The sequence below is a fragment of the Daucus carota genome, chromosome 1, assembly GCF_001625215.2.
Source record: "Daucus carota subsp. sativus chromosome 1, DH1 v3.0, whole genome shotgun sequence".
Taxonomy (NCBI): Eukaryota; Viridiplantae; Streptophyta; class Magnoliopsida; order Apiales; family Apiaceae; genus Daucus; species Daucus carota.
The window spans coordinates 55608033-55677607 of NC_030381.2; the positions used below are offsets into that span (position 1 = coordinate 55608033).

The following is a 69575-nucleotide window of genomic DNA, read 5'->3' on the forward strand; positions in this document are numbered from 1 at the left end:
CATCACTTTCATCAATTCATCATCGAATCGAAAACCCCCAAATTCAAAACCCTAATTCACTAACTTCCGTTAGTCAAAAACTGACAGAGGGACATGAATTGGAAATTTACAAAGTTTGAGGATGCGCATATTGACAAACTTAGTTCAAGGACGCGAACCAAAAATGGACCAAAGTTAAAGGACATATGAATTAATTATCCCTATTAATAAAGGGTATTTATTCTTCTTGTCAATATTTTGGGAAGGCATAAATTTACCAATTACTCTGGGGTTCATCGAGTAACACAGAGAGCTAACCCTAGATAACCAGTATCATTCATGTCTTCGAGCAGATCAGCCAACACATACACTTTGAATTCTCACTACATCCAACACATTGTGGTAGAATCATGTATGCCAATGTTCAAAAATCTCGTTCTTGATCTCGACAAAGTCCAATATACTTGTTGGTCCATTCTTTTTCGTGACACTGCTCGAACTCATAATCTTCTCCATCATATTGATCCTTCTGTTCCTGGTCCAATACTCTCTACTGCTATCATCCTACTCAGTAAACGTGATGACGTCAGTCAAGACGCGCTCGTTCTCACGTGGATTTATGCCACCATCTCTCCTTGTTTGCTTGCTAGGTTGCTCACTAGAAATTGTACTACAGCCATGGATGCATGGGCATGTTTACGCGATATGTGTCAACAACATGTCCCGAAGAAGAGAAGGTTGATGAGTAATAGTCAGGTGGATATAAAAGAAAAATTGGTAGAGTCATGTGTGTCAAGATTTAAGAATGTGGTTCTTGATCTTTACAGAATCCAATTCACTTGTTGGTCTAGTCTTTTTCGTGATACTGCTAGGGATCATAATCTTCTCCATCGGATTGATCCAAGTTTTGGTACCCCGCCTAATGTTAGTACTGATCATGACATGATAATTCAAGATGCTGTTGTTGTTGCATGGATATATGCCACCATCTCTCCTTATTTACTTGCAAGATTACTGACTCAGAAATCATCGACTTGTGCAATGGATGTTTGGGCACGTCTCCAAGATATGTGTCAACAACATGAGACCGCCATGGAGAAGAAAAGGTCCTTTCAATTTTATTTAAATGAATTAAATCGGGGTTTGGGGAATACTACTAGTGATGATGATGGTACTGTTGATTTAATAAGCAAGTTACCGGATGATGTGCTCGTCTACATGCTATCTTTAGTCAATGATATGAAAATAGTGGGAAGAACCAGCCTTCTTTCCAAGAGGTGGACTCATGTGTGGACTAACCTCATGGATCTAGATTTCAGTGATCCGGTAACTGCTGCCACTCTAAAAGACTGTCGGATGCTTTCTGATATGTATATATTTGCTGACAGGGTTTTTGTTGATTGGGTTAACCGGGTTATAAGGGCAAATCGAGCTCCATATCTCAATACCTTCCGGATATGTTTTCCCCTCCATAGTTCTTATGCTGTTTATTTTCAGAACTGGATCAATTTTGCCTTTGGTAAAGAGGTTCGCAATTTGGTTCTTGTATTTGGATACTATGCTTATCCAAATATCAATTTCCTAAACATATTTACCAGTGATCCTGCCTTGATCCTCAATACTACACTTAAAACTCTTTACTTGGAATCAGTGAGTATAAAAGGACCTCTGCTTCAGTGGGTTTTAACTAATTGTCTCAATCTTCAACGTCTGTCTGTTCATGGCTGCAGGGCCAGTCCAGATGACGCTGCCTCTTCCAAACACCACCAAAGACTCATGGTCTCGTCCCTTACAGTCAAACATGTGGAGTTTGTTTGCTGCTTAAAGTTACTCAACATTAAAACGCTTCATCTATCTGCTCCAAATCTTACTTCCATTGTAGTTAATGATAATGAAGTTGATGTGGAGTATCATAGTATTCCATCGCTTGTGGATGCTACTTTTGGAGGGTCATATTTTCCTCACTTGGATACCTTATGTAGCTTTTCTTCGCAGCTTGAAAAACTGTCCATTGAGTGGTGCAAGGTTAGTTCGCTGCATGCTGTAGTGTATGTGTTGCTAATTGGTTAGTTGCATGATAATTTTCTTGCTCAGACAAGATTACTTGTGTCTGTGAACAACCTTGATGCTTTTGATCCATTTTTATTTTGTAGGTATATACCCTGCAGTTACTGGATTTCCGATTTTTGTTAATGTTAAGCAATTGGAGATTGTAGTTGGGCTTGGCTCTCCGGATCATAGCCTTAATATGTCAACCTCCTTGATAGAGGCGTGTCCTTTGTTGCATACATTCAAGTTGAAGGTTGGATGCACCTTTCATATACAATTTTAAATATGATAATTATTTTTGCTATTTACTGATTAGATTCTCTCAATTCTCAGTTAATACATCGCGTATGATATTCAATTGAATTTTTTTCAATATTTGTTTTAAGCCGTCTATACCCTAGGCTCCTCTTACAAGTATTCTCTGGATTCCTTGGAACCTGTGAATTCGAATCCCCTGTACTTTAGCACCTTCTGTTATCATCAGTTGTTGTGTTTTACTCTTGAACTTGTTTGAATGTTGCACTTTTCCCTTGAAGTTGGCATGACAGGCAGATATGACTTGAATTTATGTTGATTTACAGATGAATGCATTTGCTACTCAGATGCAATGGCTCTCGGAGTATGCTCAAAAAAATGTAATGTGTCTGCATCAGCACCTTAAGACTGTAGAGTATGCTGGATTTGCTGGATCTGCATCTGCTGCCGAGCTTGCAATTTGTCTCATTCAATATGCTCCTATGCTCCGGAGGTTCATTTTTGATACTCGTCAAACTGGATATTTTGGACTACCGCCAGAACTTAGTACTTCTGGTACTAAATATCAAATGGCTAGTGCGAGGCATTCAGCATGGCTTGCAAAACGAATTCAATTAACCAGTGGTCATGTCGATGTGGTGATTCTTAATTGAGTTTTACTCTGTTTCTGCTTTCAGTCAATTTTGAATTTCATAAGAAAATCTATCATTTATGCCTTCTGATTTATGAAGACTGTAATTTTGATTAAAAGAATGGCACGCACTACAGGTAAGTTGTAAACGTTAGATCATTTCTGCTACTTTGAATAGACAAAAGTTGACAGTTGGTAAAATTTACGTTTTCCTGAATTTTCGTTGCAGATTTTGACATTTAGTATCATCTCATACCATTGCATCACAATTAACATCATATATTCCGTGGACAATATTTGCCGCGAACGGTGTGGTTTTCTCTAAAACAGTAAACCGAGCCCACAAAACAAGTGTTGTGTTGTATACTGGACTTGTGTGCTCTGTCTTGTATCCTTTGAATGTATGAGACTTAGTTTTACCAGGAACAACAGTCTTAGAACTTAGAAGTATGCACCAACTGCCAGATAGATCCAGGTTGTGCTGCTTTTTTTGAGTTGACACATCGTGACTTCATATATTGTTAGCCAATTTAGCAGAAAGATAAGTATAGAAATAAGTAGTAATAACTATATTCAGAGAAAAACCCGGAATCAAACAATATTGAGTTCAGATTGCACTTGGATATGTATATTTGATTGATCTGATTAGTACCAGTCATGCTTGGATGTGTAATACTTGCTATTAAAGTATCAGCTTCATACTCAGGGAATGAAGGCGGGATGTGATCAACTGGTTCATCTCCAGGACCAATGTTTGTGAGTGGTTTACCACAGAGTCCAGCGTTCCCCTCATACGTGGAAATATCAAATCCCTGGAGTTGAGTACCAGATGGTATTCTTCCCGAGAAGTTATTGTCTCACAGATCTAAATATGCAAGAAAATTTAGTCCAGACATGCTTTGAGGAATTTCACCTGAAAAGTTGTTTGTGGTTGTGGACAAGTCTATGAATTCTAAAACTTTCAGTTGGCCAATTTCCAGTGGAACATTCCCGTAAAACCTGTTTCTTGACAAGTTCAATCCCCTGAGTTCTTGAAGTCTGCCTATCCCTCTGGGAATTTCTCCAGTAAGTTGATTGGTTGACAGATCGATCATCTTCAGATATGCAAAATTTCTTCCATAAGAAAGCTCCTGCCCTTTTCATCTGGCCGAAACATCATCAGTGTAACTAATTAACTATCATAAATTGAATCTGCACTCAATACCAGAAATTCGTTTGCCGGCTTTTAATTTTCAATTTCTACCGATAATCATTTTTTGCCCACCGATAATCACATTTTAGTGGAAAATCTTCAATATAGTTTATTAGTATATAACTAGCACTAGTGCTCGTGCAAGGCACGGGCCTGGTATGAAACTATGAATCACTTAATTTTACAAAGAGACACAAAAATGCTCAGTAGACGGGGTGTCGTATAAAATGGGAGAGAATGTATACTGCGTAAAAATACTGATCGACAAAGAAAGGAAAAAAGCTAATTCAAGTGATACATGCAGTAGACAAGTCTATGTCTCATGAAATAGGAATTAGTGGAAAGAAACTCTGGAAATTATCAGGCCATACGATCCGATTCTTTTCAGACGACTTGAGACTTCTCATTCTTAGGTACTAAAGGATAGGATCCTTGACCTGTCAAAAAAAAAAAGGGAAATTAAGTCTCTACAAAAGAGTCGTTTAAGATTACTTTTGTTCCATAAATCAGGTTGATTGGTCATTAATGTAATAAAAATATGTGATTTTATTGTTATGTTCCCATTCTGCTCTGCACCGAAAGCTCTTATCCTGAGGCTTAAGGGTAGATACATATAAATAATGAAAATGGGGGATATACAGGCAAAAATTTGAAATCATAAAATGATAATTTTTGGGTGTGTATATATGGAGTATTAATCTTAACATTGAACCTCTTTAATGGCTGATGACAATTAACTAAATATAAAAACACAGTCATGGTTGGAAGCTTACAGCACTTTCCTGGACCGCTTGCTTTGAGACGACGACTTGCTACACATGATTGCATCAAACTAACTGCAATTGTCACGATTTCCATTGGTTCTGCCAAATTCTATTACTTGTGCAAAACTCTTTTAGAAGCTGCTGCCTGCATGATTAAAAGAAGTCAGATTACAGGATTTTGGGTCACTAAACATAGAAAATCAGAAAGCAAAACATCTTTTACTTGGTAATTTAAGGCAGTTGTTGACCAGACAAACCTGAGCTCTGCTTTTGGGGATTCCATGCTCTTTCATCTTTACAACAGTATGGTCACTCTTGACGGATCCGTTTTGATAGGCATCAGACTTGCCTATCATGCAAGTTAGATCTGATCAAATGGAGCGAACTCCGTCACAAGTAGACAAGTTCCTCTGTTTGCTTTTAGGTTACCATTACATACTTAAAGTATTGAATCATTTATTTCAAATTAGAATAGTAATTATTTGATCAAATACGTACCAATTGTCTGAAGTTCTGAGTGGTTCAGCTTCCTTTGCGGCTCGTCCAGCTCCTATCGACATAATTTGAAAATCTGTTTACAGGATAATTAAAGAAACTTGCATTTATAATGTGCCGAAAGAACTTCCACCATCTCATTCCTTGACTTCATGCAATTTTTTCTCATTCAGATCAGAATGGATCAACGCTTGCCTCAGAAATAAAAGGAATATGTAAACATCGACCAACAAATCTGATTCATGCACTGAAAGTAATTTTAATGCTAAGTTCTCATACCAAGTCTTTTATTGCTTTGAGCTTCAACGAAGCCTTCTTTTGTCATCTTATCAATTAGCTTAGGCACAGCGGTCTAGTTGATTTCTCCTTCGAGCTTGTTGTGAAGCTTGGAACCAGTAATGTGGTCCATTGGGAGGGCATGATAAAGTGCCTGCAAGTGATTGTAAGAGAATTGAGCAATATTTCTATAAAGGATAGGTGACATCACATTATGTTTATCATTACAAATTAACTCGCACACAAATATTCGATAAAACATATTTCTACTCTTACAGGAAAACTAATACAAATACATATGAGAGCTGCAATTATAAAGAGAATTACAAATAAGAATAATTTATGCATTCTTCTCGGTCTTATTTTCTATCTTGACTCACATATGTGGGTAAAATTGAAAAACTTGCAAAAACTCATAAACCAGGACTTACAGGAGCTTTTAGAAAAAGGATGCAAGAGCTTTTAGTAGAGAAGACAATAAGCTAAATAATACATAAACAAGAACAGTAGCTAATTAGTTATTTACTTATCTTCCAAATAAACCTATCCTCCAGATAATTAGGACATATTTATAAAATTAAGAAATTCCTTGTATGATAAAAGATCACAAATAGAAGAAATCCAGTAACACACAATACGGTAGCTTTTATTATATTGGTCTTCTATTGTATTGGCCTCCACTTGCATGAACAGGTCTAGCAATTTGACACAAAATAATGTACTTGCAACACGAAGATTCATACAAAATGACTTACTTTCCCATGGGCGGTTTCTCCAGAAAGAATAACTGCATCAGAACCCTCTTTAACAGCTATTGCAATGTCTAATACCTCAGCTCGCTTAGGTGTTGATGAACAATCATGATTTCTAACATATTTGTTGCCATTATAAAAGCTTTTCCCATACTACGATACAACCGAATAATCTCTCCATGAGGGACTAAAAAGTCAATTCCGGTATATTGAATGAAATCAGCAACATAGGTCACTCTATATGCTCACTTTTGGCCATTAAAAATAGCGACTGTATTTATACCTGCAATGAAGGAACCTCGTCACCTGGAAGCTCGACACCAAGATCTCCTCTAGCAACCATGGCCTGAAAGGAGCAACATAATACTACTTTTAGCGCATAATGTTAGGGATCTTAACATTTAGGGCAAACTATAACACAAAGGATCCAACATAATTTTGAATATCTTTTTTGAATCCGGTGATGAATTACATAAGTAAATTATTCATACATTTCCAGCGAAGGCCCAAATTTAACCAATTAACAGCTCAAAGGCCAATTTAAACAGATAAAAATATGATATACCCCATCAGATGCTGCAATGATAGATTGCAAGTTTGGTATGGAATCTGCACTTTTAATTTTTGAAATAACATGTATATCCACACCACAACCCATCAAAGAAATTAAAAAACATGAGTATAGTTAGAGCTCAAGTAGGATACATCAGTGCTATGATGACAGTTTGAGGTCATAATATCTAAAATAAATTTACTTTTTAAGTAGGCCTTCAATTCATGTACCACCTCAGCATCTTTAACAAAAGAAACTGCATAGAAGTCAATTTTATTGTCCACTCCAAACTTAATATCATCCCAGTCTTTTTCTGTTACAATGAACATCAGTAGAACAAGTTAGTATCATGTACAGCTATCACCCAAAGTTAAAAAGAAAAACATGTACATAGATATACAAATCATTTTGGGTGTAAAGGGCTAACAAGTAATGGATTGCAATGTAGCACTTTCCCCGCGGACATTTAGATGTCTTCTTGATTTGAGCTCGCTTCCATCAACAACTTCACACTTGACCAAATCTTCATCTTTGCACTTGACCACTAATGCATCATACCATCTACAACATAGAGCAGATGCAGTGACACACTAATACAATTAAAGTTAATCTATTTTCTTTCATAAAAATAACGGCAAAAATTGTCTAAATATTACATCAGGATCTTTAATGTTAATCGACAAAGTATTTTAACCTCCACGTACCAACTTATAAAGTAATATAGAGACTAATTTATAAAACCATAAGAAACACTGCTTATTAGAATTATGCTGCATTACACAATGCCAGATGATTAGCTGCTCAGCTCGGTGCCTGCTTACAATATTGTTACAAAGGTGCTATTTGGATCATGAGATTTAAATCCTGATAACAAGAATAGGAATGAGTTTGCACTACAAAATGTATTTCTTATTCCCATTCTCATTTACGGGGTCAAATCCCATGATCCAAGTGGCCTGCATGCTTATGCTTCACATAGAAATCTGACATAGAAATCTGACTGACTAAAAGTAGAAAGCAATTTCAAGCATGTAGTATGGTTACGACACTAGAAAAATAATAATTGCAATGGTAACTCAGATTATACAGCTAATGGAAAGAAGATATAGGGCATTATGATTTATGACTTACCATCAACGAGAAGCATATCTCCGGCATCAACATCATTAGCAAAATCATCATAATTAACACTGACACAATCAGTAGTCCCGACCCCTCTTCTAATTGTAAATGTGAATTCTTGTCCAGGTAATAAAATTAATGGTTGACGCAAGGCACCACTCCTAACCTCTGGGGCATGATATAAGTTAAAGTCATAAGCTAGAATATGCATCATTATGGTATCTCTCTCGCTCCCTTTACAAAATGTCAGAGGGCCCAAGATGCACACTTAGAACTGGTAATTCACTAAACATAGTAGCATAGATATGATATATAGACTCACACTAAGAATGAGGCTAGTCGTGCAAAGTCGAAACGTTTGATTATCCTTCTTTTTTTTTGACAAATAGAACCTGTCTATACATATTTTAGGAAATGAATAAAACTTGCCTTGGCATTAAGCATGATTGCAACTTGTACATTGTTGGAAACGAAGACAGTAGAAGCAAATTCAACGCTTTTGCAGCTTTGAAGAGATCCAAAGCCAGGGTTTGCAAGTAAGCTCTATATCCTAAAACCTAAAAATTTGCAATTACTTTTACAACTCCACCAAACCCATTCCTATAAATTTATTGAAGACCACGGTCATACACTTTGCCAGTGAAGATAAGCACAGAAGTGACCATGTATAGATATGAGTTTGTACCTTCAGGTGGGAGAGGTAGGAGACGCAGATTAGCCCTTATCAAAAAGAAGGTGAGTGACGCACCCGGTGCACGGGAGGGGGAGGAGCAACCAAACAGAGATAGACATGTCGTTCATTGTATAATCTGAGAGACACTGAGATGAGAATTGAAGTTGGGACTCTGGAGTGAAGGGTTTTTACGGGGAGATGGCCAGGTCCGGAAGCAGGTCTGGAAGGATTAATATGTCCTTTATAATAGATAAATTTGTTCAAAGTTAAAATTTATGCAGGTTTGGAAGGACAAGTATGTTATTTCAAGTGAATAAATTTGTTCCGGCAAAAGACGTGTTTTCGTATAATAGATATACTAGATAGTGATTTACCTAGAAGATAATTTAATAATGCTAAAAATAAAATTAAAATATAAACTTTTTAATATCTTTTTAAAAAACAAATATAAATAATTATAAAAATAATACTTCTTAACAATAACGTGTTCTCGAAAATAAACACATAAAATTATGATATAACCATTTTAATTCTAATTTTGTCAAATAAAAATATAAATAGTCTTTTTTATAAATAAAGATATATTTTTTGATCTATCAAAAAAACAAAAATATATTTTTTGACACAGAAATTGTACCAGAAAGATGGTTGTATCCTAGGTAATTATGAATGTAAATATTTAATTAGAAATTTTGGTTTAAATTAAATATTCACGAATCAGCTCGAGTATCCCGATTGGGCCGGGATGGAGATCAAAAAATAATCCCCCATGGGGATCAGGCCGGGGATGGGAACTGGGTTTGGATTCGGGGATCAAGGTCGGTTATAGCGATCTCTGACCCAAAGTGACCCCATGCTCATCCCTAGTCCCAACTTTGGTAGGGACACGGAGACCAAGAAAAAGTTTAAAAAAATGAGGAAAGTTAGATGAAAAGTGGGTATAATGAAGATACTCATTTATATTTAATAATAAATTTGAGATAATGAAGGAAAATAGTGGATATAATAGTGTTTATATTATTATATAATGAAGATAGTGGAAGAAAGTAGTTGTATAATGGTGTTTTATAATATAAAAGTTTATTATTTTTTAAATGTATACAATTGATGAGAGTCATGAGACATACCAACAACAAAAATGTATACAGATAAATGGAAATAATGATTCATGCGTGACTTTCGATTACGTCTATACAGAATCGAGTACACAAGAGATACTGTCTTTATCCCATAATAATAGTCGCTTTGACTTTTTACACGTAATTTGAGGTGTAAAAAACATCCCTCTACATATTATTTTTCAATTTTTTTTTCTGAATAAAAAATATAGATGTTAAATTTTTATTCAGAAAAAAAAAATTAAAAATAATAAGTACAAGCATGTTTTTTTTACATCTCAAATGACGTGTAAAAAGTCAAAGCGACTCTTATTATGAGACAAAGGGAGTAGTAATATAACGATAATATACTACCTCCTTCCCTTTTTACTTGTCACTTTGACTTTTTGCACGTAATTTAAATTAAGTGAAAAACATAATTCCGCTTATTATTTTTTATTTTTTATTTTTGTGAATAAAAATATAAACTATAAACTTTAATTCAGAAAAAGAAAATTTTAAAAATAATAAGTAAAAGTATGTTTTTTAATCACCTTAAATTACGTGCAAAAAGTCAAAGTGACAAGTAAAAAGTGACGGAAGTAGTAATAAATACAATAATTACAACTGCGCTTATAAAGACTCAAATAATTACTCCGAGGTTCTGACAAGGACTCAAATTTCAATATTTTCAATAAATTAAATTAAACGGAGCCCTGACTTATTTTCCATTTTTCCATCTAAATTGTATTTTAACCAGTAATGCTCCAATGATTACACTAGCATAATGCCCCATAAAAACTAATAAACAATGAAAATAAATATACAGTACTCTAGCATATAACCACAGGGCCGGTTTTGAGGGAGTGCAACAAGTACAACAGCACAGGGCCCATGAAAATTTAGGGCCCCCAATCTATTACTACTTCTTTCTATCTTTTGTATACTCATGACAAATATAATATAATATTAATATCTCTTTAATTTTTACTATTATTTTATTTAAACACTAATTTAAGTCTCTTTAATTTTTACCATTATTTTTACCATTATTTAAATATAATATAATATTAATATCTCTTTAATTTTTATCATTATTTTTACCATTATTTAAGTCATATTTAAGTCTAACTACTTAAAAAAAACAATTTTTCAGTTGTAGTAGTCTAATTTTGTTTATGATATCATGTTATTTTAAATATTTTAAAATTTTGTTTTGTCATTTGGAAGGGCCTCATTCTTAAAGTCAGCACAGGACCTCAAAAAAGTCCCAAACGGCCCTGTATAACCACGGCTTCCTTTCATGTAGCTGAGGACGCCCGTAGGAGGGGCGACTCCTACGGGGAGTTTCCTGGTTTGGGTCGTCCGTGCGTGGGGCGCCCCTAACTGAGAAATTTCTGCTGCTTGGGTCGCCCGTTTTCAAAACAATTAGCTTGGTTAGTTTTGAAAACTTGAAAAAAAATTAATTGTTTTTGAAAAATGATTGAACGTATTAGTTAGTTTTGAAAGAGAGCCAAGATAATGTCATGAGTAGTAACTTTTTGTGTTCCGTGCTCTATGCCCTCTCTGCGTGAAAGGGTGCTTGTCTCAGATGTTGTCACTTCAAAACGCCTGTTGGATGATTACAATCGTGTTTTGTGCTCAAAACGTAACTTCAAATCGTGTCTTTTTAAGAAAATTTAAAACGTTCATTTCAAGTTGTATCTTTAAATTGTAGTTGAGATCATTTTTCAAGAAAATGACGTTGAAATCCATTTAATTTAAAATAATATTTTTTAGACCTTTTGTCGTGTGAAATTTTAATACTCTTTCCTTTACATCTCATCTGTTGTTTTTGAAAAAATTATTATACGCTATGTCTGATTTTTGTTATTGTAGTGAGACTCATTTTTTTTGTTTGTCATATTCTTCCTTTCTGATATTAAGTTACAAACTGATATTATTAACAGAATAATAGGAAGTGGTACAGCCCAAAAGATTAGTAGATTAATAGATTCACATACTTGCATGTTGTATCTATTATCAAGTCACACTAAAGAAACAATTTGCGTCTCCTTTTTAACTCTTTTGTATTTTATTTCTAGGATCGGAGTCCATTTTGGATTTTAGGTTGCAAGTTGAAAATCTAAATTATTATGCATCTTCAATATTGTTTATGATATGAAAATTAAAATGCCTATATCAACAGCCCAGTCATAAAAGCAACAAGTTTTCTAGCTAGCAGTTTTTTTAGGTTCTAGAGGTGCCGTGTCTCACTGGCAAAAAATGCAATTGTTAATATACATGTCAGGAGTAGTCTTGGTGACTTGAGGTTTCAGAATTCATACACTGGTAATCCAAACTACTGGCCTTGGCCACACTTCTTTTGGGTTATGGGCTTATGGCATAGCTCCATCTTGGGTACTCCCATCTGTTCAAATTTATACCTTCCAGGAACATTGGATTTGGCATAGGTCCATCTTTAGTACTCCCATGATCCCATCTGTTCGAATTTTTACCTTTTAGGAAGTACTTATTGTAATAGGCTCGTCGAGTAGCAGATAAGTACTTAATGAACTATTAACCTTTTTAAGCATGTTTAAAGTGGCTGATATCTAATGTCAGACTAAAATTTGGAGTTCTCCGCGAGTGTAGTTTTAAATTTATCTTTTGGACCGGGTCTCGTAAACATATTTGCTCTTAACAATTCTGCAGATCTCCAAAGAACATAGTAGTATTACGAGACTTATACAGATTTCATGCTTAGGGGCTTCCTCCTCGTCTCCTTCTAGAAATCTTAAAGCTAAAGCTGCCTCCGAGGAAGCTGTATTACGAGAAATACCAGAGGTGAGGATAATTTTATTATTCTCATAAGCTATTATATATTTTGGGAATGAGTTCAACTTTTAATACCTCAGGTCTCTGAAAATTAACGAATCTTGTTATACGCCAGCCATATTGCTAACTTATTTGCTATTTAGCATGGGAATTTTTTTATTTTTTTTTCCTGCTAATTGATTACAATGTGGGGAGTCGACCTCCCGCAAAAGGGTACAAGATCTCTACCACCACACCAACACCTTATTGGCAGCATGGGAAAAGTTTACGAACTCGGTGGACCAGATAATTATACCATTTCCTTTGACTGTTTACCTGTTTTCTTTGATTTACACTAATAAATTCAAGTGTGCTGCAGGCAGAGCTCATGTATGAGATGATCCGCAAATATCTTAAGTATGTGAATGTTCCATTCTCAATTGCCAAGATAAATGCATAATCTATTGATTTTTTTGTGAAATTTAAGTCTCTTCTGATTACAGAGACGGAGATTAGTATATTATTATTTTTGTTATTTTTAACTTTTACGAATTTAAGTTAAAAAATTGTCATATTTAAATATTCCTGCCTTGAAAATTTGTATATATGTGAATTATCTATGAATATTTTGATGTATTGATAAAAATTGTTGAAATTCGTAAACTATATGTATATTAATGTAGAAAGTAGGTTTCAAAAGGGGTTAATAGGCAAAATAATCACTGAACTCGTGGCCAACTTGCAGTTGGGTCATTGAACTCAAAAAGTTTGCAAATGGATCACAAAATTGGATTTAACTTGCAGTCAACTCACTAAACTAACAAATAGTTGCATTTAGGCCACTGTGTCGTTAAGTATCATTTGACTTTAACGGAATCCATTAAAAAAATGAAAAAGAACTTTCAAAAAAATATAAAAATTGATTTTTTTTAAAATCTTGAAAAAACTTTGAAAAAAATTTAAAAAATCGATTTTTTTTTTAAAAAAACTGAAAACTTAAAAAAATGAAACTTTTGAAAAACCTATAAAAAAAATATGGAAAATTTTAAAAAACTTCGAAAAAACCCAATTTTTTTGAAAACAATAAAAAAAATTGAAAATTCAAAAAATATATCAAAATTTCTGAAAATTAAAAAAGATGCATAATATTTTCCAAATTTCAAAAATTTTGAATTCTTAAAGTTTTTTCAAAATTTTCACATTTTTTTTAAAAACAAAATCAATTTTTGTATTTTCTTCAAAGTTTTTAATTTTTCTTAACAGATTCCGTTTAAATCAAGTGATATTTAACGGCGCAGTAACCTAAATGCAACCTTTTATTAGTTTACTAAGTTGACTTCAAATTAAATCTAGTTCTGTGATTCGTTTGCAAACTTTTTGAGTTGAGTGACCCAACTGCAAGTTGGCCATGAGTTTAGTGATCTTTTTGCCTATTACCCCGTTTCAAAAGTATCTACCCAACAATTTTGTCCTGGTTTAGTCCCTGACTAGATGGATTTAACTTCACCAACTCCACAATATCAGTTTGCAACTGGAGTATATATTCTACATATCCTATATCCTTTTTAGCTAGGAAAATTCATGCTCTCTGACAATATAGGATACTGGATTCATGTTTAACTACTGTATTTCTGAAATCAGCAATGTATATTGTGCGTCATTCGTCAATAGTTCAAGTGCTGAGGAACAGCTTGAGCTTGTTTATCTAGCTGACAGCCAATCTGGAGGTGACTACTGCATGAAGAATTCTCTTCAACGAGCAAAAGTCCGAGGCTAAATGGTGGTCTGTGATCGAGGTATCAATGGAAGGGCAGAAAAAGGTCAAGTAGTGAAGGAAGCTGGCGGTGCTGCTATGATCCTAGCAAATACAGAGATAAATTACGACGAAGATTCTGTTGATGTCCATGTTCTGCCAGCCACATTGATAGGATTCACAGAATCCGTACAATTGAAAAAATATATTAGTTCTACAAGAAAACCTCGGGCTAAAATCATTTTTGGGGGAACTAGCATTGGAAAATCAAGAGCACCAGCTGTAGCTCAGTTTTCGTCGAGGGGTCCAAGTTTTATGGACCCTTCCATTCTGAAACCAGATATGATAGCTCCAGGGGTCAACATCATCTCGGCTTGGCCTCAAAACTTGGGCCCCGCTGGGATTCCAGAGGATTCTAGAAGAGTGAACTTCACTATCATGTCAGGGACTTCCATGGCTTGCCCTCATGTATGGCTTGCCCTCATGTAAGTGGGCTCACATAACTGACCATTCAGGAAGGCAGATCATGGATGGGGATCAGCCTGCAGGGCTGTTTGCAATTGGAGCTGGACACTTAAATCCAACAAAAGCCATCAGTTCTGGACTGATATACGACATCAGCCCAAACGACATTAACAAGACAGAAATTTAACAAGACAATGCCATTGAAGGAAATTAAAAAATTTACATACTGAAGAAGTTCAAATATGCATATCTAGCTTTATTGAACAACAGAAGATATCATCTTCAAATCTTCAAAGTTGAACCAAACAGATCTACTTTATAAGTATTGAACAGCGGTCACATATTCTCACAATAGGAAGGCAACTAGCTATTACAAAGCACTGATTTAAACAGATCTCCCAGTGTAGGTCTAAACTATCATATGCAGTTTCAACAGATATCAAAATCCTCAACAAATCAATTCAATTGGGGAACGGAAATTGATGCGCCGGAGTTAAAAGGGTGTTAGCACCCTCCCCGGTCACCACATAGATCAGCAAATTGGCATTAGCAAGCAAATGAATTAGCATATTCCGAGTTTCAACTGGAAGATCGTCGCTGATACACACTGAGCCCATCCATCCATATGCATCACGCAAGTGTACTGCATACGTCGCGGTACCCCAATTATCAACCTCCAAAAAAGATGCATCAATCAAATGATTCTGAAAATTTGCTTGCACCCTACCCATAGCATGTTCACGATATGCTCTTCTTCTATTTAGCTCAGCCAGTCGGTTTTTCACTTGTGCTAGCAAGGAATTTAGGTCAGATAGCACTGCAAAGTGCCCAGGAGTGTCTGCAAACATCAGTTGCAATGTCTGGAATCCGATGTTTGCCTTCTGCTGCATCAAGTTGGCAATTTCCTGAGCTTCAGCACCAGCATTCACATTAAAGATATTCATGATATTCCTCATCTTCAGCAAATACCTCATGTTTGCCCGCTCATATGGATCGTTCAGAACAACAGCTTCCATCTGAAAATTTTATAAACCCTATTAGTAAAAACAATATTCAAATATTCAAATCGATAGTTGACAAACAATATTCAAATATCCCTACAAATAGACGCACAATATAACAAAACTGAATCCAAGAAATTACAGCGTCTTACTTACAAATCGACCCGACCCAACCGACCCAACAGTTTTACCCAATTAATAAAAAAAATCTCATTTCAAGAAAATAACACTGGACTACTAGACAAGAAAAAGGAAAAACCTAATGCACCAACAGTAATCAGAACCCAGAACCCACATCAAAAGCCAATCAACTCCTCCAAAGATCAAACATTACAACCCGACCCCCGACCCAACAAACTCACAAATCAACAAAATAACACAAACCCACATCAATTAAGCTCAATTAAACACAACCCACATCTGATCACAGGACCTTAATCCTAACAGTTTTACCCAATTAATCAAAAAAATCTCATTTCAAGAAAATAACACTGGACTACTAGACAAGAAAAAGGAAAAACCTAATGCACCAACAGTAATCAGAACCCAGAACCCACATCAAAAGCCAATCAACTCCTCCAAAGATCAAACATTACGACCCGACCCGACCCAACCGACCCAACAAACTCACAAATCAACAAAATAACACAAACCCGCATCAATTAAGCTCAATTAAACACAACCCATTACAAATCAAGAAAATCAAAGAAAACTCGTACCTCTGATCACAGGACCTTAACCCTAACAGTTTTACCCAATTAATCAAAAAAATCTCATTTCAAGAAAATAACACTTGACTACTAGACAAGAAAAAATCTCATTTCAAGAAAATAACACTTGACTACTAGACAAGAAAAAGGAAAAACCTAATGCACCAACAGTAATCAGAACCCAGAACCCACATCAAAAGCCAATCAACTCCTCCAAAGATCAAACATTACGACCCGACCCAACACTCAATTATTCAAACTTTACATCAAATCAACCCATCAAGAACAAAACCAAACTCACAAATCAACAAAATAACACAAACCCACATCAATTAAGCTCAATTTGGACCCAGTAACAAGACTTACAAATCAAGAAAATCAAAGAAAACTCGTACCTCTGATCACAGGACCTTTAGAATGTGTCACAAAATGTGGAGGGGTTTTAACGTCTACGGATGGATGAGTCTGTGTCTGTATAGATTTATATATATAATGAGAGGAGGGTTGGGTGATATAACACAACTCGTACCTCTGATCACAGGACCTTTAAAATGTGGAAGGGTTTTATCGTCTACAATGGATGGATATATATAATGAGAGGAGGGTTGGGTGATATAACACGACGAAGAAGTTCTTGTGAGATTACAAGGCGGACTGAAACAGTTTGAAATAATTTAACAAAAAGATTTTCGATATCTATTTAAATGTTTTAGTTTCAGATACTATGAAAAATAGTATTGTTGTGTATTTCAATAAACTCAAGTATTAACAATTTCACAAATATTAATAAATTCAATTAATACCATATCTATGCATAAATGAAATTTACCAGGCCTTTAAAATTTGTATAATCTAACAAAGTTGAAATAAAATCTTGTAAAATTCATATTAAAGTACAAAATTTATAAAATCTCACTAATTTTGAAATACTCCTTTTTCCCTTTTTACATGTCTATTTTGACTTTTAACTAGTCAAATGGACTAAATTCACATGTATCATGTAATTAAAAAATAATAAGAATTATATTATTAGAAAGTATATTTTGTCTATTTTAATAAATAATTTTCAGATTTTAAAATTAATGAATAAATAATTTAAACTACTATTTAGTCAATAATTAGTCAAATTTTTCGAAAATTAAAATTTACATATAAGAAGGGACGAGAGTAATTTCTTAATACCATGATACATATGGGCACAAAAACATCTTATAATTATTTTTTTTCAAGAAATCATCCATTTCCATTTTCTTTTGGAGTAAAAGTTGTTCTTCATTGAATCATCAAACAATCCACAATACAGGGGGTGTTTGGAAATTAGAGATTTGAGATAAAATTAGAGGTTTTAAGTATTTTAGAGGTTTGACCATTTCAATCCGCTAATGTTAATGTTTGGTAGTTAGCGGATTGAAATAGAAGTTTAAACTCAAAAAGCTAGTTTGAGGAGCTTTTAGGGTTAGCGGTTTGGGCATGTGTCACAAAAGCTCATCAAACAGCTATTTACCAAACAGTTTTACAAAAAACCGCTAATTCAATCCGCTAGTCAAAACATCTATTTAAATCAGCTAGTCAAAACATCTAATTCAATCCGCTAACAGCTTATTCTCAAACAGGGCCTATCCTTAACAAAAACCATACACTAGGAATTTTGGCAAGCTTATGTGCCACCTTATTTGCTTGCTTTCTGACAAAATCTATCAACACCTCTACTAGACTACTAATCATAGATTTGCATAGAGCAACTCCAATACACCCACTCCTTACCTATATTTAGTCTACATGGACAATATTTGAGGATTGAGAACAAATAACACAACTCCAACGCAACTCCCTATCCCTCATTTATTTTAGGTGAGAGAAAGTTCAACCCCTTATTTGAGGGATGAAAAAGCAAACCCCTATATTCTCCATGTCATCACCAGCTCATATATCCTCTTGTTTTTCTGTCATTTTCCGCTGCAATTTCTCTCTCTATTTCAGTTGCATATGTGAATTTGAAATATAAGGGATCAATATAGGGAATACCATTGGAGCAAAACAACTTTTTGGTCCCCTATATTTTAGGTAACCATTATTATATAATATTTTAGGGGTTGAAAATAGGAAATTGCATTGGGCTTGCTCTTGCACCAGGTTGGTCGAGCAGATCGGTGTTGTCTCCTTATTGCGTTGACGCATAATTGTGAATCGCTCTCTCAATGGTCTGCAGACCCTGGAAGATGGTTTATCTATGAAAGAGCCTCGATTTTTAAGAATGATTACAAAATTTTTGATAATCTCAATAAAATATTACAAAATTTTTAAGAATGATTTACTGGTCGAATGTCCAGAGATTTATAAAGATAATTAAAAAGTCATGATTAGATATACTCAAATTTAATATATTTATAAAATCTAAATTAAATACATTTGGATAGCTGGTTTAAGAAATTGCTAATTTGGCAAAAAACAAATATATTGCTAAAGAAATACTTGGAATACTTGCATTAGCTGTTTCCAATCATGTACAACTAAACCAAACGGAGAAGTTAATGAAACTAAGAGCATCTCCAACCACATTAGCAAAAAAGATTAGCTAAAATATAATAAAATATAAGTTTGCTAAGTTATGGATAACCACAAATGTGTTTTACTCCAACCATGTTAGCTAAAATTGATAGCTATATTTAAAAATAATATTCTATCATTGATTTTCACCCAAAAAAGTATGAAACTGGTGGGAAGGTGTGGGGGAGGGGAGATGGAAAATGGAGGGAGATGACGTGGATCACCTTACAGATCTATAGCGGATTGTAAATATGGAGAACCAAGTCTGATTATCTAAAAGTTTTTTTAGTTACAGACATGGGTTGGAGAGGGTTTTTTGTTTTTTCATTAGCTATATGTTCTGCCACGTTGGATATAGCTAACAGTTTAGTACTGGTTGGAGATGCTCTAAGCTGCCATGTGCTTGCAGAGTTGCAGTCTTGCACCACCATAATGCAGTCAGTTTCCACTTTCCACCAAAACTTTGTTCCAATGCTTCGATTTTATCCGGCTTAAAGCTTCTTGAAGGCTAACGCTTCTGCTAGCTCCGCTGTTACAACCCCAGAATGACTCGCCACCCTGGCTCCCATCATCCTGCCTGAGTGATCCCAAGCAACACATCCTTATCAAAACTATTCTCATATAAAAACGATTAATACTTTTAATATCATTTCCATGGCTTAAAGGCACGTAACAGATAATTTCAAGAGATGGCATTGTTATTATGGCTCCATAGTGATGATTCAATAACTCAACAGCGAGCAATGAGCAAGGTGACAGGCTCAAAAGTCAAAACAAGAAGGTAGACATGGCACAGTGGGACTGGGACTGGGACAGGACTAAAGTCATAAATGATTCTGGTCAAGTGTCTGCATGAAGCATAAGACCGGGGATACGCTGGACCTGCTAATGCAAGGGTCATGCAGTTAAGTGTTTACTTGTTATCCATGAGATCAACAAGATTTCATGAAGTACATGTCAATTGCCAAATATTTCAAGACATTTTCCAGTCGCTGCTCATTCAGAGGTCTAGCCAAATACTAGAGTATTAAAGGGAATTTGATCAGTATCTTGGCACATAGCTAGCTTAACAATCCTAGATATATGTTTAACAAATAAGAGATGGTTAACGACCTAAACATAACAAAGTTAGGACATTTAAGCAGACATTAGCATATATTGAATGCTGGATATAACTATAAAGCTTTCTTTGGCAGTTCAGAGAACTAGTTCACGATTTTACATGTAGATGTAATTTGCAAAAGAAAGACAGTCTCAAACCAGAAGGAAGAAGATATAAATCCTACAAATGAGACAATTCTTGAACTTTCAAATGTCAATTAAGACAGATGACTTATATTTTAAAAAAAATGATAGTATGAAGAAAAGCATGCAAATGTTGATTATATCAAATACACAACAAACCTTTTAAATATAAAGTGAAACAGTTGATCTAAATAAGCTTTTAAGTGACTTCCTTCACCAAAGCTTCTCTGTTAACCTAATCATGAATGAATTTACAGCAACTGCATCCAAAACCAGCCACGAGGATTCAAATAGCTCATGAAAGAACTCAGCTCCAGTCTCCTCAGCAGCATTTCTGAAAGCAATCCCGAATGCATTCCCTTGGATTGCCCCAAGTCGAGGCTTCCCACAAACTCCAACCATCAGTACCTTAGTTCTCTCATGAGTATAGCAAACACATATCAGAGGTTTCAACGTTGCTCCCTTCTCCCGCAAAGCATCCATTAGAAAGTACCCGAATTTTGTCAAAGCCTGAGGATATCCCAAAAGTTTTGCGTCAGATGAATCTTCAAGTTTTACCCACCTGAATTTACTACCACTTCGGATTGAACCCTTCCTAGTAATAGCTGTGCTTCCTTGTCTAAGAATTGCCCTTTGTATCTTGATAGCATGTTGCATTCCACTGGCCAGCATATCAAGTTTGTTTAAGGACAAGGAATCATATGCCACCCCGAACTGTTTGGAAGCACAAGAGCCATCTGATTCTACTGAAGACTCTAAGAGGGCTGTAACTCCGTACACAACATCAGCTGCAGATATCTTTGAACTATACCCATGTAAAAGCAAGAAACCTCGATAGTAAAAATCAGTAAGGCCGTACTCAGGAAGAAAATGCTCAAACATACCCTTCATTTTACGCTTGATCTCAATGCTCATGTACTGAAATTTCTGTTTGCACTCTTCAAGAGAAAATCCCATTTGAGCAAGAAGCAGCATAAGCTTTTTCATCCCATTGTCATTCCACGTCTTCAATTTGGTCGCCATGTATGAAGAGCACAGCATTGAATCAAACAAATTCCATTCTTGTAACAACATCAGCCTTGGCTCATCTTCATATGCAATTCTTGAAGCATCTGGTGCAGAAACCTTTGTTCCATCCTTAAGAGTCACTGTATGAACACCATCCAAATTCCCAGAACTATTAATATGCTGTTCAAGCTCCATGACCCCAGCTTGGTATCTTTCATTTGTCAACCTCTCATGAACAAACTGATCAGTCAAAGCAACACAAGCCAACCACAGCAACTCATTAGTATTCTTTCTCGAAAGATGAGACAATTCATACATTAAACACCCAGACGGCTTTCCATGAAAAGTACCCATATAATAATACTCTTTCTTCAACTTCCTATAAAGCTTAACCGGATCTTTCTCCCCTTCATCCGAAACCCTCCTCTTCTTCCTATTCCCACCCCCCTCTTCCTCCTCCCCATCACTCCCATCCTCATCATCACTATTCTCCTCATCCTCCTCAATATCATCATCACTATCCAAATCACCCGCATTAGCCAAAGCCGACACATCAAAATCATACGCCAAATCAGCCTGATGCTCATCATCCCTTGTATACAGCACCACAACCCTCTCATTCAAATCACTCAAATTATGCAAATGAATGGGCCTATGACTATCCACAACAAAAACCCGTGCCATCGGACCCACATCAAGAACCCTCCTCAAATCCCTATGACACCCCCAATTAATCAACAAAATCGTAACAAACTCACCCTCTTCCACACTACTCAAACTAGACCCTGCATACTTATGGATCTCCTTAAACGTCGAAACAGGATAACACGCATACCTTACCGAATCAGATTCAAGAACATGGCCAATAATCTTTAAAGCACAAAGCGAATCAACATCAGAGGTCGAAGGGAATATAAGTAAAGGAGTGTTGGAAGCTGAAGATAATGCAGACTGGCGCAATTTGGAGTAGAAAGTTTCGATATTTTGCTCTCTCACCATGATTAATCGGAAAGGGCTCCTGTAAAATTCAATCAATTATCAAAATCTAACACCAAAACATCAACAGCTCATGTAAAAACATATTAAAACCCCTAAACACATCTAAAATCCTTACATAAATGCAATTGGGATCGTAATAAAAGAGCAATTGAAACGGATTAGAGAGTTACCTGGGTAGATTGATTAAGGATTGGTCTAATCTGAAGATCTCTCCCAGTCTCTGCCAATCTCTCCCGATCTCTCTCACTCTCTCGCTGTCTCTCTCACTCGCTCTCAGACAGCGTGTATGTTTGTGTGGGATAACAGAAAAGAGAGAATATAAATGTATGAATTTCGAAATGATGGGGGATATTATGAGTGAAAATTTAAAATTTTGAGGTGCCGCGAAATATTGGCGGTGAAAGAGGTGCTATAAAGTTTAGGTTATTGGAGATCTGTTTTTCAAAGACGTTGACAACATCCAACCAAACAGAGCTTTCACACCTGTAAATTGATTTGCAACATGAACAACCTATTTCCTTTTTAACAAGCAAAATTATAAACTTATAAAATGGATTATTATAAATAAAATATACACAAAGTCTTCTTTGCATGTTTTTTTTAAAGATTAACTTTTGTGTTGGCGCAAAATATTTTTGATCTGTAATAAATAAATGTATGCAATGTTTTTGTATGATTTTATTGTCAGATTATATGATGATTAATAAAGTGATGAAACAAACGGCCATATCTTAATTATGAAATAAATAAATGATTCAATGTTTGTTTTTACATGTATATGTGTGTGACAGTAAATTAGAATAATCATGAATATTCGAATTTTTCGTAAGTCTCAGTTATCATTAAAATATAGAAGATCCATCTTTTAAGTTTTTCAAAGTTCAATCACATTGAATCAAATCATATTTTTGACGATATTTTAGATTTATAGTAAGATGATAAAATTAAATATAGTTATGCTAATTAATGTTTGATATCTAATGTGTTTATGCCGGATTTAATTTATATACGACATAATCCTTCGATGCAGATTGAAGATCGAATCGAATTTTATTAACGATTGAACAATCACATCATCATGTTCAATCACATCATCACGGTTGATAAATGAAGTTATGAAACAAAAATGACATATATTTATCAAAAAAAAGACATATATTAAATATGTAATAAAAATGTTAGAGTTTGGTCGGTCTAATTTGAAACATTACATATATACTAGCTTTATAGTCCGTGCGAGGCACGGGCATGCTCTAAACATCTCTATATTTAAGTTTATACGGTTTTTTTTTGTGTTTTGAAAATGTAAGGTAATGCGGAACAACCAAAAAAACATCTATCAAAGTGGATTAAAAAAATTCACCACAAACCAGTTGCTAGATGATGCCTCTGAAAGAAAATTAACGGAGAACTGATCATGTGACAACCTGGGTCAAATCCCGAGCCTTTTCTGAAAATCGGGTCAAGTCCCAAATTCCGGATCCGAAAATAAGCCGAACTAAACTGGCTCAATTGCAACAACTTGGGTAAACCACAAGCCCACCACAGGCCCCCAAAAGATCATGATTTGTTGGTGCAATTGGTAGTAGTACTTATGCTTATAAACTGAACAAACATACTCACTCTTCTCGATGTGGGACTGGGGTGTTACAAACTCCCCCACTTAAATTTCTGACATCCTCGTCAGGTCGAAACGGATAGCCCATAGACCCAGATCGAACCTCTCTAGCCATTGTGGGATAATACCAGCTGGCTTCGTGTCCCCGCCTCCGGATCTCTATCCATTGCGGGATAATACTACCAGCCTTCGTGTCCCCACCTCCGGCAACTTGACGAATCGAACTTTCGAGAGCCTGGCTCTGAATACCATATGTGACAACCCGGGTCAAATCCCGAGTCTTTTCCGAAAATCGGGTCAAGTCCCGAATTCCGGATCCGAAAATAAGCCGAAATAAACTGGCCCAATTGCACAACTTGGGTAAACCACAAACCCACCACAGGCCCCCAAAAGATCATGATTTGTTGGTGCAATTGATAGTAGTACTTATGCTTATAAACTGAACAAATATACTCACTCTTCTCGATGTGGGACTGGGGTAGGGGTGTACGCGGGCCGGGTTGGTCCGGTTTTAATTTTTTATCGACCCAACCTATTAAATTCGGTTTGCTAATTTTCGAACCCAACCCATTAAAATTAATTTATAACACAACCCAATTTGTCATACTTCGGGTTGGGTTGGTTTGGGTCGGGTTGACGGGTTACTAACTACTAAATCGTGGTTTAAAAATTGCTATACAACCTATAAATTATAGAGCATTAAAACAATTTCAGACTTTTAAAGAATAGTAGTTTCACTATCGAACTCTCAAAGGCAAGTAGACGAATGAAAAAGATGCAAGGAAGATATTTTAAAGGCAACTCGAGGAAAGATACCAATGTTATAATTCAATTTTATCACACTAATGTTATAATTTCAATTGGGTAGTTATATTATATATATATATATATATATATATATATATATATATACAATTTTGTTAGATATATATTATTTATATAATGTATTTTTATTAAAATACCCTCGGGTTGGGTTGGGTTGGGTTGGCCAAATAAAATCTAAAACCATACCCAACCCATTAAAATCGGGTTGGAGCCGATTCAACCCAATTAAAAAACGGTTTAAAATTTTCGGTTTGGTTCGGCCGAAAATAGGGCCGGTTTGGGTCGGTTTAAACAGTTTGGGCAACCCATGTACACCCCTAGACTGGGGTGTTACCGATCATATTTTATACAATACTGTGAAATAATCTACCGACAACTAAACTACAACTACACTAAACCAAATCAGCATGATCAGAACCCTTAACATTCATGTATGAACCCTTAACATTCATGCATATAGAAATTCATAAAACAATTACTGATCTGAATGCATTAGTTTGATGAATTAAATAAATTCTTACTAATCATAACATATAACTCGAGTTGTCTAAAATCAATTCTTTACTAATCATAACCACCTATAACACGATTTGCCTAACTGTATATTGGTTTACTCTTTGCTTTGAGTAACTTGGTAAATTCGTCGCAAAGAATATTTTTATTTCGAGTCTGTAGTTATTCGTAATTAATAATGTATAATGATGGATGAAGTGAATGATATTTATGAGTATTTTACAAATATTTTAAAGACACATTCATTCAAAATTATTATTTTATAATAATGTATTAGATATTATTATTAGTAAATATTACTCATGTATTTATTAGTAGTTATCAGTGTATATTAATTGATGAAATGATCTAATGATAAATGAATTACTATTATTAGTATTTGTTAGATACTCCCTCTATCCCAAATTAAGTGTCGCTTTGACTTTTTTCACATAATTTTAAATGTAAAAAAAACAACAAAACTTCTGCACATTATTTTACAATTTTTTTTCTGAATAAAAATATAGATGCTAAACTTTTATTCATAAAAAGAAAAATTCAAAAATAATATGTCGAAGTATGTTTTTTGTGCATCTTAAATTACGTGAAAAAAGTCAAAGTGACACTTATTTTGGGACAGAGGGATTAATGAGGATATAATAATTAGATATAATTAATAACATATATTAAATATGTAGTTATTAGTAGTTAATAATGAATAATAATGATTGATGAGATGATCTAATGATAAATATATTACTCTCTCTGGTAGTCTGGTTTTTTTATTCGACGCATTGATTTTGAGCACACACTTTTAAGTTTTTTGACCAGGTAGTTAGAAATAATATTTTTTAAATTTTCTTTCTTTGAATAAAAATTTATAACTAAAACTTTTATTCACAAAAAAAATAAAAAATAATAACTTTTACTATCCGGTCAACTCATCTAAAGAAGTGTGCCAAAAGTCAAAATGTCAAATGAAAAAAACAGAGAGATTATTAGTATTTGCTACATACTCCCTCCGGCCCTCCTTATAGGATACATTGAGGAACGCGAACTCGAACACGGTATAGACTTTAATGCTCCTGCAAAGTGAAGTGTAGTTATGTACATTTTTTTTATAAATTTCTTTTTCTGAATTAAAATTTGAGATATAATAAATAACATATATTATATGTGTAGTTATTAGTAGTTAATAATGTATAATGATTGATGAGATATTTTAATGATATATTTTTGACACTTTGACTTTGGGCACACTTTTAAGTGTTTTGATCAGGTAGTTAAAAATATTATTTTTAAATTTTCTTTCCCTGAAGAAAAATATATAACTAAAACTTTTATTCACAAGATAATAACTTAAAAATAATAACTTTACTACCCGGTCAATCATCTAAAGAAGTATGCCAAAAATCAAAACGTCAAAAAAAAATAGAGGGATTATAGTATTTGTTAGACGCGACACGAAAGTGGCACGACCTTTAATGCTCCTGCAAAGTGTAGTTGTGTAAATTATTTTTTAAATTTTCTTTTTCTTAATTAAAGTTTGGATGTTAAATTTTTATTTAGGAAAAAAATCCTTAAAAATAAGTTACGGAACTATGTTTTACAAAAGTATTGAAATAGGTGTCAAGCAGTTGAAAATAAACGTATAGAATAAAACGGGACAAAAGGAGTATTAATTAAGACATAATAATTAGATATAATCAATGACAAATACTTAGATATGTAGTTATTAGTAATTAATAATGTGCAATAAATCAAATGAAATAATTATTAGTGTAGATATTAATGAGGATATTAATGATTAAATTGGCTCACCAAAACCCATGTTGTAGTATTATATATATATAATAGATGTGTATAAACTTCTAATAATCAATTTGGTCTATATTTTATTCAATTTTACTAAGATATATGTGACTTTTCACAAATTTACATTTTTTACTGTTAACATCCATATTTATATTATCCCTTATTCCATTTTTTTTCACCTATCAAAATGTTCAATAAAATTAACTAGGAAGCGCAACAACATTACAACATTTTAATAAACAAATTCATGAATAAATAAATATTATATTTAAATACAAATATTCTTGCTAATTGTTTTTATTGTTGTATTGTGTACTTAATAGATATCTCAAATAGAAAAATATATAAATAAAGTTTTTAATAAAATTCTAGATATTAACATGTATATGTCTTCTCGCCAAACAAATTTTCCTGAATAAACTATACTTCATAATTTATCACATGTCATGATAATAATTCGTTAAACAAATTCTATTGTTTATTTAATTTATTTAAAATAAATTTTTATTATAAATTAAATAACTTTTCTGTTTACTAATCAAAACCTATCTTTCACTAAATTAGGTTAAATGAAATGTTAACTTCCTAAAATATAATATATTTCTAAAAACTATCCTTAAATAAAATTGCTGAGTAAATCTTTAATCATCTGTATATCTTCTTTCACACTGTCTATTAATCTCATCAAGCGAACTTTCTGAAGTGATTTTAATATGATTAGTGCTCTTTTCCTTTTAGCAAGAATAGGAATATATTCAAGTATCTGTCTCACAGGAAAAAGTATATATAAAAATGGCAAGATTATACAATTAAGATAATGAATTCAAAAGAATATGGCTCCAGTTTTCTTTCAGCCACTTGTAATTGTCGAACAGAAATTTATATATTACACACTGGTACTACTAAAAAAGACAAATGGTTGAAGCCAAATAAAACCATACAAAATGAAAACTAGGAACAAGAGGGTTCAAACAATAAATTTTAGAGGCCTGTTTATTGTATGGTGATGTAGAGAAAAAAAGTGCACAATCATATACCAAAAAATGCAGCAGCATATTGCTCGGACAGAAGGAGTGATTGCAGACAGCCATTAAGAGCTATTTACAGGTTCCAAGCACCTTAAAAATGGAACATACTTTCAGCTCTAGTTCTTAGTTTCCGAAGCATGGAAAACAGCTGCGCTTGGACTGCAGAAGAAAAATATCGCGAGAAGAAATATTGATCAGATAGATGCATAACAGTTAGGAATTCGAAGCAAATATGTTACATGACATACCTTGTCGCGGTCATTCTGCTTTCGTCTGGTGGCATAAGATGGGTCTGCGGTTATGTTATTTGGTGTTCCAGATATTTTTTCCTCACGCACTTTGTTGAAAATGTGAGTGTAGTTGTCTGCTGAGGCAGGATCGTTCTCATCCCACTCACCAAATCGAGGAACTGCAGCACCTTTATCCGGCTGAGATTGCAAAATAAGGAAAAAGTTAGTGATCATTGATCAGTTTCACAGAACATGTGTATTACTACGGCTTTTACAAATTACAAGTGTAAGATAAACTCTCTGATCTCTGGTCTGTAGCCAAGCATATCAAATAGACAGCTAACTGCAGCATTTCAAATACGGCTTCAATTACAAGTCAAACATACAGTAGAGAACTGTGAAATCACGTTGTATGTACCCTCAAATACAGGTACAACCAAGAAGCCATAAGACACACAGAAAAAAGGAGGGTAAAACTGTAATCATGTTACATGTTATAATTAAAGTGGAAGTTGTAATCAAGTGAAGATATGTATCACTGACACACTGAAAAACTATATCCTGGCTATGGAATGAGGACCAAGTGAGGGAAGGAGAAAGCAATTTGAAAAAATATAAGTCAAAAGTATTTTCTACATCAGCATCTCAAAAAGAGTCAAATTGTAGTCATGACTTGGACCATAAGGTTTTTATGAGAGATTATTAAATCAAAATGTATATAGACAATTTTTGTATTAACTTACAGATTCATCTCCTCGAGAAACTGGCTTCATTCTTGATCGTCCAGGTGTACCATGGCTACTATCATAAGAATGTTTCCCTTCCCAAGCAGGAGACGAGCTACCTTTTCCAGCGAGTTTTGCCTGGTATTGTGGATGTAGCGGTGATCGATCAACGCTATGCTCAGATCCAGTGCTTGCCCTTGAAGGTCGACCAGAACCAGATCCATGGCCTCCTCGATTTTGATACGCAGAGCCAGTACTACCTCGACGACCCGCATTGTCATTACGCGCTGGAGCATCATGGTACTGCCTCGGATCAGCACTTTCCCTGCTTGAGTGCCTCTCATGTGTTGGTGGTTTAGCTGCCTTCCCTCCTACTAATTCCTCTGGTGCACTTCTGGCTCTAACCGGTGGCTCTTGAGCAGAATCGGGAAACATCTCTGGATTTTCCTGAGGGTCGTTTGGATTTATCATCTTCCCACCAGTTTTACCCTTGCGTGCCTTTTCAAAGTATACTGTGTAAGGAACATTATCTTCGCTTTCCCAGTTGCCAAACTTTGGTACAACCGGACGTTGCTGCACCCATAACAATAACGAATTATACTTGCAACATTTTCAATCCACAAGAGTAAAAAAATGCTACATTGAATCTTCACAGATACCAGTTCAATTAAAAGCTGTGTACCATAGACTAATCTGTGTAACTTTTTGCTGATAATGGATTGGAGTTAGCTTGAGATCATATCGGCATTAAATAAGTCAAATGATTAGAAACAAGGTTGCTGCCTGTTAAAAAGATTATGTCTTCTGCTTCCTCATTCAATAAGAGTTTCTCACATTATCAGGGACACAGTACAATCTTCATCACAGTTATGTTTTTTAGACTCTCAACCACTGAATAGTAGCAAAAATTCGAGAACTGTAATTAAGAAATTTACCCTGACCTCTCAACTTAATTACGTACCTCACAAAAAACTTGCAAGTACAGACATAACGATAGTACATAACATATGCTTGCATCACACAATAAAAGTTGTAAACTATGTTAAATTTCAAAAAAAAAAAAACACCAACAATTCACGTATAAAACTAGTATTTCGTATTTTCGTGTAAGCAACATAGCTACTAAGTACAGAGGAATATACAAAGTACAGAAACTATGTCTATCAATGTTCAGACAGAAGAACAAGAAAGGTAACGGAACATAATACATCGATCTGTACTATGTGACTGCAGTTCTGCCATAATCAGAACCTTAACATAGAAGCATACACAAACATATAAATCCACCATTTGTGTAAAATTGGCCAAGCAGGTTTTCGCTTAACAAATTCGAATCATCTTCATTGATCACCTAGTTCATAAACATCTACCATGTCGAAAACCAAGAACCAAACAGTCCATCAAAAATCTAATCCATGACCCACAATTCATATCCACACATCATATATTCTTAAAGATCTCAAGTTACCAAAGACTAACCACTTACTACATGAACAATTATAGACAAAAACATCAAAACAATTATTATAATTCAACCTTGCAAGCAACACATGTATAGCACAATTTACACAAACAGCAACAAGAACAAAAAGTCTTGGAAAATATGAAATCATGGTATTATATATCATTAAAAAAATGGTCAAAGGCAAGAAAATTAAGGAACTTACAGCCATGTGAGGGGAACAAAGAGGTGATCAAAACCCAGAAAGAGGACGCAAAGATGAGTTAAAGAAATAAAAGAAGAAGAAGAAGCAGAGACAAAGAATGAGGCACAGAATGAAAGAAGAGAAGGGGTAGTTGGTTTTGGGAGGTTTATTAAAGTCTGACCGGCGCCACCGGTTATATCATCTTGAGTTTGACTATTCTCCTACCATCTCTCTCTCTCTAGGTCTCTCTCTCCTAATGGTGTGTGTGCTAGTCGTCTTCTTGTTCTGTCTTTGGGGTTTTATTACTTTCCTTCAATTTCTTACCAAACTATTGCCACCCTTCTTTAAGTATCATGTTGTAATAAGATGCTACATGGTATATGTCAAAAAAATTACTACTCCCTCCATTCCAGCCTCCAAGGCATTTGTATACAAATGATTGGGGCACAGAGACCAAAAAATTGTGTAAGAAATGATTAAAGTTGAATGAAAAGTGAGTATAGTGGCAGGATCCATATATATTTAACAATAGATTTTCCCAATCATTTGTGTAAGAAATGATTAAAGTTGAATGAAAAGTGAGTATAGTGGCAGGATCCATATATATTTAACAATAGATTTTGAGATAGTAGAGGAAAGTGGTGGGTATAATAGTGTTTATATTATTATATAATGGATATAGTGGAGGAAAGTAGTGGTGTAATGATATTTTATATTATATAAAAATTTACTACTTTTGGAATGTATACAATTGTTAGGACGTCACAAAAAGAAAACTGTATACAATTCATTGGGACTGAGAAAATACAAAATTACATATGGTAATGTTTAAATTTTCATGTATTATAGGCTGCCATGAAAAGAAAAATCTTGGTTTGTTGATATTGTCCACAGTTTATTACTAAGAGCATCTCCAAGGCAAACCATTAGCTAAAAATGTAGTTGGCATATCAAAATTAAAAAAAATAGCAAACCGAGTGAAAAAATGTCACTCCAACCACAGTCGTCCATTAACTGTAATTATAGTCATCCCCCTATGGATGATTATATTTGTCGAACCACTACAGATCTGTAGTGAATTCCACGTCATCTCCAGCAATTTATTTTCTTTTTTCCCGCTGATTACAAATTATTTATTTCCATATTAAACTAATATATTCTATTTATAACAATTTAAATATTAATTACATACTATTTATAAATTATAGCCAACTAATATAAAAAATACCAAGCACAATATCTTACAAGTTCAACAAATTTTACATAATATCTTGCATGTCCAATTTAGCCGACAATTAGGGGTTAACCTCTCCTTACTCATATTTGGTCTAGGTGGACAACATTTAGGGGTTAATATCAAAAATCAGCGCTCCAACGCAACTCCCTATCCCCTAAAGATTTTAGGGGAGAGAAAACTCATCCCCATATTTGAGGGAGCAAAAAGCCAACCCCTATAACGCCACATCATCAATATTACCTATAATATAACATATATTTATTCCAACTCTACCTCTTCTCACATATTATATTTTAGATAATCAATATAGGGATTACCTTTGGAGATGCTCTGAATAGGAAATTATTTCCTGAGAGATCGAAATGACAGAAAAAAGAGAGATTTCTAGGAAATTCAGAGGGTCACATTTGTATAACTAAGAGATGTAAGCATCATGAGCCATTTGTTTATACAATTTTCATGGGTCCAACTCGGGTTTCCGAGTAATAACTCCTACCCTTCATACTTCATAGTCATTCATGTTTGTGAGCAACTTTGTAAAGAGATTGGAGCCTTGATTCTTGACCTTTCACAGGACTTTGACAATATTGACTCAGCTTTATGAGCCAAAAAGTCTCAGCTTCAAAATTTTGGTGAACTCGGCATGTTGCTATCATATCTATATCGACAAACTCAATGTTGAAATATAATATTGAAGTATATATTGAAAAATTATTTTTCAAACATCTCAATATTTTGATATAACTGGTCACATAATATCAAAACTCACATTAACAAAATACTCGATTTCGATCTCTTCCTATCCACAGAATTCTAATATTTTAAAAGAATTGATCACTTAACACTATAATGGTCTAGTAATTTTGATCCCGTAAATATTATTCGTGGTACCAGGGCCGTTGCAACAAAATTTGGTGCCCTGTGCAAAAAATTAATAATAGGACCCTAAATGTCTATATATAAAAATATATTATTATCACTTAATTGTTATAATAATATAATTTTTAAATATAAATTAAAAATATCATGAAAAGTGATTTTTATTTTTCTTAAAATATATGAATTGTAATCTAATAAGTAACATCTAGTTTTAGATAAATTTCGAATGAGTGAGAATCGAAATATAACAAAAAATAAGAGTTAGAATGAATTAATTAACAGTTTTATGTATCTTATATTTTAAATTTTAACTTTTTAATATTTTTTTATCTAATAAATATTTTAGGGTTCTCAAAATTTGGGACCCTTAAAATTTTGAGGCCCTGTGCGGTCGCACCTCTTGTACTTCCTCAAAACCGGCCCTGAGTGGTACTAGGATGCACCTTGATTAAAAATTTAAACCAACATGTATTGATTGTCAAATGAATGAGTGAATTGAAAAGGCTGGTTTCAACCAATGTCTTTAAAAAAATAAATGACGGTACCATGCATCAATTATGTGCAGAGGTGATAAAGTTGGTTGGGGCTGTTAAGCTTTATTCCATAATAACAAAAAATTTAGGTTTCGCCGTTCAATATTATTCATCCTGGCCCCAGCTGAGGTTGTGCTAAGCACTATGCTTATGCCTTATTGTATACGAAGATCGCAAATTCGTTACTAGCTCTTTGTCAATTTGTTGAATATTTAATAGCTGCGTCCCCAAGGTTGATTCATTTATACGTCACAATATTTTTTGTCAATAGAAATACTGTCTTACGTCTAGACGTAAGGATTGGAATTTGGAAGACTCAAATACCTGTGCTTTATGTCCAGGCATACCAAATCACATTATCACATTCACATTACTAATTAATCAGCTCGACAGATTTAAAATTAGGTTAGACAAAAGAAAAATAAGACCTCTTGCATATTCATCAATCACCAATCATAATTTTCCACTTGTTAATTACGTTGTAAAAAAATTTAAAATCCCTAGCATATACGTCTAATCTGAAGAAACCGACGAACACTGAGCCTTATCCATGAGGACCATGACCCACCTAATATCTTGGTTTGGCCACCCCCGTAGAGCTATTTATACATGTATCTGACATTTATAACCAAGGTGCCCACAAATTGCATCTCCAGTATCTACTGTCTGCTCCCAAATATTACACCCCAAATTATTGGGATCAATCGTTAAATTCAATCAATTTGGCCATAAAAGTAATCAATTCAATTGTTCTTTAATTTTCTTTTTTAAAATATTATCAAGTTGTTCGATAAGAAATAAGCAAAGTTGCATAATTAATTGAAAAACTAATAATAAAGACAAGAATAAAGGTTAAAAATACGTTGCCAGTTGAGCCAAGATGGCTCCTTTGTTGGAAAATTTGTTTTCTTAGAAGTTTTAAATTAAAAAATTGCCTGGTTGGAGATGATTAAAAAAAATGGAGATAGAAAACGAGTGATTTAGAGTAGCGCTACAATGATTTTAATTATTATTAATATGAGTTTAAACCAGTTATACAGTGCCAACTAGATTTGAGAAGAAAAAAAAAATTCAACACTTTTTGTGTACCTATCATTTTCCAAAAGAATATATTATGTTCAGCATAATCAAAAAGAAAACAATATATCGTCAAAATCTAAATTCTCGATATAAATATAAAACTTGGCGCTAATTAGTTCTTGAAATCTGGGATGTTGCAGCCCCTAGATAAGTCCCTGCTCAAATAAACACTATTTATGCCCAAAATACAGCTGAAAGAGTCACTAACGAATGTTACATGAATTCAGGCTTGAACACTCGATTTAAAACAGAGATTCGCTGATATAAGGAAATTGTCACCAAAGCCTTTGGGGATTTACACAAGCAAATGAAAGAACCATCACTGTTTGATATCAGACTTTAGATTCCAATGCCAGAAGTATCTTCTTTCTTGGGCCCTGAGATCAAGAGAAAATGAACTAAAACAAACTGCAAACGAAGCAAGGTGGAATTTGGCATATACAATAAATCAGGATCTGGAAACAATCGTGAATAGTGTCATGAACAAGAACAGAAACAATTTCGTACACACTGGCCAAGTAGATTAAAATTAAAATTTACATAAAGTGGAAATCAGTTCGAATTTTAATAACATCACTTTAAGGATCCCCAACAGTAGTGATTATAGGCAGAGTCTTGTATCTGAACCAAGTAACGAAAATTAAGCCTACGGAATTTTACCAATTGCCAAAATCTATAATCAAGATTCCTAACTTTAACCTAATACTTCTTCAATTATTCAATAGTAAGATGCATAGTCTGTGCTCATTCTTGGGCTTACATTTATAAATCATTACCTCTACTAAAAAGGCACTGATTTAGCAGATTATGGTAAGATTGGGCATGTATGTTATTCAATATCTTCAGTATCCTCAGTCCTCAGTCCTCAGTCAGGAAAAAGAATCAAGCTGTACACTAACATTGCAGTGAACTTACCATAGGTATACTCATAGCCTTGAGGTCCTCGTCATTCATGTGTAATAGGGCAGTCATATCAACCTGCAAAAAATTAGTGTTATAAGGAAAAAGGGAAGCGATCGAGACACAGAATAAGAGCAGAAATATACAACACTTTACATACTTCCTCTGCATTGAATTTTTTAGAATATTTCTCTAGACCCAGGGAGAACAGGAAGCTGTCCACTGATTCCAACTGCAGTATAATAGAACTTGTCAAGCAAAGGGAAAAAACATAGAATAATATCACCAGTGGATGATACAACAATGATTGATGGCATACCCGCATATTTTAGAGTATATATTTCACGCGTGAGCAAAATCGATGCTGCATAAGTTAATTTGTCGTGACTTGTACTCTGAACCACTATATATTGCTAGTCACAAACTCCTAAACAGAACACTATGGGCAATAATCTAAGTAGGCACCATGTCAAACCAAAACCGATCAACATCCAAACGAAACGGATTCGAACTTCTCCTATAAAAGTTTCCGGTGCGAAATGAAATTCATAGGATATATATGAGTAATTCAAAGGAGAAATAAAAAACCGAAGGCAAAGTGAACAATCACTAGAGAAGTACCAAAATTACTGTTATAAGTTGGCCACAACAAGAAGAAATATATCAGCCCTCGAGTGAGTTAGGAAATTTATTATGTTGTATTTCAGCATCTCTTAATAAGATAGCTTTGAAAAGGAAAATTTAATATGAGATATAGCGAAACTACTGCTATAGACGCACCATTTGCTCAGCCTTTTTCTTTGATGCTGTGCTGTTAACCCTTTTTTTCTCTGGAACAGAGGCTTCAATTACGGCACTTTTCCTAACAGAATTGGTGCCCTCCATGACTGCTCTTGGCTTTGCTCGAGCAGCTTCAACTGGTTGCGAGTATACTGTACCTGAGAGCTTTTCACGCAGATCCCTTATACCACCTTGGACAGACCCATTTCCAGTCTGAGTTGCGTTTTGGATACTTCTCTTCTGAAGCTTCAAACGAAGATCAGTGGCACCAACTCTGCTACCTGTCGCGGACAGGATACATTAGATGATTAGAAAGCTCCCAAAAAATCCACAAAAATAACAATGCACTAAGAGGGAGGGGAACAATGCAAATACATTTGTAACTTACTTGAAACTTGGGGATCATTACGATCATAGAGATCATGTTCCCATTTATCGTTGTCCTGTCTCTGCCTGCAGCAGAACAACATAGGTTCACGTTCAACATCTATATTTCTCTGTCTTCCGTCAGTTCTTTATTAACATGTGATAAAAAAGAATCCAAGCATACAGTTCTTTCTATTCTATCCTAAATCATAATCTCAGCCATATATCATCCATTCAATCATGCACAACAGACAAGCAAGAGATAGTTTATTCAGCACTGAACCTAGTATTCTCCTTCTTTCTCCTTTTCCCTACAAACAATAACATACAAAGTTTTACTCCCTCATGTTTGTTCACTATTCTCTTTTACATCCTTTCTTTTTTCCTTACATTTTGTTCATAATTTTGTCATTCCATTCTTTCCCCCATTCGCCCATTCGATTCTCTCTGAGTGAACATGTAGTAGTACTCTAATACTAAGCAACAGTCATTAGTAAAGAGCAAAGACCAAAGATCACTTCAGAATCCAAATATCAAAATAGTATTATAACATAAAACTAAAAAACTATAAGTAAATCAATAACATCAACGACTAACCTTTATGATCTACATAACAAATTAATTCCCAGCTCTTCTCAGTTACATTTGACAAACATGTGCTTACATTTGCATTGTAATAATATACACAAATGGCAAATCAATAAGATATTCTTCACAACTATGCAAGTTCACATTTCAATGTTACAAAAGGCAATTCCACTATCCCTGAAGAGGGAGCTAACAAGTGGGGAAATATTAATAAGGAAAATTACTTGACAACGCCAGGTCATATAAAACAAATCCCATAACCTATCTAATGACGGCATGCAATTCTCGTGGTTGCGGACTTCAACGACAGATAAACACCTGGAAGTAGTTTAATAACGATATCAGGTTCTAAAGCATCATATTAAGCTCCCACAACCTTCTAAACATAGTCTAAACTAACTGGTAAGCAATGTAGGCCAACGCCGCAAAAACACTTCACTACCGAACAATCTCATGTGTACAAAAGACTGTATTTAATTATCAGAAAACAGGCTATAATAACATACTCCCACGTCGCCCAAACTACTCAAAACTTCAAAACCTAATAAAGTACGCACCTTTACTCCCATTCCCAAATCTCCACCAGTTATTACAAAATTAAAGATATAAAGAGCATAAAAATCACAATTTACAGCTTATTTAACAATTACAAATAACAAACAATCACAACAGTAATAATAAATTATATGTCGATAGATTAAAGAAACCTCTTCCCGGAGACGCGGCGACGGCCACCGGGGTCGTCGATGTTGAGGCGGTCTTTAACAGAAACCTTGGCGGCGCCCGCTTCTCGATCGGAGTACATTCTGAATTGGGGATTGATTGAATAAAATTAAACCCTAATTGGATCTCTGAGAATGATGGGAATGTTACATGTGCGAGTTTTTTAAGACGCGGGCGGGTGGGTCGGGAAGTGGAAACCCCCAATTTCAGAATGACCCTTTCGGTCGGGTTTCTCACTTGGGTTGATGTATTATAAAAAAACTAGCAATTTTTTGATATGCTTGTCCTTTTAATATTTAAACTAGTGAAAAAAACCGCGCTTCGCGGCGGCGTTATAAATTTTGTATAAATTTTGATACGAATTAATATTACAATAACATAAAAATTATTTTGAGTCATCTTCCGGTTAAACATATCACTAATAAAAAGTATTATAATTAGTATAAAAATTTGTTTAGGTGGTCATCCTGTCAAACACAATACTAATAATAAAATTAGTTCGAACCGCCCTCCCGTCAAAGACAATATTAATCCATAATTATTATTTTTATGATAAAATTAAATATTATAATTTAGATCAAAATTAGTTTGAACCGTTCTCTTGTCAAACACAATACTAATAACAGAACATTATAATTTAAATATTAGTTTGAGTCCCCTTACTGTCAAAAACAATACTAATAAAAATTATTTTAATTATGATAAAATTAAAGATTATAATTGGATAAAAATCATTTAAAACCGTGTACACGTTTTAACAAAAAAAATATATTATAACATAGATAAAAAATTATTTTAGCCACTTTCCCGTCGAACATAATACTGATAGAAAACTTGTGGCAGAGAGGAACCGGAAGTGATAAGCTGTAGCAACTGGTTAATTGGGAGAATACAAAGTCATGTCAAATCTTTTCAATAATGGCCTCACAATTTCATGAAAAAATATATACAATTTTTCATAAAAATTCATTAAAAGTCTATCAATTATATTTTTCCACCAAAATCATTGATATATTGAATAATAACTGAATTTTAATAACTCTTTAAAAGTTGTAATTCAATACCTCAAATTTTGAAAGACTTTTTAAAAATCCTCATACAATACCTACTTACTTTTAAAGAGTATTTAAAAATCTTAATTGAATACACCTAGATTTTAAAGGTCATTAAAAATGATGATACAATACCACCCTCTAAGTTCGAGAAGACGTGAAAGTTGTTGTTGAGAGGATTATAATTGGACAAAGATTATTTTGAACTGTGGTCCTGTTTTAACAAAAAATATATTATAACATAGATAAAAAATTATTTTAGCCACTTTTCTGTCAAACATAATACTAATAGAAAAATTATTATTACTTAGATAAAAATTAGTTTGGGCCGCCTCCCGTGCCCGTCAAACACAATACTAATCAAGAATCATTTTGATTATCATAAAATCAATATATGATTAGGTTAAAATTTTATTTTCAATTTGAAATATAATTAAAAATATTATAAGACTAAATTCAATAATTCTAGACACGCTGAGTTAATAAATTTTATGATTCGAACTACTATTTAGACTCTTAAACACAGTTTTGATTACGGACCTAGTATTAGATTATTCTTCAATATATATTATCGAAAATAAAATTTTATAATATAAAATTCAACTACGTACATCTTCTATGTATCTTATCGAAAATAAGAATTGTGCATATTACCTTACAAATCTTAAATATAAATTGTATTTTATTTATTATTGTTAGTTTGAATAAATATAATCCTATTTTTTTTAGGATTACTAAATAAGAAAAGAATTGTATCATCTTTAGAATTCAATAAGAAATACTAAATAAAAAAAAATTGTATCATCTTTAGAATTTAATAAGAAAAGAATTGTATTATTTTTAGAATTCTTGAACCTGATTTCAGTTAAAGCTCGGACTCGGATAAGATTGTGCCTTGTGTTGGATGTTGGATGCGACGTCGTGTTTTCAGTTAAAGCTCGGTTTTTTGTTACTCAAAATATGAGTAGCTTAATCAAAAACAATGATAAATAAATATGAGCAGATTCAATAACTATTAACTATTTTGTGTTTAAATAGTGTTATTGAAGGTGGAAATCAAATAAGAAAAGAATTCTATCTTCTTTAGAATTTAATCAGAAAATAATTGTATTATTTTTAGAATCCTTGAACCTGATTTTTTTTGAATTATAGTTATATAGTTTCTATCCGAAATTTAAGAAAAATCAGAAGACTCCGCGCTTCGCGGCGGCGTTATGAATTTTTTATAAATTTAGATAAAATATTGTTTTAGCTACTTTCCCGTCAAACATAATACTAATAAAAAAATATTATTATTTAGGTAAAAATTAATTTGGGCCGTCCTCCCCTTAAACACAATACTAATAAATAATCTTTTTTATAAATTTTGATACGAAATAATATTATAATTCCATAAAAGTTATTTTCAGTCGTGTTCCCGTTAAACATATCTTCAATATATTATATATTATCGAAAATAAGAATTGTATATATTACTTTACATAACTTAAATATAAATTGTATTTTATCTATTATTATTAGTTTGAATAAATATAATCCTATTTCTTTTAGGATTACTAAATAAGAAAAGAATTGTATCATCGTTAGAATTCTATAAGAAATACTATTGTATCATCTTTAGAATTTAATAAGAAATACCAAATAAGAAAAGAACTGTATCATCTTTAGAATTAAATAAGAAAAGAATTGTATTACTTTTAGAATTCTTGGACCTGATTTTTTGAATTATAATTATATTTTCTCTCCGAAATTCAAGAAAATTTAGAAGACTGAATCGAACGATCCTAGAGACGCTCGCATTCTCCTTTATATATATATATTGATAATCGTTTATAATGTATTTTTTTGATAACGCATGTTTATATGCCTTATGAATTAGTATCTGTTCCATTACTTTTCGGATGACTGATGAGCGAGAGTTGAACTCGGGTCTTCCGAGACAATAGAGGATAAACCCACCACTTGGGCTATCCAATCGTCTCAATTATAATATATTTTTAATTTCGTTGCACGGACCATAGTTACCATACTTCTAGATTTTAAAACTCTGAAGTATAAATCTTATATATATTTTCTTCAGAGGGTGACATGGCATGTCTCAAATCTCTCTAAACAGAATCTCTGATTTTCTAGCTTTTTATATTTTATTAATTATTAATTAGAATTTTGTTTTAAATTCATGATAACTAAGGTCAGGTGATGAGACGTGCCTTTTTGTTGTCTTTGTTTTAGTAAGGAGCCAGTTTTGGCTCCCGCCGTAACAACTGCAATGCTGTCTTGTCAATCTAAATCTTTCTCGCATCATCATGCCTTACAGTTTGGAGCACCAGGTAATCTTCCGCTTTCCTTCCTTGCACCAGGTGAATCACTTCTTCACTGAATTTTTCTTTGATCTTTCTATGTTTATGCATGCATATATACTTGTGCTCAAAATTGCTTAAGCATCTTTGGTGGTACTTTAAGGGAAGCTTCTGGCATCGTGAGGATGAAAAGTGTTATAAAACTGAGCACTCCCCAATTTAAAGTCTCTCAACTTAGAGATATCCTTTGATTAGTGTTTTTGATTTTTGGGTTTCTTGGTGTCTCTGGATTGTGGTCTTCTTGTCAGTTTTTTGTGTCCTTGAAATTTAGTTCTTCTCATTTTTTTTATGTTTTAGACTTTTTTTTTTGTTATGGCTGAAATTTGGCTTCTAGGGAGGCTGATGAGGGTGATCAGTGTTGAAAGAGACCGTGCTGCTTCAGATATTTGGTTCCATGAATATAAGGTGCTTGATTTCTGTATTATGTGCATGAAATTTCCGATGAAAAAGTCGAATTTTGTATGTTTCTTTACAAGGATTTGTGTTGCAATTCATGCTTTGATGATGAACCCATCTTAAGATTAGAGACTTTCTTCATCTGCAGAAGCTTTTTGGTTTAGAAGTTTGCTATGATGTTATCAGAAGTGATTAGTGATGTATTGTATTGTTTACAAGATTGCATAATTTATGTTTACTTCCTGCTGGCGGCAGTTTTGTCTTAATTTGCAAGTATCCCAGTGGCTAACAAATGAACAGGTGTTGTTTGTCCAATTGCATGCAGATCATTTGTCACTTGCGATGATCCCAGAGGAGTTGTGAATTGCGGGATTAGAAAGCACAAGAATTCTAAAAAATTGGAGGAGAAGCTTGAGCAACCGAAACTGCTCAAAAAGGTAAATATAAATGACTGCTTATTACATTTGTGTCTCTTTAGTGCCCGCCCTTTAGTTTTGCCTCTTCACATCAAAACTCTGACGCTAGCCACTGATCAGGCCAAATCAATAGCACCATGGCACTCTTGCACCAATTGAAGGCCGTCCTAGCATGACTCCGGTCTACGTCCTAGGGGCATTGGTTTAAAGTATAACTTACTTTTTTCAACTCTTAAACCTAGGACAGAGAGAAAAGCTGCTGGTGTTCCTGATTGTGAGGGGGCTGCAACTACAAAAGCCCCGTGGAACACACCTGGTATGCTTGAAAGCTAAAGTTTATAACCTATTATGACTTATTCTTTATTACAATTAATAGATCATCGGTTCTCTATGCTGTTGCAGAGCTCTTCGATCTTTCAGCCTTTGAAGGAGAAACAATTAGAGTGTGGGAAGATGGAACAAAGAGGATTGGTCGGCGCAGCTTTAGTATACTACGAGCTTGCATGCTGCCTTTGCACAAATGGTAAGTTGCAGGTTCCACCACCCCAGAAAACCAGAGACGACTGTCACTCTTAGTGACCAAGGACTGCCTTTGCGGCCTATAAGTCTTTCTTTCAATTATTTAGCTAGATCAAGAGTATTAACTTATTATAGATTTTTAAACCAGCATCACGGGCTTGCATTACTAAGCAATAACCATTTTGCGTTATGTTAGGTTGTACAGTATTGGTTATGATATCAATTTACTTTACAAAAGCCTGCAATTTTTGATGGTATATTTTAGTATATGTGTGTATATATTGTTTCTAATACTAGGAATGGGACTGTCTCATATTATCAAATTTGGCATTGGAGAAACAACTTCATACGGCAAGGGAAGAGCTTAGTCATGCCCTTTACCAGGTTTCTATTTTTTTCGTCAACTATTGATTCTTGTATAAGTTTTATATAATTTCTGTATGTAGATTGATTCAATGTGGTATATCTATGTGTTGGCAGCATGATGCTGCTTGTATAAGTTTTATATAATTTGTCTACGTAGATTGATTCAATGTTCTAACTAGCTAAACAGTTAGAACAGAAGTTTCTGGAATAACAAGAAAGAGAAGGAGATTACCTAATTTACATATGAATATCATGTCTGATAGATGTCCTCTGATTTATGTTTGTCATTGATTCAAATTAATCAAACTGCAAACTACAGCTACGACATACTTATTTAGTTTTCCTTGCAAATGATTTTGTTAACATGAAGTTGGAGACTGGTTATATCTGATTATTTGCTGGTACCAATATGATTAGTCAGATAAGCTAGCCGTGAATGTGTAATTGTGATGATTTGGCTCTACTGATGGAAGTCTGGTAACTGAACCAATTTTAATTGCACAGAATAGTCAAATGGCCGTTTTCATAATTAGCATTCCATGACAACAATGACACACATTTGATATGCAGGACGTGTGGACTAGACTATTTCAGGTTGTAGACGTAGCAACTAGATTAATGCAGGAATTCCAACTGGAATATCTTGAGGATATGTTCTGAGGAACGGTAACTTTACTCTCAAGGAAAAGTGTCTTCCTTCTATCTGGATGCAGTTGTGAAATGGAAGTATAGCATAGCTTAGTGCTTCTTTGGAAGATATCTATTGTTTCAATAATAAGAGTTCATGCCTTTCTAGGCATCAATAAAACAAGTCATGTCCTCTTCTATTTTTGAACTGTTTAATATTTTAGAGTTTTTTGTTATGAAAACAAGCTGGAATAATTGAATTGCTTAATAAAACTGTACAAGCTGGATAAAAGAGGAGTCCGGATTTTTAATAGAAGGTGAGACTTTGCTTAAAGTTATATAGGATGAAAACAGAACTTCGTTCTCTAATTGCTTTTATATCTGCAGGCTGATCAATGGAAACCCAACTAAAGAACATGATCTTGTCACGAAGAATGATCTTGAACACCTGTTGCATCTTTTAGATGTAAAGGGATGGGATAGGCCTTGGCAATATCTCATGGACCGCTCTACCTCAAACATGGCATATCAAGCCTGGCACCATGAGCCTGAGGTACACTTGAACTTAACATTGTTATCTGCTTTCATGTGCAACGTTTTAAGTGTTTCAGCTAGTGGTGCATCGTGCTGAGTTGGAAGGAATGAACTCCGAGAATCAGAGACTGAGGGACATGGTGGATGAGGTGACCAACAGTTACAACAATCTTCAGAAGCATTTAGTCACGTTTATGAGGCAGCAGCAACAGAAAGTGGATAATAATGAAGTAGAAGCAGATGTTGTTGGTGATATAATAATAAGGGTGAGCAATCTGTAAGACAAAATAGCATGCGAAATACATTGCCTACACAGTTCATTGATCTTAGTCACAATCTCTGTTCCGGTAAAAGAAAAGCTATATTTTCTTATATTTCAACAACAATTACAGAATAAAAAGATTCAAAAAATTATAAATCATAAATATCTTTTGAAATGTCTATATTATATTTTTTCTCACTCGCGCGGAGCGCGTTTTTTTCTCTAGTTGTTAGAAATATTAGATGTTCCAAACACAGTCCGAACATTAGTCTTCACTTTTGACCGTGGTTCATATTAGATGCTCCAAACACAATCCGAACATTAGTCTTTACTTTTGACCACACTGAACTTAATAGAAGATCCACTAATTCTTAAATTTCCTTTAAAATATGTTTGATAATATTGTACAATATTTTCATCCATTATATAGAAAACAGAGAAGTCGGTTTAGCAGTTGACAGTATCAAAATATATATAAAAAAAATAGGGCTTGGTCCTGATAAAAATAAAATAAAATAGAGCTTGGTCCTGCATAATGCACACAACCTATTAGCATTATGTATAAAAATATAACTCATAACAGGAAAGATAATTAACTTGTCATTTTACTTTATAATTATGTAAACAAAAAAAAATGTACATGTGAAGCTTAGTGAAATATAGTAAGTCCGAATAGAACAATTTAAGAATGATTTTGATCCAATGAAAGAATTTGTTCTTGACGCATTGGCATATATTAAAGTAAACATTTAAAGGAAGCAACACAAACAAATATCATTTCATATTAAATTATACCTCTATGTTTCTAAAGCAAATTCTAAAAAAAATAAAAGAAACAACCACAACAATATCCCTATTCTAGCAAAACTGGAGGTTCAATCTGTCAGCTACTGGGTGAAAAGCAAGGTACAGAGCCAATAGCAAAAGTTTTTCATGCTTTGTTATACTGATATCCTGCATTGGTGTTTTTGTACAAAAATTAATCTATAGTGCAACAGGATATGGTAGTTGCATCATCCTTCTCAATTTACATATCTTTTTAGGCCGATACTCTACTCCTTTGCACCAGCCTGCAAACTGACATGATCACCAAAATCAAAGGATGATCCTGTTACGGCTAGAACATGAAACTGGAATACTTTACATCGTGTAAATCTGAGTAGACTAATGCAAAGAAAAAGAAAGTTCTTATATAACACAATATAAGACCTTAACATATGGTCGAAATAAAAAGTTTAATCTATCCAGACCTTGATTTGTAATGGGACTGGTCATGGAAACATTTGTGATGGTAGTATTTTTACGTGTTCCTGCAGAAATGTTTTCAAACCATCAAAACAGTACACACTCATTCTAATAGGTCAGAAAAAAAAAAAATCAGTAATACCTACCACCCACCAGAGCTACTCATCAGCTTGGTCAATTGGCATCAGATTTTGATTCCTCGAGATCCACATAATTTTGGAAGAAATAGTCCTACAGAAATTAAAGTTTGATTAAATTTAGTGCACTACTATTTCGTAAAATACTCAGTCTTGAATTTGTTATATTACAGATTTACAGCTGATAAAGATTTTTTTCCGAAGCCTGAGCTTTTAGTCAAAAATCAATTAAAAAAACTGTCTTGACTTACATTGCTAGCTAATATTCTATGCATATAGATACATACCTTAAACAGCATAAATATTAAGTAAAGGTCGATGATGTTTGGCAGCTATTGTAGCAGTAGAGCATAGATTATTCATTCTCCCATACGAATGAATTCGAGACTTTTTTTTTAACTTCTCAGGAATCATTTTGTTTGGGTTGTTCATTGCACGCATATATTGAGCAAATATTACATGAAGTATTGCAGATCCATGGGCATTGGATACACCTTAGTGAGATAGTTGCTACGTCTATTCAGTGCTTATGTCTTGTCAATAATATAACCAGAAAAGAAAGCTCCTTTTTGTAAAATCAGAGCAGATATGAATTAGACTAAATGAATAATATCAATCAGTAACTATAAATGCAAAATATAACCTCAAACAAAAGTAAGAACCATATATTAGTGTTGTACATGTATAACCATCCAAGTCTAGATGAGAATTTGCCATACCATTTCCTCAACCTTCATCCAAAAGTAAAATATGTAGTTTAATAGGAAATTTGTCCTGTGTTAAATTTCTATATATAGTGCAAGTAAAAACAAATTGGTCCACATAAACACATGCAAGTTTTGAAAATAAAAAATATATAACCTGGAGGGGAGTAAAAGAACATGACTGACTCCACAGAGAGTTTTGTGACTGTGATCTAGTGAATAATAACTGCATTGAGAAAATAGTTAAATTTGGAAAAAATAGTCAATTCTGTGATTGCAAATCTCAATTAATACACAACACTCCATATGCCTATTTGGTGAACAAAATAGATAATAACTTCATACATAACTAAACAAAGAAATGAACTAACTAATTTGAATCATGATGATATTCTACTTGGTAATAAAATGCTGGTTAATGTTTGCTGCTAAAACTGGCGATAAAATCTATTGACAGAATAGGTAGCACAATCAAACACATAAACAGCCATAATTTGGAGAGATTTAGCATCAAAAAACATCACCTGGTGCGGGAGTTGATGCTTTAGATAGATCAACGCCGTGTAGCCGTCTCTGTGATGGCGTCAAAAATCCATCTCTACAACCAAAAGTGGTAGTACCTGAGCAGAAAGAAGTAAGTATTAAGGTTCATTAAAGAAAATCTTTAGTATACTCTCAATCAAACCTGGTTTAGAAATAGCGAAGGGGGAAAACCTGATAAGACTGTTATTTTATCTTATTTACAGGTTCCAAACTTTACTCACAATAATCAAGAAAAAGATGAATAAAGCTTAGAATCAAACAAAATAATGATAAGGGTGACTAAAAATACAGATGCAGAATGAAAAATTAAGCATTAATAAGCAACTACATAACCACATTTGATTCATAAGACTGTTTTTTATCTTATTCTATCCCTGAATAAGACTGTATAATTACATCACCCTACTTTCAATACACTGACAAAGCACAACCCCAGGCATATTTCCAGTAAAAAGTCAATTGTAATATAACTTTAATGTAGATGGAAAGTGTATTAACAGATGATTTATTTCGACTGGGAGGCTATCAAGTCATGTATATATGCAATAGAATGCTTGTATTAGAGATGCTTAAAATCCAATAAACAAAATAAACTTGTTTTGATGATACTTTTAATATTGTTCTTCCGTTGTCAAACTAAAAACAAAAAATTATCCTATATATCTCAGGATGTGTGACCTCAGGAGCCTAGCTGTGAGGGCACTCTGTACACTGTTTATCTCAAATTGTACAAATTTATCAGGCTTTGAATAAAAAGATCACTAAAACTATCTCTTATTAGAGTATGGCGAGTAGGCAATGAAGGAATGTTTTCAGGTGATAACTACATAGATTTTTGTTGAGATGATTTAATAACTTGAATGGCAAATTTCAGCTTATATACTTTGGATACAAACATTTAACAGCCCCCAGATTTAAGACACGACACCTTTTTGGTTAAATCGGCACAGGTAATTTAAATTGAGTGAGGGTAAAGCAGATAGCCAGATATTGAGCCAATGATTTGGCCAGAAACTCATCAACATCAATCACTCCCAGCTTATTAACATGGAGTTCTTGTCATGATTTTATACATTAAATTCATTACGTAACACCATTTCGTCCAAACAAATTAGGAGCAAATATAAAATCTAAAAACAACCGAGGTATATTTTCACCTGTTCCGGAGGTTGTATTCGGGTCCACATTTTCAACAGCATCAGGACAGGAATGCTCGTTTTCTGAACAACGTCTCCGTTGTCCTGCCAAGACCAAAAATTAACCAAGGGCTGCTACCAAAATATAAAGAGCAATGAGCGTGCACACTCACCGGTAGGGCTGAGCATTCGGTCGGTTCGGTTCAAAACTGAACCGAACCGAAAAAACCGAAAACCGAATTGTTCTTTTTCTTGAAACCGAACCGAACCGAATTATTATTTCAAACCGAACCGAACCAACCGAATTATTTCGGTTCGGTTTCGGTTGAAAAAACCGAAATTTTCAAAAAAAAAGTATTTAATCTTCAAAGATTATAAAACTCAATCAACCAAGCTTCATGATTTAACAAATAATATCCCCTGATGCACCACTATATACCGAACATCCACAAAAAAGCAGCAGACTCAAGACTGATTATGGATACAGTCACAGACATAAGGTTACTCTGCATAATTATAAACCTCACTACATAGGATACTGATGAGTGAGTGACGAACAAACCTGGAATCTAGAGAAGATCTGGTTAATTTACTAATTAGAAGCTAATTGTTGATGGAGTCCAGAAGATGGTACAAGCTGCAAGGGGCTAACGGCTGTAAGTCGTGTAAGAGACTTAAGAGGGGCTCTTCAAATTTCAGAAGGGTTAGTGCTTGGTGGGTTACTGACTTTCTGAAGGTAAATAAGGTATATAAAATATAAAATATATTTAATTCATATATAAATAAAATTTCGGTTATTTCGGTTTAAACCAAAATATTATATTCAAAACCGAACCAAACCGAAATTATTTTCGGTTCAAACCGAAAAACCGAATCATTGAAAAAATTGAAACCGAACCGAACCGAATTTGCACAATTCGGTTCGGTTTTTCGGTTTCGGTCCGGTTTTGCTCAGCCCTACTCACCGCTTCTCGCGGAGGAAGGAGAAAGAGCACCCAAATGGATGCGCTTACGACCTATTTGTCAATATAACAGAAAATCACAGAAATTAGAAAACTAACCAGTTAGAGTGTTGTGTCAAAAACTAAATGAGAACAAACCAGTCTGGTACTCTGGTTACATCATGAAAAATCACAGAAATTAGAAAACTAACCACTGTCCATCGCTTGAGAGATGCTAAGTAAGATGAAAACAATTTAACACGCCGGAGATTGAAAGATGGATAGGTGAATGCTCTGCTATGCTGTTTTTTGAAATGCTTGGAGCAAACTGTGGTTGAAATCGTGGGTACTGTGGTTGAAATCGTGGGTGTCATAATCGCCTAAACCATTCAAGAATGGTCGGATCATCCTGCAAAAACCGGATCCGAGTGAGGGCTAGTGTATTTTTCAGTTCTGCAATGCTCTGGGTCATGCCCACTATTGAATGGAGCATCCGATTGAAAGGTAATTTTACGAAGAAAACCCTTGGTATAGTATGAAGGAGAAGCTAGTAAAGGGTATGAAGGGTCATTTGGAAAAGCTAGTTGATTCAGGCTTTAAGATTATATATATTATATATATAACATATATAATATATAGGCTCTTGCTCAAATGAGAACCCCAACTAATGTGAGATATGAGATCTAATCTCAGCCACACATTTTTATCCTTCAATTAAATCTCAACCACATATTTTAAATTTCTATTTTATCTTTCATCTCTTTCATCCACCTCACTACCGACCCCCAACCACCAACCACCACACCCACACCTAGGGCTGTTCACGAACCGAGCCGAGCCGAGTTTTGATCGAACCGAGCCGAGCTTTAATATTTTTTTTCTGACGAGTCGAGCCGAGCCGAGCTTTTTTATCGAACAAATATTGTGTTCAAGCTCGGCTCGTTAACTAACGAGCCGAACACGAGCTTGTTCGCGAACAAATACAAGCCGAGCCGAGTCGAGTCGAGCCAGAAAAAAAAATAAAGACCGCTAGTTGACTCTTAAAATAGCTAACCAAATAATTTTAATTTTTTTGAAACTTTGTTTACATCACTAAAATGTATATATGTTAACATCCATATGGTTGGATCAGTAAGAAATATTTTTTAAAATAGCAAACCATATAAAATTATTATTTTTCGAAATTTTGGTTACATCACTAATATATATATATATATATATATATATATATATATAAATTTTATGTTGAATTCTGAGTTCAATAACATATATGAATTATAAAAAACCTCCAAAAATATTACCTTTTTTCGAGTTTTAACGAGCCGAGCGAGCTCGAGCCGAGCTCGAGCCGAGCTCGAGCCGAACATACTAAAAGCTCGGCTCGAGCTCGTTTACTTAACGAACAATTTTTTGTGTTCGAGCTCGAGCTCGTTAACTTAACGAGCCGAGCCGAACGAGCTTCTAACGAGCCGAGCTCGAACTTGTTCGCGAACAGCTCGGTTCGTTAAACAGCCCTACCCACACCCAACCACCACCACCACCCACCACCATCACCACCACGACGCACCAACACCACACACCAGCTCCACTCCGAACATCTAATCTACTCATTTGTCTCTCTAGCGCTGCAGTAGCGCGACTTGCTGCCGACCTCTGCCATGGCGGTCGCTGCTGACATCTCTGTCACGTCGCGCTACGGTCGACGTCTCCGCACGTCGCCAATCGCGGCTGGGCTTCCTTCGCCGTCGTCTGAAGCCGCAAGAAGAGAATACAGAGGAGGATAGATTTGAGGTTTGGAAGGAGATCGTGAACCAACCACTGATGATTGGTGGTGTGTTCACCGGAGATGCTGCTCTTGGTGGTGTGATGAGTGGCGGTGTGATTGTGTATCCGGTTGCTTATGTGGTGATTTTTCTTTTTACGGTGGTGATTTTATTTTGTATTTGGTGATTTTTCAGATTTGTGGGTGGCGGTGGTGGTTTTTAGATGGTGGCAGTGTGGTGATTTTAATTTTCTGGCGTTGATTTTTGATTTTCTAACGGTGATTTTTAGTATTCCGATGGTGATTTTATATTTTACGGTGGAGATTTTATGTTTGCCGGTGGTGATTTTCCGGTGGTTGCCGGAGGTAGTGGTGGTGGTCAGCGGTGGTTGAGGGTGATAAGGTAGTTGAATTTGAAGATGATAAAATATTAAAATATTAAATGAATGGTGAGAGATGAATATAATGTATTTAAATGAGTGGCTGAGATTAGATCTTATATCTCACCATTAGAAGAGTTCTCATTTGAGCAAGACCATATATATATATATATATATATATATTTTGAATATATTGATTGATATATTGATTATTGATTGATTGATATTGATCCATTCATAAAAAATGAAATTTTCATTATATTTTATAACTAATTATAAGCTTACGAACCGTTTGACATAATGTCGTAATCTGGAGAAAGTGTTTATAAATGGTAAGTTAATTATCGATGAAGAGTAATTTTTATTTTATTTTATATTTTTGGATAAATTTTTGATATTTATATTTTTGGCATAAAATTATAATAAATTGTCGTTTAAAATATTCCTCTATTATTGTAAAATCAAATTTTAATAATAAAAATAAGTCAATAGAAAATGAAATTTTCAACTTCTCACACTATAAGTTAAAAATGAATTATAAATTTGTGGCCTCAGTTGTACAAATAAGTTGTTCCCAATTTATAAAAGGGATATCAAGCACAAACACATCCTCTAGATTCTGAATTCGTCCTCTTAGATCAAATTAATTAAACTTAAAGAGATTCACCAACTTGAACTGCGATATTATTTTGTTTTCTGTAATTATCTCAAAAAAAATTGTTCACGGAAGTACATAAAAAGCTCAATATATCTATACAGTATAAGTAATACTCCTATGTTGCCTAACATATGGTTTTCATGTTTACTGCCATATATAACAATATACTTATTTTTTTGACACAAACAATATACTTATTTTAATTGATTACTCAATTAACCAATAAATTTCGTGCCTCAAGTTCATTTTTCTCTAATATATCATATATCTCCCGATATGAATTATTGAAAGGTGTTTGGTATCTACTTTTTAAAGCAAATTTTAACTTTCATCAACTTGAATTAGCATCAAAGAGCAAGTTCGAACATGTTTCAAAGAAATATCAGTCTTATATTTTAGCTTGGCACTCAATAAATAAGAATAATCGATTAGAGTATATTAAACTTAAATATTTCAACTGTTTGATTCACATTCTGGGGGAGCTACAGGATATCTGTTAGTATCAGAACAATAATCATAATTCATGTACTGTGCCCTCACATTTTCATATTTTTCTTGTTGTTTGTGAGTTAATTTTCTGTACTTTTTTGCATTCCACCAAAATTCATCAGATGAATAACAACTCTGATTAGTGCTGTTGGATAATTTGTTCTTGTTCTTATGATCAGTTGCAGCAGGGCATCCATCAATGTCAAAGCCCTGGAAATGAACTTTAAATGGTGACAGAGACCAATCGATTTTCGTCTTTCCTCCATCTGTTGCCCAGTCCTCTCCATTCCACAGGCTTGCTTCGATTTTCATGGCCTGTGATGGATAGCCGACCCCGACGTCCGTGTTGTTCTTGAATACTCTAATCGGAACATCATCCACAAAAAACCTGATTGAAAATCACCAGATATTCAGATGTCAGAAATTTTAAGGTATATTTTTTAAAATTCTGTTTTGAAGAATCAAATCAACTAAAAATACTATGAATGTTCTTACACTGCCTGATGTTCGTTCCAAAGAACCTGATAGTTATGAAAATCAGCCGTTGGATCGAACCAGAGAATGACCCTCTGCTCCCTATTTCCTTGTCCATTGGTGTACACATTCGTCTGTAGCGTGATTGGCTTCCCTTTCTTATTGCCTAAGAACTCAAAATCGAGCTCGTCGTGTTTACTTGTATGAGAATGCAGCTGCATGCAAACGCATAAAACTCTTAGTGTATATAAACCGCATCATTTGAACATGACCTCTGATATCATGTTTAGAACCAGTCCATCTAAAATCTTAAGATGTAAAAGGAAGGCCCCAAATGGATGGGTCTTATGCTATACTTCAACGTAAAAAAACTTATTCTTACGTAAAAAGCTGTAACAACTCCTGCAGATCCGCCCGAGGGTAATTTAATCCTCATATGGAAGAGCCCGGTTCCATAGCTCAGCTTTGAGGCAAAACCTGCCCCTGCAACATAAACCGATGAATCAAGCTAAGACTCGAAACAATAGTGATTAATGTGGAGTTTCAGCTTACCTGAAGACTGATCCATGGAAAGCTGAACATCTCGTCCTCCATTCGTATACATAACATGTTCATTTCCCCATGTGACTACATAATTTTCGTCGAATCTTTTGTTTTCGGAGCCCATCACCCCGGTAATAATTAGCAGATCAAGAATGATCACAGCGAAGAATAAAGAATCCATGTGTGCGTAAACAATAAGAAGACTATCTTGCTATATCGTCTGTAGTTTATCAGAGCTCGGGTTAGGAGGAGGGTTTATATACGAATCGGCTAGTGCTAGCTAGCGAGATTATGTAGAAGCAAGGAGAATGTGAAGTTGCGAAACATCATCTTTCGAACCATTCCCACACGTTACATAAATTTATAGACTACACCACGCTATTCCCTTAACAAACTCGAATTTTGTTGCCATCCTACTCGGACACAATATCAGTAGCTAAATCGGTAGTTAAAATAATTAATCTTTGTCCAAAAAGAAATTATCCGAAAAAAGAATTTACCACGAACTTTTCGAAATTCTAACATGTTATAACAAGTCCTATTTCTAGCCGGCTTGTGCTCTGTTAATATCTGTGTGCCCGAGCATTCGTGTACTTTAGTGTTTCGTATTTTTTCAGTGAATCAGCTAATTAACTTGCTTGTTGCATCAAAGAGTTTGATGCTGGCGCACTTCACTCTAATCTTACCATTAATGAAACTTATTGAAGTTTATATTATTAGAAGTGCAAGTAATGATCATATTAGATTAGGTATAAATCCAAATATACCAGAAGCAAATCACTAGCCAGAAAATAATATACAACTCTAGGATTGAGACGCAACACGAACATACATTTATTTACATGTGTATAATTTTAAAAACGGAAAAATAAAGGACCAGGATCCTAAAATAGCGGGGATCGAACTCTAGACTTTAAAGTTAGACAACGGGACTAGAGAAGAAATAGACTTCCGAATTTTGAAGTAAAAATTCAAAGTCAATCTTTTTTAACAGTTCTTAACTAAAAATACGGGTCCTGTAAAAAAAAAACTAAAATACGAGATATTTATTGATTTTCCAAAATTTGCCGAATGTTATCAACACAAACTAATTAATCAGCTGAAAAAAAGGTAGTAATAATATGGGTTTGTCTGGTGTGTGCCTTTGGCACATGCTGAGCGTGGAAGTTTATAAGTTGGGTTTGTCTAGTGTGTGCTCAAGTGCACATGCTAAGTACCAAATTTTATAAGTTTGGTGAGTTTTGATTGGTGTGGTTGGTGAATTTGCAAGGGGGTCCACCATTATAAAGAAGTAGTAGCCAATCAAAATCATCCAAACTTATGAATTTTAGTGCTTAACATGTGCCCATGGGCACACACTAGAAAAATCGTTATAAGTTTGGGAGATTTTGAATTGGTGTGTTTGTTGCATTTGTAGAGAGTATATCATCATTAAGATATAAAAAACAATCAAAATCTCTTAAATTTATAAAATTTTGCGCTTAGTGTGTGCTATTGGGCACACACTAGAAAAACCGTAATACACTAATATACGTACGTAGGCCAACATTCCAGAGAGGGATTTCTTATATAGAGTTACATAGCGCGCCACTATAAATCATCATTTTTATTATAAATTCTGTTATAGAATATATATAAAACGTGATTCTAATATAGAATACTATAAAACAAATCTATTTTAAGTAATTTAACATTTGAAATTTGATTAAAAAAAGTATATTTTCGAAACTGATTCTACAACAGAATAATTCTGGATGATTATTATTCTGTTATAGAATCATGTTGAGATATTGCATAATTTTAGATGATCTTTGAAATAAAAAAATTGTATAACTTCGTTTTCAGTTTAATAATCAAAATTTGCAATTATATTCTATAAAAAATATAATAAAATATATATTATATATATTTATAATGGTGTTCTGCGTAATTCTATATAAGAGGTATGTTATGGAGTGCTACCCTACGTATGTATGCGGTGCTTTCTTTTTGAATTAGTTTCGTACTTTCATTTCTTTTTTTTTTTTTTGAGCAATTCGTACTTTCATTTCTATTTCCGTTTATATAACGGAAATGAATGATGAGAATTGAGAAAAGCTGCATGCGCCGAGTTTTTTTGTTTCTGTCTTTCTGACAGCTCATGGATCCATGCAATTCAGTGAGATGACATTTTTGGGCCTTTACTTATTTGGGCTTATATAAATCGGATTGTCTATCCTGTGCCCTGAGGGCACAGGTTAATACGTCATAAATGCGGATTGTCTACGTCATAAATATTCTCTTTTTCTGCAACAAGTCAATAGCTACCTCCTCTCTCTCCTTTTTCAAGAGAAACAATTAATTAATGTTTCTTGATTGTTGTGTTTTCCTTTTTAGCCACATGCTTTACATTTTTTATTACATATTATATTCAAAAAAAATATTGTTTAAAAATTATATACATTAAAATTTTATTATATATTCACTTTTGATTTATTTTTCAAAATTTTATATTTATAACAAAATGTAATTTTATTTTAAAAAATGTCAACATAAACTAATTTTTTATCAAATTTTATATGACAACTTTTAATTAATTTCGTCTCACAAATTATAACGAGGCCCCCCTGCATATACATTAATTTTCTAATTAAAATCACCTTCTAACTAATTTTTTTATTAAATATCAAATTGGATGATTTTAATTAGAAAATTAATGTATATGCAAGGGGGCCTCGTTATTATTTAATAATATTTTAATTTGTGTATATTTTAAGAATACTATTTTTTAGAATATAATATGTAGAAACAGTAAAGTCAAATACATTATTTACATGGTTAAAGAATACTGTAAAATACAACAACCAAGAAAGTATAATAAATGTCAGGTGAAAAAGGAGAAGAGAGAGAGTCCAAGTTGCAGAAAAAAAGAGCAATTATGACAGATTAACCTGTGCCCTAAATAGACAACCCGTATATAAATACATTCCGGGCCTGGCCTGTTAATTGTCTGCTGCTACCGTTTGGAATTTGGATGGTTTATATGGTCCCACAGAATAAGATATGCTCCGGTTACAGCGCAGCACAATATAAACCATGTAATGTCACTTTTGACTGTCATTTCAAACTTGAAGTCAACTACAATACTCCCTCCGTCCCTTTTTATCTGTCCATTTTGGAAAAAAAAACACATACCAAGGAATAATTGATTGCATGAACTTTTTCATTAAATACCTCTAATTAATATCTTGAAAATGGTGGAATACCCCTACTTTATGTCTTGAAAACATGAATTCAACCAAGTTTTAAATAAGTCAAGCCTTGAAAATTGAAATTATGGAGATATATTTGAAAAACTATCATTAAATTAGTTTTGAAAGTATAAATGGACAGATAAATAGGGACAAATTTTTACTTCCAAAATGGACAGATAAATAGGGACGGAGGGAGTATCGTTTTTCAGATTTACTTGGTCCGTAATTTTTATTTTTCGGGTTGGTCAGTAAAACACAGTTAAATGATTAAAACATGCCGGAGTAGTCTCAACTTAAGGTTATGCCCATGTTTTGGGGGAGAGGAGCGGCAAATGCTTTTTTTCTGATTTTCTTGACCACTTGGGTAAAGAATATGAAATATTTTTAAGAAGGAGGGAAAGAAGTTGAAGTAAAAAAATGCTAACTTCTTTTATAACTTCTATTTCTTTTCTAAACATTTCAGCAATTTATAATTAATTTATTTTTCATTTATAATTAAAATTTTATTTTAAGCGAGAAGTCACTAAACTAACTTAAACGCCCCCCATAATTCTTCTTGCGTGTCATATATTCAGCTCATGCTCATGTTACACCTGTTGTCCCTCTTTTAACCGTTGATTTAGTTAGATTTTGTATTTGTCGATCTAACGATATTCAAAGTAGGATCAAGAATTTTAGTTTCGAATTGTTGTTGCATGTTATATATTCGGCTCATGTTATAACTATTACTCGTATTTTTAGAAAAGCTGATTTAATTAGATTTTGTATTTGTCGATCTAATGACATCCTAAGTGGAACAAGCATCTTAGTTTCGAATTAGTGTTGTATATTATATATTCAGCTCATTTTGTGACTACTTTTCCTATTTTTAACCGCTGATTTAGTTAGATTTTATATTTATCGTTCTGATGAGATCCGAAGTAGGATCGGTAGACCTTAGTTTCGAATCGTTATTACATGTTATATATTCCGCTCATGTTGTGATTATTACTCTTGTTTTAAAGGGTCGATTTAATTAGATATCTTATTTGTCGATCTAACGTGATCTTAAATGGGATGGGAGATATTAGTTTCCAATTGATGTTTCTAGCTCATGTTGCCACTAATACTCATATTCTAGATCGCTGATTTAGTTAGATTTTGTATTTATCGATCTAATGGATCCTAAGTGCAATCAATATTGAATTATTGTTACATGTTATATATTCAGCTCATGTTGTAGTTGCTACTCATGATTTAAAAAACTCATTGCATAAGATTTCGTATTTGTCGATCTAACAGGATTCTAAGTGGGACCAATAACTCTAGTTCCAAATTGCTGTTGTCACAATTGCTATTTTGGTTTTCATGACCAATATTTGATCGTAATTTTACCCAAATAAAAAAAATTGCCATTTTTTTAGCTATATAATATATAAAATATGTCAAGAGAGACGTAAAAGAAGCCCAATATCCGCTTCAAAGAAAATTTTCATTCATTATTATATGACAGAATGATAAAACGAGTGACTTCAAATTCTTTTTAGTAGTTTAAATCCGGGTGATATCGTACTTAAATTTTAATTTTTTAAGCATATAACTCAATTTTTCTTTCCTGTGACGAAAGTGGATTGTACATCATTATAATAAATCTTTGCATCTAGGATTACATAGACAAGAGAGGGTTATCATGATTTCTGAAATTTCTCAAATATAAAATTTATCGTTTACATTTTGATAGACAGATACGAAATCTAATTAAGTTAGTAGTTTAACTAAATAAAAATCGAAACAGTGAAAAATTTTAGAAATTAAAATATTAATATTAGAATTAGAATATCTATAAGATATTAATGAGTTATAAAATCGACGAGGTTGATATCTTGTAAAAAAATAAATTATATTTTAGATATGACGCATTTAAAATATGCGTAGTCTTTATTCATATAATATATGCATTTTTATAATCCGATATTGCAAATACCACGCAAGTAGAACATGCGTATTCTATATATTCTTGTTCAAATTTTTCTATGAACAAAACATCCTACTTTTATATATTTTTTCCATTTTCTCACCCCAAAAGATCATATATAATTCCTCCTAATAGTAATGTATTAACCTATACAAATATTTCCAAATCTGCAGATTTTTTGTGGAATAAAACTTATTATATATAACGTCAATCCAATTCACCCCCACAACAAAAAAGCTTTTCCCATAAAGAATGGAGGGTGGTCCATTTCATTGTCCGTTCTCTCTTCATGGGTGCTGATATTTCTGCATTGTAAACACAATAAAACAACACACACTAACTCTGGTTGTTGGACTACAAAACAACTGGTAATAAAGCAGTTAAATACACACGACCAGAGAGAGTGAGAGACAGAGAGAGATTGAGAGAGAGAGACTGCACAAATCTCAATAACCAACTTTTTGTACTAAAGTACTGGTACTTCCATTCTCTTCTTTCCTGTCTCTGTGTGTGTATTTAATATTTAATATTCTTGTAAATTTAATAATCTTATAAATTTTGTGTTATAGTAATGTGTGTGGATATGGGTCTGATCGATATATCCTGTAACGGTTACTTTTGATGGTGGTGTGATTGTGATTGTGGTTGTGTTTGTGTTATTGTTTTATAACCGCCCTTTATTCTTTTTTGCTCTTTGACCCAGTTGCTCAAGATTTCTTGCATCACAGCAAAATGGATGGCATCAATGACAAGTAAGTGATGAAATGAACACCCTTTTGGTTTAATTGTTTGTTCTTTGGATAAAGACTTTGTCTTGAGATAGTTGATTAGTTTGATTGATTTGTGTTGGTGGGATTGCTTGGTGGTAATTTTGTGTGTGAGTGATTTTCATTTGGGGGTTGAAATGTTGAATTTGGGATTTGTGTTTGATCTGTGTTGATTGTTTATATTGGTTGGATTGAAATGTGATTAGGTAGAAGTAGATCATATGTTGGTGATGGTTGGTTTGCTGTACATTTGTGTGGACAACCAAAATCGAAACATATCTAGTAAATCTCATTCGTAAATCGTAAGTAGGGTCTTGTTAATGATGAGATGTATGCGGACCTTTACCTTAATCCTTAACGTGTAAAGGTTTTTTATTCGTGTTACATTTGTTGCATCAGTAGTTTAATTATATTATTTAAATGCATCTTCTGTGTTTACATTACTTTCAAGTTTCAAGCATTATCTGTATGTCCAGATATAATCTAGGTTCCCAAATGTGTATGCGAATTGACATTGGTTTAGACACCGAAACCAGTGCTATTTGCTTAAGTCCTTTGATGTGATTCAAGCAAATAATTTGATGTCGCTGTGTTTTATTATCTTGAAGAAAATCTAACTGGAATCCGGTCAGTCTCGTGGTATGTTGACAGACTAGTGAAGCAGTTCAAACTCATGCCTTACTGTTATACTCGCAAAAAGATTGTTTTTCTGGGTGCAACTTGTTTATATACGTCTGTGAATGCATCATCGTCATATATTTCATGGTGAAATGATGTACAACAATGTTTATAAAGACACAAGCATGTTTTCTTAGCTTAGCGGACTACCTTTCGTTCAACATAGTGTGGGAGATAAAGTTCAGGATTATCTGACTTCATCATACGTACAAGCTACATATATCTCAAAAATTTTGTACTAACAGCATTTTTGTAATTAATCTATGGTGAAATTCAACAGAGATATGTGGGACTTGCAAGTCGGAGATTATTCCATGCCAGATGATGCACTTCTTGGTAAGGTTCATTTATGATTTAATTAGCAAAAAACCCGATATAAGTTATTTCTAACTGCGGAAGGTTTTGCTATGACCAGATCTATCAAAATGCATGTGGAATGGTGGAGGCCCAAATGAAGAAGTATTGCCGGGCATGTTTGAAGAAAACACTCCTTTAAAGGCTTGTGGGGATCTCCCGTATGACGCAACTTCAAGTGGTATATGTGCTATCCACCAACTTGTGCTACCAACTATTAGTTCTTTTATGCGACATATTGCTTTGTTAAGTTAGGCCTGAATTTTAAGTACATAAATCTGAGCAGAACAAATTACTTGCAGAATACATGAATAAGGATCTGGACCTATTTAGGGAGAACTCTTCACAGATAAAGAGGCGCCGCATGTTACAATTTGATCCTGATGTCTTCAATGCTCCACTTTGCAACGTAGACATGACAACATCATTTTTAGAATCAGAGGTTTGCAAAGCTCTCAGACTCTCGGTTGCTTAAAATTTCAGATTTATCTGTGCCATTAGTCATGGGCAGCAGATTTTGTATTTAATGATATACTCTTACGTGTCAAGTGTGACACTTGATTTATTTTTATAACGGCGGTACATGTTATTTCTCTCTAAAAAAATTTCTTTTTTACTGTGAATGACAGATAAGTATTATATGCATATCATCCACATATCTTGAGATGTATTCTATGACTTTATCCAAGTTCATTCCAACATTTTTTGTAATTACTTTTGGTTATTTGTTTAGGAGAGGATGGATTCATTTGAAGAAGCTTTGCCTGATGTTTCACAGTGGGTTAACAGCTTTGCAGGTTAATACTTTTACTGCAAACAAGTGATAATTGATCGTTACTCAAGGTCGCTAATCGAGGTTTTATAAATACATTGCCTTTCAGATACATCTGCATCTGGTTATGTTCCTCCAGATCAGTCGTCTGAGGGATGGTTGACCGACTGCTTAGGGAATGCTGATATGCAACTCAGTCTTGAGGATATGTATGTTGGCGTGATTTATAATTATAGATATATATATACATAATACATGCGTAGAGATGTTTGTAGTGATATTTGGCTAATAAGCATTGAACACAGGAATCTCGCTGGTTCATCTGATCTGCAAATTGATATTACAGGTACTTGAGAAGTGAATTCACATTTAGTTATACCCGCCAATTCTGTTATAATCTTTTCATCTCAATAAATTTTTTGTTTGTGGTTTTGTCTTTAAAACCCCTTGTTTATGTAATTAGCTTATCGTTGTTTTCTATATTAATTAATGTTGGTGCACCTTTCAGAGTTTTGCGACACCCCAGTACAGCATGAAGCCACTGCCTATGCTACTCCTCCAGAGTGTTTCACAGAAGCTCGTCCAAAACTCGTTATCAAAGGTTCATCTTCTCATCCTTGTAAAACAGTCGGTGCATTGACTATATTTCAATCTGATATATGGCTATATATGTTAATATTTGCTGACTTGGCATCTTATTTCTCTTGCATAAATGAAAATATCATCCATATTTAATATGGTATTCAGATGTCATGTAAATAAGCTAACGCAAGTAAGCTCGTAACTCAGGTAAGAAGTCAAACGTGCGTCCACCTACTAAGGGAACTTCTTCAGTAGTATACCCCTTTGCGTTTGTCAAGCCATGTGGTGTTCACGGAGATGTAACACTAAGGGATATAAACCAGCGGATCCGCGCTCCGCCCCCATTGAAATCAAAGAAAAACTTGCAAGATCCTTCAGCTGCTTATCCCACATCAGCTTTAACCGGGAAGCCTGTAGTTGGTAAAACAAAAATCCGAACAGAAGGTGGCAAAGGCAGCATTACGATCATGAGAACCAAAGGTTGATTCAATAACTTCTCTTTCTACTGTTTTGCTCGACGGAATTGGAAACAAAATTTTCATACATATACTTCCTCCTAGTTTAGAGATTGTTAGGCTGTCCTGTTCTCGGAGTTCATAAATCATCTTAAAATAGTTACATTTCAAGAGGTTTACTAGGTGGAAGTAGTTAGCGACTGTTCTTTTCTCGATACCATGATGGCATCACTAGTTCGTATTAAAATCTTCTTATCTTTAGAAGAACTTATAAAAGTTCTCTTCATTTGCAAAGCTTTGTAAGCTTGGATTGATTTAAATTTTATAGAAACTTGATATTGCGGATTTTATGCTGTCTTGCTTACTAAAGCTAGTTTATCTTGTCATGATTTTGTTTTGTAAAATTGCATGTATATTAGCGTATCGACATAAATATTACCCCCTTCTTGCCAAATCGACATCTTTTGACTTAATTGATTTCTTTCAATATGGTTTTGTCGTTGGATTCCTTGGACAACTTAGTATCCTAGGGAAGAATATAGCGTATTAGCGTAGTTCAAGTTTCTGTCCATTGACCATCTATGATGAAAAGGAAAAGTTGCAAATTGTTGAAGGCTGCAACAAACATATTACACTTTTGTTCTTTTAGAACCTGTTAAGGCTGCTGCTTCAAGATGGAGCTGCATGCGCATTGTTATTACTAAAGGGAAAATATCTTGTCTGCAGCCCTATATTACTGCTATATAGGACTGGGTGCACCATAATGATGAACCTAACTTTAAGGTCCCTGTCTTGTTTAGAACACTATGGCTAGACAATTATGCATTTATAAGGTATTCATCACCATCACGAGTGGTCTGCTTCTTCTAGTTGGGTAAGGATGTGGCTTCAGGCCCTCTGAACTCTTATGTCAACACGGTAGGTTTCGAATTATTAGAAATGTCAGGCCCTGACAAAGAGATCTCGGACATGTTCACAGTTGGACCACCGCGACCATAGCCACTTAGCTGAGTTATGAATCACCAATGACTTACTCTAAGCTCCTTTTAGCAATTTACTGATCCAGGGTTCGCTTTTGAGGGCTTCGACACTGGTCCTTGAAAGCAAGCCACCGAGTTTCAAGGAGTAGGACTTGATAAACAGTGACTGAGAAACGACTCAGCTTTGTTCTAGAGAAAAGACTAATTCACACCATACTCAGATCAACCAAACATCTTAGTTACCCGTCACAAAGTCCACAGATCGATATAGGAGTAACATCTACAGATAAGACGATATAAACAACTAGAAAACGAGTTCTTTTGACTAATATGGGTTATAGCCTTACTCTATAAATGAGTATCTGTTATCAGAAATTTTCTATAACAGTGTCTGTTTTCAGAATTTTTGGAGATGGGCCAGAGTCGGATTTGGGACATTAGAAGATAAAAACCCTTGACCACTTAGGTTATCCAATCATGCCTAGAAAACGGGTTCTTAATCATATATAATCATATGATTATATATAATAGGAGATCACACCGTAATCCTTCAATTTACTGGAAAGAAAAACGATATCATGTATAGCATAAAAGTTTACAGAACCATATCCCAGAAGCGTTTCTCTGCAATAAAGACTTAAAATTCACTAATACACCTACAAAGATGAAACAAATAACGATAAAATCAAGAAGATTGCAGAAAGTTTATCAAAGGAGAAAGAAAGAGATTGAGCCGGAGAATTCTATACGTTCCGTCCTGCAGTGAAACAGGTCATGTCCTATGAGCAGGATACGTCTGGTTCATCGTGCTTGTTATCGTTGTAACACTGTGGAATCAGAAAATATCGAGGATTTCCAGAATGAAGCCATTGCAGAGCGGGCAATTTCCTCTCTGAACAAAAAGCTCCCTCGAACATAATTTGCAGAAAGTATGTCCACAAGGTATAAAAGCAGCACCCTTATGCCTCACCATGCAAACACAACACTGACTATATTCACCACTCTCTTCATGAGCATCGTGTTCTTCTTCAGCTTCCTCTTCTTCGTCGTCCTCCATCACATAGGCCGATTCTACTCCCATTTCCCTGTCTGTCTCCGCCAATAAGGCCATCAATGACATCTTTGCAGTGCCTTCGTCCTTGTCTCCGTCCTCTCCCTCCTTCTCTCCTACCTCATCCTCCTCGCCCTCTCTCGGTGTCAATCCACTTTCCTCCATGTAGTCCGAAGAATCTGACAAGCCACTGATACTTTTCTGAAACCGCCCTGACCTGCTCCGACCTGATGGCGAATCAAGGTCAGGGTCTGAAGCAGGCACACGTGTTGAAGGGCGACGCAACTTGAGACTGCTGCTACTAAGACTGTCTGATCTCTGCATTTTGGCACGTAAAATTGAAGTCCAAGCAGCACTAGCGTGTTTAAGATGAAACTTATTATGAAGATACCTCCAAGATTATATCAAAAAGGGTACGGCCTGAAGGAAAATTTGGTGATGATCTTTTTTCAAGATTAACAACAGAGCCGAATGAATTTCTTACGAGAATTAAAATGATATTCTCTAAAGGAGAGTATTTCTCGAAGATGATTTAATGTATGTGTTTAAATCTAATTTCTGACACTCTTTGTGGCCATGGTAGGTCACTGCCCGTTCAAATCTCAACTCCCGCCAAAAAAATCGAGATAAGTATACAGATCGTTGATTTAGAAAATGCTGAAAAGGGGTTGTGATTTGAGGATTTTCTTGGCGAACCCAGGTGGGGAAATTTGAGATTGTTGATGTAATGAATAATAAAACGATGATATCAAGAAATGAGAAAATGGAATTTTAGTTCTTTCGAGGTAGATAATAGGAGTGGTAGAGGGATTTGGGTGGATGTGGAGGGAAAGTAGGAGAAGAAAGCTGAGGAAATAAAATGTGTTTAGAGCTATTCTCATGGTAGCATGTACAGTCATCCTTCTTTCCCGGAATTTCTAGGCCGGAATAATTCGATATACTTTTACAGCTAAAATAAAATTAGTATGTGTTCTTATAATAATTTTCAGACTGAGTGACCGCCAGACTCTCTGAGACTTATCACTTGGGATATCATTGCGCTCTCTACTGATATTATTGATTGGTTCATTGTTTTTTTGGTCAGTCTTGTGGACTATAGTCCTTAAGAGACCGTCTCGTATCATAAGTTGAAGGAGCTCCGAGTGAACCTGAAATAGGCCATAAAGTTGGATAATCGTGTAATTCGTTAACATTTTCTTGGTCCAAGTATAACATGATCTACGACATTATATATTGTTGGTCCTCAGTCCTAACAAAGTCAATGACTGAGTTGTGCATCAGTCATTAGATTTCTATGAGGAATTATAAACAGAAACAAGCTGTGTTATTAACTTTACCCCATGTTTAGAGCTCTGTTGGTAATGTGTAGAGCTTCAAGCCTTACAAGCATCGAGGATAGAATAGAAGTCTATTAGTTTACATGAATGGTCTGCGATTAGTATTTTCGTTCTTTGTCTCAGGTTCTAACATTTCTTCATTTACCGATCCTGTATAATGAGTAGTGGATTTCCCGAGTTGAAACATTATGCTCCTGGCATCCCCATAGTTTTTGATGGAGCAAAGCTTGGTGAGTTTCCTCGTTCTCTCGTTTTGTTCTATCAGTTCTAGATTTGTAATGCCCAGCGTATGGGTACCCTTCCTCAGTATAATGCAGCATTAACCCCCCCATTAAAACCATCACCTATCCCCAGTCCCTACACACCCCTAAAACCACGGCAGAACCTGGAGTACCAGATTGGCTGTCTCCCTGCATTTGCTCATAAAGCCCACTCCCTCGAAAAACATTAAGCATAAATTGACTTTTACAGTATTACTCAACTCACCAGCCCAAATGGCAATGGTTGCTTCTGCTGTTGCCTCATCATCCATGTCACACCTCCGATTCCTTCATTCTTACACGTTTCCTCGATTTGAGTCAGGTCAGGTTCAGTTAAAGGTGGCTGCTACAGCTAAAGTAGTTATGTACCAAATGATACCACCTTCTTCTTCTGCTGCACCTCTCATTCCTACAACAGTTGATGTGAATTTGGGTGATCGGAGCTACCCTGTCTATATAGGGACCGGACTTCTTGATCACCCCCACCTTCTTCAAAGGTCCCTTCCTCCTTTTCTTACATAATCCTAAAACTTCTATAAATAAATATTTCATAAGTGAATAGCTTGTATTCATTGATAATCTGCAGGCACATAAAAGGAAAGGGAGTTCTTGTAGTCACCAACACAAAAGTTGCGCCCCTATATCTGGATAAAGTCATTCATGCTTTAATAGTTGGAAACTATGTTACCCGGACTCGGCTGAAAGTGTCCAAACCGGATACGTGTCCGAGTGTCGGACTCGGCAATATTTTGAAAATTTTACATGTTTTTGGCCTAAAATAAGTGTCGGAGTGTCCATACCCATGTCCGAGTGTCGAGTGTCCGACACGGGTACTCGAGGCAAAATGAAGAGTCCGGGTAACGTAGGTTGGAAATCCTAATGTTTCCGTTGAAAGTATCATCTTGCCCGATGGAGAGCAATATAAGAACATGGTAATCACCTTTACCAAAAAATTAAGTTTATTTTCTCATGTATTAGTTGGTAATAGCTAAAATGGATGTCGCCCCATGTTCCTTATTGATAGGATACACTCATGAAAGTCTATGACAAGGCAATTGAGTCACACTTAGATCGACATTGTACATTTGTTGCCCTTGGAGGGGGGGTTATGGGTGATATTTGCGGTTATGCTGCTGCATCCTTCCCTCACGGTGTTAATTTCATTCAGATTCCTACGACTGTCATGGCACAGGTCAGTTACAGCTTGTAGATATATCCTTAGTGTCTCTCCACTTCCGCTTTGTGTTTTGTGTTGTATGAAAGAGGATACTAAGGTACCCTTTTATTTACATGTATCAGGCAGATTCTTCAGTTGGTGGTAAGACTGGAGTTAATCACCGGCTTGGAAAGAATTTAATTGGCACGATCTACCAACCACAGAGTGTGCTAATTGACACCGACACATTGAACACATTACCAGAGAGAGAATTTGCATCGGGGTTTGCAGAGATCATAAAGTGTGGCCTTGTTGCAGACGCTGAGTTTTTTGCATGGCAAGAGAGAAACATGGATGCTCTAATGGCAAGGTGAACTATATTTGATGTAGCTGATTACTCATGTGAGATAAAAATGCAGCAATTTCATTTGCAGGAGTAGTTTATATAATTGCACAGCTATTAATGACCCTTTGTTAATAATAAATATATTAGAGACAAGTTCCTTATAAATTCTTTTCTGGAGATATTCAACCTATGAATTTAAATATACTCTTCTGCAGGTACCCTGATGCATTGGCTTATGCGATCAAGCGGTCATGTGAAATCAAGGCCGAGATAGTATGCCAAGATGAGATGGAAAGTGGACTGAGGGCAATTTTGAACTTGGGTCATACTTTTGGTCATGTAAGTTTGAGAAATTTCCTGATTAGTGATAGATTATTTAAATAGATCTGTTAAATCATACTCCCTCCGTCCCTCTGATTTCTATACACTTTCCTTTTCGGGATGTCCCATTCAATTCTATACATTTCAAAACTTTCCTAAAATAGTAAACTTTTATAATATAAAAATCCCACTCATCCACTAACTTCATCTACTTTTCTAAATCTATCACTTAAATATTAATGGGTCCCACCACTTTACCTACTTTTCTTTCTCTTTCTTATTACTTTACATTACTTTATACACTTTTCTTAGTCTCCGTGCCCGATACAAATGTATACTTCTAAATGGGACGGAGGGAGTATAAGCTTTCACTAGTGTGCTACTGACAGTCATTTGTCAGGAAGTGCCTATTTTAGTGGTAATAGTAGTATTGATAAGCAGGAATAACTAGAATAGCAGAAATGGTAGTTCAGTCATTTCCCAAGTAATAGACTGAACCTCTCTTAGTACCAGACTACAAGTTCATTTTGTAGTTCTGTTATGCTGATTTTCGTGAAAAGGATGCATTTCCAGTTTCCACCACTCTTTCTCTCTCGAGGTTTTCGTGAAATCGTCGGACTTGTTATGTTTAGAATCACTTGCATTTTAAAAGAATTCATCTGCCCTACCTAGTTAGTGCATAATAGCAACTTTCTTAGTTGATTATTCTATTTTACAAATAAATTTGAATTTTATAACTGGTGTCATTTGCAGGCAATAGAGACTAGTTGTGGCTACGGAGAGTGGCTTCATGGAGAAGCTGTTGCAGTTGGCACGGTGCAGTTTACCCCTTTTTATCCTGATTACCATATTCTCCAGGATATCTTTGCCGCCATTTTATGCTAAAGTTGGTATTCCTTTATACTTGCAGCTTATTGCTGTTGATATGTCATACCGTCTTGGTTGGATTGACAATTCAGTTGTGGAACGAGCTAACAAGATCATAAAGCAGGCTAAACTACCCACTCGTCCTCCTGCAAATATGACTGCAGAGATGTTCAAGTCTGCCATGGCGGTAAGAATGAAATTGAAAATTGAAATGCATGGTTCCACGCTTGCAATAACAATATCTCTATGCAGCAACTGCCAAATATCTCTCATTCGTTCTTTCTCTCAATGGCAGCTTGATAAAAAGGTAGCAGATGGTGTGTTAAGACTGGTTCTTCTGAAAGGCCCTTTAGGTAATTGTGTTTTCACAGGTAGTGGTGGCCATACGGGCGTCCCGTGACGAGACGAGACGAGTCGGAGGCGAGACGAGTTGATGAAAGGTGAACTCGTGGACGTCTCGTGGAAGGCTAGCGAGACGAGACGAGCCGAGACGAATTTGAAATATTAAACTCGTGTCCAACTCGCGAGTTTGGCGAGTTGGACGAGTCGTGATTTTTTTTTCTCTGCAGTGCAGCTGGCGAGACGGGCGAAGCGAGACGAGTGAGTTCTGTGACTATATTAATACTCCTGCTGCAAAGCAATGATTGAGCAGACAAAAGTAGCCACTAGCCAGTAGCCAGCAGGGGAGTAGGGGCCAGGGGCCTTTTGACTTGTTTTTTTTTTGTTTCCAGTAGCATTTTTATTATGTATATTAATTTATTATGTAATAAAAAAAGAGGACGGTACCTCTATTTATTTTATTAATTAAAAAAAATTACAACTGATTAGAGAGGACTCCTCTCTAAAAAAACGGAACAAACCGCATTTACATTCAAAACAAAATAAAAATAAAAAATTACATTTAAATTGAAATATAAATCTAAAACACAAAACTATTTTATTCTTCTTCTTCTTCTTGTTCTGGAATAGCCGACGTGCCCGATTCCGATGAAGTGTCCATTGTCATCCAAACATCGTCTTCTCCTTCCGAGTCATCTTCTTTCCTTCCTTGTTGTCTTTTGGCGGCTTGATCCCAATCTTTTTTACAAACT

General features: G+C 34.5%; 10 protein-coding genes and 1 long non-coding RNA gene across 42 annotated transcripts in view; 3 read left to right on the plus strand and 8 right to left on the minus strand.

Annotated features, from left to right (window-relative positions):
• Positions 1-4222: 4222 nt before the first annotated feature.
• LOC108214483 (pyruvate kinase isozyme G, chloroplastic) lies at positions 4223-9091 on the minus strand. 4 transcript variants are annotated; one of them, XR_010288289.1, is made up of 11 exons: positions 8754-9091; positions 8078-8668; positions 7374-7507; positions 7149-7259; positions 6677-6739; positions 6397-6580; positions 5645-5795; positions 5369-5441; positions 5128-5237; positions 4880-5015; positions 4223-4543 (listed from the first exon to the last, which is right to left on the minus strand). XR_010288289.1 is itself a non-coding variant. In XM_064086167.1 (7 exons), exons 4-7 carry the CDS (start codon positions 7049-7051, stop codon positions 5718-5720), a joined length of 384 nt encoding a protein of 127 aa, XP_063942237.1. In that variant the 5' UTR covers positions 7052-7259; positions 7374-7507; positions 8078-8668; positions 8754-9091; the 3' UTR covers positions 5452-5717. The 4 variants fall into 4 exon arrangements, 1 of the variants encoding a protein (XP_063942237.1); XR_010288288.1 differs by having other exon boundaries at positions 4225-4543; positions 6677-7259; XR_010288287.1 differs by lacking the exons at positions 7374-7507; positions 8078-8668; positions 8754-9091 and having other exon boundaries at positions 4227-4543; positions 6397-6546; positions 6959-7348.
• A 5943-nt stretch (positions 9092-15034) lies between these two features.
• On the minus strand, positions 15035-17263 carry LOC108214683 (uncharacterized). The gene is made up of 2 exons (XR_010288290.1): positions 16959-17263; positions 15035-15868 (listed from the first exon to the last, which is right to left on the minus strand). It is a non-coding gene; the product is annotated as an uncharacterized LOC108214683 (long non-coding RNA).
• A 2010-nt stretch (positions 17264-19273) lies between these two features.
• Positions 19274-22824, minus strand: LOC108214949 (uncharacterized). Of its 2 annotated transcripts, XR_001805839.2 has the most exons (3): positions 22533-22824; positions 20515-22381; positions 19274-19687 (listed from the first exon to the last, which is right to left on the minus strand). XR_001805839.2 is itself a non-coding variant. In XM_017387224.2 (2 exons), the coding sequence occupies exon 2, from the start codon at positions 22360-22362 to the stop codon at positions 20569-20571; it is 1794 nt and encodes a 597-aa protein (XP_017242713.1). In that variant the 5' UTR covers positions 22363-22381; positions 22533-22824; the 3' UTR covers positions 20408-20568. The 2 variants fall into 2 exon arrangements, 1 of the variants encoding a protein (XP_017242713.1); XM_017387224.2 differs by lacking the exon at positions 19274-19687 and having other exon boundaries at positions 20408-22381.
• A 5089-nt stretch (positions 22825-27913) lies between these two features.
• On the minus strand, positions 27914-31094 carry LOC108193708 (RPM1-interacting protein 4). Its single transcript, XM_017360535.2, has 4 exons — positions 30763-31094; positions 29114-29668; positions 28389-28568; positions 27914-28299 (listed from the first exon to the last, which is right to left on the minus strand). Exons 1-4 carry the CDS (start codon positions 30766-30768, stop codon positions 28264-28266), a joined length of 777 nt encoding a protein of 258 aa, XP_017216024.1. The 5' UTR covers positions 30769-31094; the 3' UTR covers positions 27914-28263.
• Positions 31095-34536: 3442 nt separating this feature from the next.
• LOC108201095 (uncharacterized) lies at positions 34537-38048 on the minus strand. Its single transcript, XM_017369424.2, has 6 exons — positions 37812-38048; positions 36539-36603; positions 36151-36431; positions 35531-35602; positions 35386-35448; positions 34537-34847 (listed from the first exon to the last, which is right to left on the minus strand). Exons 1-6 carry the CDS (start codon positions 37907-37909, stop codon positions 34803-34805), a joined length of 624 nt encoding a protein of 207 aa, XP_017224913.1. The 5' UTR covers positions 37910-38048; the 3' UTR covers positions 34537-34802.
• A 7059-nt stretch (positions 38049-45107) lies between these two features.
• Positions 45108-49559, minus strand: LOC108211099 (uncharacterized). Of its 23 annotated transcripts, none has more exons than XM_064086185.1 (8): positions 49278-49556; positions 49090-49140; positions 48146-48229; positions 46970-47065; positions 46603-46671; positions 45751-46472; positions 45610-45669; positions 45108-45436 (listed from the first exon to the last, which is right to left on the minus strand). In XM_064086185.1, the coding sequence occupies exons 1-5, from the start codon at positions 49285-49287 to the stop codon at positions 46658-46660; spliced, it is 255 nt and encodes an 84-aa protein (XP_063942255.1). In that variant the 5' UTR covers positions 49288-49556; the 3' UTR covers positions 45108-45436; positions 45610-45669; positions 45751-46472; positions 46603-46657. The 23 variants fall into 23 exon arrangements, 20 of the variants coding, with proteins under 20 accessions (XP_063942255.1, XP_063942256.1, XP_063942247.1 ...); XM_064086186.1 differs by having other exon boundaries at positions 45751-45835; positions 49278-49555; XM_064086177.1 differs by having other exon boundaries at positions 45758-45835; positions 46603-47065; positions 49278-49559.
• A 2718-nt stretch (positions 49560-52277) lies between these two features.
• LOC108197443 (xyloglucan endotransglucosylase/hydrolase protein 2) lies at positions 52278-53605 on the minus strand. The gene is made up of 4 exons (XM_017365070.2): positions 53381-53605; positions 53211-53311; positions 52850-53043; positions 52278-52742 (listed from the first exon to the last, which is right to left on the minus strand). The coding sequence occupies exons 1-4, from the start codon at positions 53550-53552 to the stop codon at positions 52319-52321; spliced, it is 891 nt and encodes a 296-aa protein (XP_017220559.1). The 5' UTR covers positions 53553-53605; the 3' UTR covers positions 52278-52318.
• Positions 52522-69575, plus strand: part of LOC108210276 (uncharacterized) — a 29395-nt gene continuing 12341 nt past the window's right edge. Inside the window, exon 1 of the mRNA XM_064086192.1 lies at positions 52522-52532. The gene's annotated coding sequence lies outside the window, so the exon portion shown is untranslated. The remainder of the gene's footprint in view (positions 52533-69575) is intronic.
• LOC108214064 (protein XRI1) lies at positions 58787-62514 on the plus strand. Of its 4 annotated transcripts, none has more exons than XM_017385855.2 (10): positions 58787-59029; positions 59262-59310; positions 60284-60339; positions 60419-60538; positions 60660-60799; positions 61091-61154; positions 61239-61338; positions 61435-61475; positions 61638-61730; positions 61919-62514. In XM_017385855.2, exons 2-10 carry the CDS (start codon positions 59291-59293, stop codon positions 62194-62196), a joined length of 912 nt encoding a protein of 303 aa, XP_017241344.1. In that variant the 5' UTR covers positions 58787-59029; positions 59262-59290; the 3' UTR covers positions 62197-62514. The 4 variants fall into 4 exon arrangements, with proteins under 4 accessions (XP_017241344.1, XP_017241338.1, XP_063942261.1 ...); XM_017385849.2 differs by having other exon boundaries at positions 58788-59035; XM_064086191.1 differs by lacking the exons at positions 58787-59029; positions 59262-59310 and adding an exon at positions 59387-59692.
• LOC108225334 (3-dehydroquinate synthase, chloroplastic) lies at positions 62651-69329 on the plus strand. 3 transcript variants are annotated; one of them, XM_064086189.1, is made up of 10 exons: positions 62651-65764; positions 66117-66291; positions 66381-66465; positions 66661-66726; positions 66819-66986; positions 67094-67320; positions 67512-67635; positions 68371-68433; positions 68528-68671; positions 68780-69329. In XM_064086189.1, the coding sequence occupies exons 1-10, from the start codon at positions 65692-65694 to the stop codon at positions 68882-68884; spliced, it is 1230 nt and encodes a 409-aa protein (XP_063942259.1). In that variant the 5' UTR covers positions 62651-65691; the 3' UTR covers positions 68885-69329. The 3 variants fall into 3 exon arrangements, with proteins under 3 accessions (XP_063942259.1, XP_063942258.1, XP_063942260.1); XM_064086188.1 differs by having other exon boundaries at positions 62651-66291; XM_064086190.1 differs by lacking the exons at positions 62651-65764; positions 66117-66291 and having other exon boundaries at positions 66321-66465.
• On the minus strand, positions 63982-64521 carry LOC108225323 (uncharacterized). Its single transcript, XM_017400167.1, has one exon. It carries the CDS (start codon positions 64519-64521, stop codon positions 63982-63984), a length of 540 nt encoding a protein of 179 aa, XP_017255656.1.

Coding starts and splice junctions, on each gene's coding strand:
- LOC108214483 (XM_064086167.1), bottom strand. CDS start 7,051: ATGGGTTGTGGTGTGGATATACATGTTATTTCAAAAATTAAAAGTGCA. Junction 6,740..6,958: donor TCATTGCAGCATCTGATGGG/GTATATCATATT, acceptor TGCTCCTTTCAG/GCCATGGTTGCTAGAGGAGA. Junction 5,796..6,396: donor GAGAAACCGCCCATGGGAAA/GTAAGTCATTTT, acceptor AATCACTTGCAG/GCACTTTATCATGCCCTCCC.
- LOC108214949 (XM_017387224.2), bottom strand. CDS start 22,362: ATGGTGAGAGAGCAAAATATCGAAACTTTCTACTCCAAATTGCGCCAG.
- LOC108193708 (XM_017360535.2), bottom strand. Junction 28,569..29,113: donor TTTCTCGAGGAGATGAATCT/GTAAGTTAATAC, acceptor TTGCAATCTCAG/CCGGATAAAGGTGCTGCAGT. Junction 28,300..28,388: donor AGCAGAATGACCGCGACAAG/GTATGTCATGTA, acceptor TTTCTTCTGCAG/TCCAAGCGCAGCTGTTTTCC.
- LOC108201095 (XM_017369424.2), bottom strand. CDS start 37,909: ATGTACTCCGATCGAGAAGCGGGCGCCGCCAAGGTTTCTGTTAAAGAC. Junction 36,432..36,538: donor TAATGATCCCCAAGTTTCAA/GTAAGTTACAAA, acceptor TGTCCGCGACAG/GTAGCAGAGTTGGTGCCACT. Junction 35,449..35,530: donor AAAAATTCAATGCAGAGGAA/GTATGTAAAGTG, acceptor AATTTTTTGCAG/GTTGATATGACTGCCCTATT.
- LOC108211099 (XM_064086177.1), bottom strand. CDS start 49,439: ATGACACCCACGATTTCAACCACAGTACCCACGATTTCAACCACAGTT. Junction 49,141..49,277: donor CTCTCAAGCGATGGACAGTG/GTTAGTTTTCTA, acceptor ATTGACAAATAG/GTCGTAAGCGCATCCATTTG. Junction 47,066..48,145: donor GAATACAACCTCCGGAACAG/GTGAAAATATAC, acceptor CTTTCTGCTCAG/GTACTACCACTTTTGGTTGT.
- LOC108197443 (XM_017365070.2), bottom strand. CDS start 53,552: ATGGATTCTTTATTCTTCGCTGTGATCATTCTTGATCTGCTAATTATT. Junction 53,044..53,210: donor GAGTTGTTACAGCTTTTTAC/GTAAGAATAAGT, acceptor GTTTGCATGCAG/CTGCATTCTCATACAAGTAA. Junction 52,743..52,849: donor TGGAACGAACATCAGGCAGT/GTAAGAACATTC, acceptor ATTTTCAATCAG/GTTTTTTGTGGATGATGTTC.
- LOC108214064 (XM_017385855.2), top strand. CDS start 59,291: ATGGATGGCATCAATGACAA. Junction 61,155..61,238: donor GTGGGTTAACAGCTTTGCAG/GTTAATACTTTT, acceptor ATTGCCTTTCAG/ATACATCTGCATCTGGTTAT. Junction 61,339..61,434: donor CAACTCAGTCTTGAGGATAT/GTATGTTGGCGT, acceptor CATTGAACACAG/GAATCTCGCTGGTTCATCTG.
- LOC108225323 (XM_017400167.1), bottom strand. CDS start 64,521: ATGCAGAGATCAGACAGTCTTAGTAGCAGCAGTCTCAAGTTGCGTCGC.
- LOC108225334 (XM_064086188.1), top strand. CDS start 66,029: ATGGCAATGGTTGCTTCTGCTGTTGCCTCATCATCCATGTCACACCTC. Junction 66,987..67,093: donor CTACGACTGTCATGGCACAG/GTCAGTTACAGC, acceptor TACATGTATCAG/GCAGATTCTTCAGTTGGTGG. Junction 68,434..68,527: donor AAGCTGTTGCAGTTGGCACG/GTGCAGTTTACC, acceptor TTATACTTGCAG/CTTATTGCTGTTGATATGTC.